The 72089-nt window shown below is 37.4% G+C and overlaps 1 long non-coding RNA gene across 2 annotated transcripts; it reads right to left on the reverse strand.

The window, feature by feature from the left end:
* Positions 1-20158: 20158 nt before the first annotated feature.
* On the reverse strand, positions 20159-32769 carry LOC121022652 (uncharacterized). 2 transcript variants are annotated; one of them, XR_005787133.1, is made up of 6 exons: positions 32475-32769; positions 25836-25933; positions 24941-25040; positions 22776-22923; positions 22488-22613; positions 20159-20359 (listed from the first exon to the last, which is right to left on the reverse strand). It is a non-coding gene; the product is annotated as an uncharacterized LOC121022652 (long non-coding RNA). The 2 variants fall into 2 exon arrangements; XR_005787239.1 differs by lacking the exon at positions 32475-32769 and adding an exon at positions 28651-28791.
* Between the last annotated feature and the right edge of the window lie 39320 nt (positions 32770-72089).

Genomic DNA, 72089 nt, shown 5'->3' on the forward strand with positions numbered 1-72089 from the left:
CATATCGGACAAAGGGCTAGTATCCAAAATCTATAAAGAGCTCACCAAACTCCACACCCGAAAAACAAATAACCCAGTGAAGAAATGGGCAGAAAACATGAATAGACACTTCTCTAAAGAAGACATCCAGATGGCCAACAGGCACATGAAAAGATGCTCAACGTCGCTCCTCATCAGGGAAATACAAATCAAAACCACACCCAGATATCACCTCACGCCAGTCAGAGTGGCCAAAATGAACAAATCAGGAGACTATAGATGCTGGAGAGGATGTGGAGAAACGGGAACTCTCTTGCACTGTTGGTGGGAACGCAAATTGGTGCAGCCACTCTGGAAAACAGTGTGGAGGTTCCTCAAAAAATTAAAAATAGACCTACCCAATGACCCAGCAATACCACTGCTAGGAATTTACCCAAGGGATACAGGAGTACTGATGCATAGGGGCACTTGTACCCCAATGCTTATAGCAACACTCTCAACAATAGCCAAATTATGGAAAGAGCCTAAATGTCCATCAACTGATGAATGGATAAAAAAAAATTGTGGTTTATATACACAATGGAGTACTATGTGGCAATAAGAAAGAATGAAATATGGCCCTTTGTAGCAACATGGATGGAACTGGAGAGTGTGATGCTAAGTGAAATAAGCCATACAGAGAAAGACAGATACCATATGGTTTCACTCTTATGTGGATCCTGAGAAACTTAACAGAAACCCATGGGGTAGGGGAAGGAAAAAAAAAGAGGTTAGAGTGGAAGCATAAGAGACTCTTAAAAACTGAGAACAAACTGAGGGTTGATGGGGGGTGGGAGGGAGGGGAGGGTGAGTGATGGGTATTGAGGAAGGCACCTTTTGGGCTGAGCATTGGGTGTTGTATGGAAACCAATTTGACAATAAACTTCATATATTGAAGAAAAAAAAAGAGAAAGCATCAAAGTAGATACACATCCACTTTTGTAACATAGCCTTAGAAGCTATCAGCACTTTAATTATCTAATACCTTCAATTAATGCATAAAGACTTTTAGAAACCTCATTGCTATGACCAAGTTAAATAAATCAATGATATAATGGGAGAATGCGATTTTTATTCCATTGGAAATGAATTTTTTTTCATTTTTTAAAATTTAAATTCAAGTTCCTTAACTGACAGTGTAGTGTTGGTTTCAGGAGTAGAATTTAATGATTCATCACTTACATGTAACACCCAGTGCTCATCCCAGCACGTGCTTTACTTAATGCTCATCACCCATTTAACCCATCCCCCCAACTCCCTACATCAACCCTCAATTTGTTCTCTATTATTAAGTCTCTTATGGCCTACCTCCCTCACTGTTTTTATCTTATTTTTTATTTTTCCTTCCTTTCCCCTATGTTCATATGTTCACCTCATTTTTTCTTAAATTCCACATATGAGTGAAATCATATGGTATTTGTCTTTCTCTGACTGACATTTCTTCGCATAGTATACTCTGGTTCCATTCACATTGTTGCAATTCATTCTTTTTGATGGATAATATTCCATTATATATATATATATATAATTATAGATATAATTATGTATTTAATGATACATATATACATCTTTAAAATTTTTTTCTTTAATGTTTATTTATATTTGAGAGAGAGAGAAAATTAGAGTGTAAGTGAGGGAGGGGCAGACAGAGATGGAGACAGAACCTGAAGAAGGCTCCAGGCTCTGAGCTGTCAGCACAGAGCCTGATGCGGGGCTCGAACTCACGAGGTGAGATCATGACCTGAGCCGAAGTCGGATGCCCAACTGAGCCACCCAGGCACCCCTTCTTTACCCCATTCACCAGTTGATGGACACTTGGCTCTTTCATAATTTGGCTATTGTTGAAAATGCTGCTATAAGCATTGGGATGCATGTACCCCTTCAGATCAGCATTTTTGTATCCTTTGGATAAATACATAGTAGTACAATTTCTGGGTCATAGTGTACTTCTATTTTTAGTTTTTTGAGGAAACTCCATACTGTTCTCCAGAGTAGCTGTACCAGTTTTGCACTCCCACCAACAATGCAAAAGTGTTCCCCTTTCTTCGCATCCTTGCCAACATCTGTTGTTTCCTGAGTTGTTAATGTTAGCCATTCTGACAGGTGTAAGGTGGTATCTCATCATGGTTTTGATTTCTATTTCCCTGATGATGAGTGATGTTGAGCATCTTTTCAAGAGTCTGTTAGCCATTTGGATGTTTTCTTTGGAAAAGTGTCTATTCATGTCTTTTGCCTATTTCTTAACTGGATTATTTGCTTTTTTTGAGTGTTGAGTTTGATAAGTTTTTTATAGATTTTGGATATTAACCCTTTATCTAATATGTAATTTGCAAATATCTTCTCCTATTCTGTTGGTTGCTTTTTAATTTTGTTGATTGTTCCCTTCTCTGTGCAGAAGCTTTTTATCTTCATGAGGTCCCAATAGTTCACATTGGAAATGCATTTTAGTCTAAGAGTCCAAAATATACAAATACTTCTTCTTGTCCTCCTTTTTCAATGCAAAAATTGACTACTCTTAAGGTAAAAAACAAAAAGTACCACATATGAGTAAAAAATCATGTAATTAAAATAAAAAGTAAATTTTCAGTAAATTTTCCAAGGGAAACTTTAATGAAAAGGTTGCTAATTATAATTTGAATAGGAATTTAAACTGTAGAATGGTATGTTCAGAAATAAAAAATAGCTGACACAACAGAAAACACCAAAATCTCAGCGGCTTAATAAAACAAGGCTTAATTTTTCCTCCTGCAAAGTCCATTACAGGCCAGGCAACCCTCTTCAATATAAATCCTGTCACATATAGTATGTGGTCTCTAAGGTCCCACAGCATTGAGAAATAGAGGAAAAGGTAGCTCACCAATTCTTAAATACATTGGCTTAGAAGAGATTTGTGTCATTGTGCTTCCTTTTCATTATCCAGAATTCGTTAAATAAACCTAGCATAATTGAAAGGAGAAATGTAGGGATTTCATAGATATTTGGTGAGTACTAGTTATCTAATCTCTGACATGGTAATTTTCCCAGGTGCATGCAGATGTTTTCAGATTCCTATCTGGAGTAGTTTTTATTTTACATTCATTCCACTTACAGCAGCACTTTATATAGTACAGACAAATACTTATGGTTCTCCACCCCCAATCGCTATATCTGAAGTAACAGCTTGGCCAAGGTACCATCATTTTTCAACAGCATCCATAATGGTGACCATAGGAACCTGGAATTGACACGTTTACCACAGTATCTGACAGAAAATATTTGCCAAGAAGTTAGCGAGCACCTGATTGACTCAGTCAGTACAGTATGTGACTCTTGATCTCAGGGTTGTGAGTTCAAGTCCTACGTTAAGTGTAGAGATTACTTAAAAGTAAAATCTTTTTTAAAAAAAAGAAGTTTAGATAATGATGAAATGCTCCCCAAAATATTTGTTCTATGAACAGGCATCTCTTTTCTTTCTAAAGAGAACGGAATTTGTTCTGTGATATCAATTCTATGCATTCCACTTCCAACAATAGTCAAGTAAGCTTTTGCTAGACTCATCCTCCTCAGACAACAACTACACATGCTGGAATAATTATAAAAACAACTATGGAAGTTCTTTGGAAGGCAAAGAAGAAGAAGAGGAGAAAGACGGAGAGGGGAATGAAGGAGAAAGCAGCAGCAAATTTTGGAGGGAAATCATCACTTGGGGAGAAGGGAAAAGCACTGAGTAAATTTTCCCTACTTTGCAGGGCCTTCACAATCTGTGCCAGGTAGGATGGTTAAAAATGTAGTAGGAAATCCACTATATTTCTTGGTTGAAGGACCAGAAGACCAGATTTGGGGCAACCAGAACCACTGAAAAATGAGAGGCAAAATCACCAAAAGAAGACAGGCAGAGAAAGGAGTCTCAAATTCTGTATATAACCTATGCCTAAGTCCCTGCTGACATCTTCACTATGTGTGTGTCCATCTCCAATCACTGTGTTTGAGACTAGAAGAAGGGAACTGAGGTGTGTGCTCCTTCCCAGGAGCGGGTCTTCCATCTGATACAAACCAAATTAATTGCTTAAACAAACAAACAAAAAATTGCATTCTTTTGGAGGGGTATTAATAGAATCCAAAACCTTCACAGCATAACATTTACAAGTTCAAGTTAATGAACATACCAAAAAGTAGGAGAACACAACTGATTCTCAAGGACAAACGACAATCAACTGACACAGATTCCAGATGATCCAAATGTTAGAATGAGGAGACAGGGAGTTAAAGAAAGATATTAAAACCATGTCCAAGGATGTAAAAGAAATTATGTTTGAAAGAACTAAAAACTAAAAAATAGAAAACCTGAAGACATGAATCAAATTTCTAGAATTGCAAAATACAATACCAAAAGTAAAAGTGTTCAAATAATGAATTTAATAGCAGAATGGAGATGACAGAGGAAAGATTCTGTAAACCTGAAAATCTATCAATTATGCAAATTATGCAACCTGATAGAGAAAAATATTTTAAAAATAAACAGACTCTCAGTAATTGGTGGGACAATATCAAAATGTCTAACATAGGTGCAATTGGAGTCTCCAAAGGAAAGGGGTGAAAGAACAAGGCAAAAGATACTTTGGAAGAAACGACAGCCAAAAATTCCCCCAATTTGGTGAAAGATATGAATTTACATATTTGAAAAGTTCAGTAAATGCCAAAGAATAACATGCCTAATTAAGTGACAAACTTTTGAAAAGCAATGATAAAGAGAACATCTTGAAAAACAGCAGAGAAAAAGCACATGTTAAATGTAGAGACAGTTATTCAAATGGCTGTAGCATTCTCATGAAAACAATAGAGACCAAAAGAGAATGGATCAGCATCTTTCAAGTGAGGAAAGAAGTTTTCAACCTAAAATTATACACCCTTGTGAAGATAGCCTTCAAAAATGAAGAAAGAAAATTTTTCAGATAAAAGAATACTTTTTTTTTTTTTGCTCCCACACATAAGGGCTCTATGTAATAAAACTGAGTTATTGAAAAATGGATACATGTTATGCCAAGCAAACTAAGATTAAGGAGGTCAGAATGTGTATATTAAAATAAAATAAAGTGAGGGGCGCCTGGGAGGCGCAGTCGGTTAAGCGTCCTACTTCAGCCAGGTCACGATCTCGCGGTCCGTGAGTTTGAGCCCCACGTCAGGCTCTGGGCTGATGGCTCAGAGCCTGGAGCCTGTTTCCAATTCTGTGTCTCCCTCTCTCTCTGCCCCTCCCCCATTCATGCTCTGTCTCTCTCTGTCCCAAAAATAAATAAACGTTGAAAAAAAATTTTTAAATAAAATAAAGTGAAAAAATATCAAGGCAAGGATTATTATCAGAGATAAAGAGAAATAATTCATAACAGTACAAGAGTTAATTTACAAGAAAGACAATTGTAAATGGGTTTATAGTAATAACAGAAATTAAAAGTTCATGTAGCTCATGAAAAAAAGTTCATGAAACTAATAAATAAAAAGAAAGTTCATGAAGCTAAAAGTGATGAAATTAAAGAGAAAAATAGATAAATCTGTATTAGTGATTATAGATTTTAGTAGTCCTCTCAAAAACTGGTGGAATAACTATGCAAAAAAGTCAGTAAAGATATGCAAGATTTGAACACTCTCAACAAGATTGACCTCATTGATATTCATAGAACTCTAAACTCAGCAGAATGCTCATTGTTTGCAAGTGCTTATGGTATTTTCACTATGATAGACCACAATGTTGGGCTAAGGAAGTCTCCATAAACTAAAAAAGGATGAAAATCATCCAGAATATGTTCACTGGCCACAGTGGAATAAAATTAGAAATCAATAACAATAAAATCTCTAGAAAACTTCAAATACTTATAAATTAACCTTTTATATAATTCATAGAGAAGAACTCAGATATTAACATTTTTTAAGCTAAGTGAAAATTAAAATACAACATATCAAAAAATTGGTGTTATTAAAGTAGTTCTCAGAGAGAAAGCTACAGCTTTAAATTATTAGAAAAAAAGACTATGGTGTATTAGTGACCGATTTAAATAGAAGAAAATAATAAAATGTAGAAACTAACAAAATGGAAAATAAACAATAAAGGAAATTAAGAAAGCCCAAAACTGATTCTCCAAAAAAAATCAATTTAATCAACTTTAGATGGATTAAGAAAAAAAGAAACACAAGTTACCAGTATCAGAAAAGAAAGTGGAGTTATCACTACAAATTCTATACACATTAAAAGGGGTTTAAAAGATGCCTGGGTGGCTCAGTCAGTTAAGTGTCCAACTCACTTTTGGCTCAGGGCATGATCTTACAGTTTGTGAGTTTGACCCCACGTCAGGCTCTGTACTGACAGTATGGAGCCTGCTTGAGATTCTCTCTCTCTCTCCATCTCTTTTTGCCCCTCCCCTGCTCACACTGTCTATCTCAAATAAATAAATAAATAAATAAATAAAAATAAAAGGGTTTAAGGAAATATCATGAACTGGGGCACCTGGGTGGCTCAGTCAGGTGAGCATCCAGCTCTTGATTTCAGCTCAGGTCATGAATCGTACATAATCTCACTACCCGAACTTGATAAAGAAAATAATTATTGGTGTATTGACTCTCATGAAAATAGGTACAGAAATTCTTCACCGAATATGAGGAAATTAAATCCAGTATTTATATAACATCAAAATTGTCGTTAATATCTGTGACCTTTGCAGTTTTATTTATTCCACAGATATTTGCTGAAAACAGGAATCGAAAGAAGCTTGCTCTACACAGGAGCACCTGGAGTTCACTCAATTACCGGTTTGAAATCTAACGAGTATCATTTCCTCCTTGTCCTGACTCGTTTAGATATAAAAAACAAGATCAGCAGTTTTTAGGTGTATGTTATGATCTGACAGCTTTCATTTTCTTCTTCTGCCCCAACCCACAAGCACATTGATTGTAACTGGGGCTTCATTTTGAGGATAGGCTTCCTTCTTTAGGAAGAGGATAGCTAATCTTGCGGCATGGATCACCACCAGGCTTTTTTAGAGGCAAATTCGAAGTTTCGTTATACTCAAGGATTTGAAAATTGAGCCCCTTTCTCATAAAAAACTATTTTTCCCCATTCATGCTCTGTCTCTATCTGTCCCAAAAATAAATAAACGTTGAAAAAAAAATTTTTTTAAAAAAAACTATTTTGCACCATCTGATTGTATTTTCTGGATAGACTGATCAGACACATCCTCACTCCTACTTTGTCTACTGACTGGCAAATACCTTGCCATACAAGAAGAATCAGTAACTTTTGTGTTCTATGATATATGTAAATGGAGCTAAAAACAAGGTGATACATAACTCCAAAATACTTCCTTTTCATTAATATTTTTTTTTCATTTTAGAGCCAGGCTAAGGTAAACAAAGACAGATGATCATAATCATAATGGACAGCAAAGTTAATTTTTCCATCTTGAAACTTACTGGTAAAGTATTCCAAGGGTGATGATGTGATTGTAACAGTCCATCCCATGGTGCTCTATAATTTTTTTAAATAAAAACCATAGCTGAACGACATAATTTATGTTAAACTTTCTTTTTTGCTTCTCACTGCTTTCTATTTTGCCTTGTTGTATCATAAATGTGCACGTTTTCCTTGTTTGTTCCTAGGAAGTCAGTTTTCATCAAAGTAGGAAACTGCAGGGAAAAATCCCAACTTTGAATAACTTGCTTTCCAGTTATTCAAAAATCATCCATGGTTAATGGATGATTAATTGACAAAATTAATAAAATATGGTCTAAAAAAATTGTGACTTGATACAGGGACCTTAACTAAATTAAATGATGGTCCAGTAACCAAAAAGAGATATAAGTGATCCAGTAAAAGGGTTTAGAAGTCTGAGACTTGAACTTTCCAGATGTTGCTACCAATCTTAAATATGTTTCACCTTTGTGTTCTGACATTGTTCTCAGTACAGTAGGTATAATAGTTGGTACAGGACATAAAAACATTTCCTGTTTATTTTGCCTCCATGCCCAATTAAACCAGGGAAAATTACATTTCCTTCAGTCTACGTCTACGATTCAACTCCAGGACTCCTGCTTTCAATCTGTCATCTCCATTTTTATCTCACCAGGCTTCTCCCTTCCATCAACAGATCCCATCTCTGGTCACATACATATTTTCTTCCTGGTCCACTGAAAATTTCTCTACCTTTACCTTTCTTAGATTCCTGAATGTTGGAAGTAGATTCATGGGCAATTAGTAAGCATAAGGTGGACCCACGAGTGACATTTTAGCTAAGAGACGTCAGTTTTATACTGTGGTATCTGGTCCTATGTATCAACACTTTCAGGAATGCGATTCAGGACATGGAAGCTTACCTTTATTAAATGGAAGAGGGAAATGAAAGGAGCTTTCCCTATAATGAAAGGGTGACATCTGAGGGTGTGTTTAGCAGGGGTATCTACTGCAAAACATTGTTAATGGCTAGGCATTCCTGTTCATAAAGATAAGATTTGCAGTGCTCTTTCTGAAATCAGTTCTCTTTGTGTTGTGTGTGGTCATTAGTCACACTTGAGAGGGCAAGTGCTCTCTTTATATAGGTGTGGCAATAGAGACCTTCCACTCTCTGATCTGAGCTGTCAGTTTTATTAAAATACTGATTTCACTTGGGGCGCCTGGGTGGCGCAGTTGGTTAAGCATCCGACTTCAGCCAGGTCACGATCTCGCGGTCTGTGAGTTCGAGCCCCGCGTCAGGCTCTGGGCTGATGGCTCAGAGCCTGGAGCCTGTTTCCGATTCTGTGTCTTCCTCTCTCTCTGCCCCTCCCCCGTTCATGCTCTGTCTCTCTCTGTCCCAAAAATAAATAAACATTGAAAAAAAAATTAAAATAAAAAAATAAAAAAATAAAATACTGATTTCACTCAACACATTTAAGATTGAATTTTTAAGGAGAAAGAGAAATATAAAATGGAACAGAGTGAAGACCATGTTTAAACAAAATGATGGTTGTACAAACACAAAGCACAATAAATTCCTTCAAGTATGAGCTCTGGAAATAACCTTTAAGAGAGTCACAGGTTATGTTCCCTTTAAATGCAGTTTAAAATTGAGGAAGAATTTTCTATCACAACTGAACTTCTAAAAATCTATTCAGTCTAAGCACTCTCCATGCCTAGAGAGTAAGTACAAAAACATATGTTGCATTTGAAATATAAGTTTACTGAACATGTATGTCATGAGCAACAAATTTGAACTGAGAAGTCATTGGGCGCATACCGTAGCGTTAAGCATTCGACGAGGATAATCCATCAGCAAAACTACCTTCCCTTCTCCCAGGGAACTTAGATCCATTCCACTATGAACAAGGCTGAACTGATGTGCATGCTTAAAAAGTTTTAGTACTTGTGTCTCATTCAGAAAAGGCAACAGAATCCATAATACTCCTCCCATTTATTCTAGCATTTACATCTGGATGGATGGAAGACGATAGGATCACTGCCATATTTTACGACTTTGGGACTACTTATTATAACACAAACTTTTTATCATGACTCACCTCTGTTCCTTCCCCTCCAAGTAAGCCTGTTGGAGTGTTCCCAAGCTCCTTGATGTCAGAAGCAGTTTGTCCTAACTGTCCTTGCCTCACCTCTCTAGGCAAGAATTGCACTTGACCTTCTCACCCCTACAGTGCAACCATACAAAATATTTTATATCCCTGTGTTCCTTGCAGTTTCCTGCCACTTGGAGTCTATCCATGCTGCTGCTTCTCCTCTCACTTATTCTCTCCAACTGGTACAGAGTCATAATGCAACGCTGAGCACAGCTGAGGTATTTCCTCTCACTTCCTCCGAGAGCACTCCTTTGTGCTGGTCAATGTACTCAATATATATGCTCATTATTGCATTAGTAATACATATTTTTATGTTTGTATATGCATTTGTTTTAAATCCTGTTTTCTTTGTTAGAATGTTAGCACATCATATGCCAGGTATATACTAGCTGTTAATAAATTGTTCATGAATTCAAAGTAAGCATCTTAGAGCTGGGGGAAGATGGAGGTGGAGAAGAATCATTAATAGTTGTCAACAAAAAAAGCATGTTAAAAGCTTAACGTGTGTGTTTAAAAGTGTGCATTGAATACCTTGGATGCATATGCAAAGAGCTTAGAATTTTAATTAGGGAAGCAACATAATCAGTTTTATATTTTTCAAAGGCAATCACATTTCCCTTCCTAATTATCTCCCAGACACTATACCAGTTGCTAGGGATAAAGGGGTGACTAAGACATGATGTGCTCTACTAAAGCATGGTGACGATAGCACAGGAGTAGTTACAGACCTCTAAGCAATTAAAATATAATAAGATATGGAATGAATAAGTCACAAGAATAAAAAGTACAGCATAGTGGGGGTGCCTGGGTGGCTCAGTCGGTTGAGCGTCTGACTTTGGCTCAGGTCATGATCTCGCAGCTCGTGGGTTCAAGCCCCGCGTCTGGGCTCTGTACTGATAGGCTGGAGCCTGCTTCAGATTCTGTGTCTCCCCCTCTCTCTGCCCCTAACCCACTAGCATTCTGTCTCTGTCTCTCTCAAAAATAAATAAATAAACATTAAAAAAATTTTTTAAAACGTACAGCATAGGGGGTATAGTCATGGTACTGTGTTAACAATAATGTATGGTGACAGATGATAGCTATACTTGTGCTGAGCATAGCATAATGTATAAACTTTTGAATCATTATGTCATATACTTAAAACTAATGTAACACTGTGTGTCAACTATACTTTGATTAAAAAAGAGAAATATAAAATATAAATGCCTTAGACAAAGTGTGCTTCACCTAGCTTATTCTGTATAACAAGCTACCCCAAAATTTAGTGGTTCAGATAATAACCATTTATTAGCTCGTGATTCTGTAGATTGCCTGGGTGGTTCTAGCTTACCTCCCCAGGAGTGTCCCATGTGTTAGTTAAGAGGGTAGCTGACCATTACTTGATATTTTAATAGAATCTCACTCAGAGGTCTAGTGGTTGGTGGAGGCACGTAGAGTGACAAGGGTCTAGGCCAAATGTTACTCATCAAATAGGTTGGCCACACTTCCTTATGTAGACGAAGCAGAGATCCAAGATCAGGAAAAGGACAGGCCCCAGTGAATAAGCACTCTTAAGCCTCTACTTAGATCAAGTTTTCTGATGTCACATCCACTAAAAGAAGTCACATGACAAGCCCCAAGGCAGTGTGGGAAGAACTACCAAGAAGAACTAAGAGTGGAATAGGAATTTTAGCCGTCATTTTGCAAACAATCTCTTCTCTATGACTCTTAGCTCTGCCCTCTTGGCTTTTGGCTTCTCCTTCTGATATATCCTCCTTTTCTGTAAAAAGTAAATGGCCCAAGTTGGCAGTTGAGTAACTTTCTAAGTCTGCCTCCAATAGAAATTTGAGAGTCCAGAGACCTCTTCTTCATTTGAAGTGACTCAGTTTATTTTAGTCTAAGTTAGCAGTCCTTTTGCTGATACAACTTCCTTCAAACATTTGTGTGCTTTTTGTGCATCTTTTAACAAAAGTCATTCCCACAATTATTTTCAAGACAGGCCTTTCTCTACTTCAGGCTTCTTATGAGGCAATGTTATTTAGAGTCTCTTTAGAGTCCTATTTAGAGTTATTTGAAGTCCTTTATCTACCTGACAAGTTCCACTAGACATCACCTTAGATTTTTCTTAGAGTCCTAACAAGGTTCTTACAGATGTATTCTTGATTTGATCTTGATGAAGAGACCATGTTTTACTGGGAGTGTCCTGACTTTTTAAAACACTCTCAGGTTTTCATTTGCATTGGGACTGTTACTGGCTGGAGAGACTGCAAATGAAAACCAATTAATCCAGCACACCCTACCTCCTCTACATTCTACATAAGTTCTTCTTGCAAGCTGATCCGTTCTTTCTTTAGAGCTCATCTTTCTTTCCTTGTCACTTTCAAAGACAACTAAAAGAAGCCAATGGAATTTTAAACTCTCTCTGAAAATGATCCTGCCAAGGTTCCCATGTTTTATTTTCTAAATTACCCTAGGCAAGAGTTTTATGAGTTATTTCATAAGATTACGTAACACATGTCACAATCTTTCCATCTTCCACTAGCAGTTGGCTTGCCAATCTTCCAGACTTCGCAAAGTATCTTATGGCTTCTGCCCCCTGAATGCTTTCCAGTGCCACTGTCACGTGTTTGTTGTTGTCGGTGGTGGTGGTTATGGAAACACCCCAAGTCTAGGTATCACTTTCTTTATCAGTTAGCTTTTGTTGCAAAAAAAAAAAAAATTACCCCAAACATAGTCACTCAAAACAAAAGCCATTTCTTTAGCTCACTATTTTGTAGACGACGCTAGTGGTTCTTTGATCTGGGGTGGCAATCTATGACACACTGAAAATAAACTGATCTCTCCTGAGTCCTCTCAAGCATTGCATTCAGTTGGAAAGGCAGCTGGTGGGTGTATTACCAAGGATGGCCTTTCACACTGACACTTAGCATAGTTTTCCACACATAGCAGAGTTCCAAGAGTAGGAAGAGGGTGAACCCCGATGTACAAGCACTTTCAACATAATGTTTCTTTCAAGTTACCTAATGTTCTATGGGTCACTAAGTCACATGGGCAAGTTCAGGGTCAGTGTGGAAAGGCACTAGCAAAAGGTATAGACATAGGATAAGAAATTACGGTAACTATTTTTGTAAAAATCTACCATAAACTGTAAGAAGACTGCAAATAGAAAAGAAAGGAGAAATTGACTAGCTACTAGAGTAAGACCAAATCCAAGCCACATAAGGTTTTACAGCACAAATTCTCAGCAAAATAGAGAGCTAGTACAATAACCTGGAGTCAGCATAGTTTTAAAACATTCATTTTAACTAGCCACAAACCACAACTCATATGCACAACGTGAGATGGAGACACATCGTTCAGAGCAGCTCCCTATCCAGCCTATCTTCAGTCTCACACATTCCAAATCCTGTCATTAATGCATCCTGGATACAGCAGTGTTCATTCCCATGGGTGACTTTCTGAGGTATTTTATTGGTCAGCCATTCTTAAATTCCTAAACACTTCTGATTTCCTGGTTCACTTCCACTCTTAGAAGTCTGTAGGTGCAGGATTTCTCCTTTATCTTCAGTGAGGTTCTTCTGAAGAGACTGGCTCCCTGGTACTATTGAGTCTTTGATTATCTTTCAAGATTTAGCCTTGATGTCAAAAGTGCCTCAGTCTGGTTTAAGGAGAATCCCTCCATGCCTCCATGGAAATTTCAACTGGGGCATTTATAAATATCATCTTACACCCTACTACCTTTACCTATATTCAGCCAACAGGAATTGATTTTGAAGATCCTCACACAAGTATGTCTTCACATATTACCCACTGTATGTGAGGTAGAGAATTGTACTCAGTAACAAGTTTGGTGATAAGATTTGGAAGGAATGGGATAGGAAAGCACCAGAAAGCAGTTTTGCTGAGAGGAGAAATTGACTTGTAAATTAAATAATTGCTAAAATTCAAAAACATTTTTTTAAATGTTTATTTTCCAGAGAGGGAAAGAGTGTAAGAGGGGGAGGGGCAGGGAAAGAGGGAGACACAGAATCCAAAGCAGGCTCCAGGCTCTGAGCTGTCAGCACAGAGCCCGATGTGGGACTCAAACTCTCGAACTGTGAGATCATGATCTGAGCCGAAGTCGGATGCTCAACTGACTGAGCCACCCACATGCCCCAATAATTGTTAAATACTTAAATGCAAGAGCCTAGCATGCCTAAGAAATGTATTTGTTTTCAAAATTCTAAGGGAAACAGCAGCTTTTCAGTATGCCAGCATTATCATGTCTTAATTTTATTTAATAAAGCATGAAAATAAATCAAAATGGGATTATTTTATTAATATAAGCTGAAGAGAAAAAATTAAGGCAAGACCCAGAAGGAATGTGGAATAAACTACTAAAACAAGGGTGAAAAAATAAAGAAAATAAAAAGGAGAGATATTCACTATCATCCAGCATCTTTTATAGACCTTGGCATATAATAGGGTACAATAATGACTTCTTAATTATTACATTTATGATTTAGGGATCATTTCACTCCCATGGTGTATGTTGTCAACCAACGTAGATTCTGAAGCCCTCCACCTTGTATAGCTCTCAGTTCACATGGCAAAAAATAAATTAGGAAACCAGTACTATGCCATGATTACCCTCTGCTCCATCCAGAGAAATAAAACCCACTCTAGCAATTGCCCTTTTGTAGTGACTTCAGCCTAGCAGTGACTTCAGTCTCAGGTAGGAAATTAAGTGGCTTCTCCATTTACTAAACTCCATAAACTAAAGAGTTCAGGACATTAGAAAAAATAGGGTAAAAACAGCATTTGGTATCTTTTTTATGCGTATTTGTGGGGAGGGGTGTTGCAGAATATTTGAATGTAATAATTATTTTTAGTTTGGGTCAACTACCATGTCTCTGACAATGTTTTGGATTCTGGCTGTGCAAAGGTGAGTAATCCATCTTCAAATAGTTTATGTTCCAAGAGGGGGAGACACGCACCTAAACCAATAACCGTATCGAAACTATATAGTTTCTACAATAAAGAATGAACTGAGTGGTGTAAGAGCATTGAGGAGGAAATGATCCACTCTGCCTACATTGAGGAGTTGGGGGAAGTTTCATGTATGCGATAAGATCTGAGATGGTTCTTAAAATTAGAATGTTTTCTTTCGTTATGGTCAGCAAGGAAACAATTACATGCAAAAATAAATGATATTGGCAAAATAAACTTAAAAGCCCGAGGTGAAAGAGGAGATTGTAGAGAATATGGCTAGAGTCAATACAAATCTTAAGGCTCAGTTGGCCTAATTTTTTTATTACCTTTATTACTTTGCTCTTTTCTATTACGTTTTTTTTTTAATGTTTATTTATTTTTGAGACAGAGAGAGACAGAGCGAGACAGAGCATGAACGGGGGAGGGTCAGAGAGAGAGGGAGACATAGTATCCGAAGCAGGCTCCAGGCTCTGAGCTGTCAGCACAGAGCCGGATGCGGGGCTTGAACTCACAGACCGTGAAATCATGGCCTGAGCTAAAGTCGGACGCTTAGACTGAGCCACCCAGGTGCCCCTCTATTAAGTTTTTTATTCAATTCCATTGTTAACATACAGTGTCATATTATTTGGGGTGTACAATATAGTGATTCAGCAATTCTATACATTACTCAGTGCTCATCGTGTTAAGTGTACTCCTTTATCCCCATTCCCTATTATTTCACTCATCTCCCCTCCCGACCTCCCTTGTGGTAACTATCAGTTTGTTTTCCATAGTTAAGATCTACTTATTTATTTGTCTCTTTCTCTCTTTTGTTTTCCTTTGCTTGTTTGTTTTCTTTCTTAAATTCCACATGAACGAAATCACATTGTATTTGTCCGCTTCTGACTGACTTTTTCACTTAACATTATACTCTCTAGCTCCATCCATGTCAATGCAAATGGCAAGATTTCATTCTTTTTATGGCTGAATAATATTCCACTGTGTGTGTGTGTGTGTGTGTGTGTGTGTGTGTGTATACATCACATCTTCTTTATCCAGTTATCTATCGATGGACACAGGCTGCTTCCATAATTTGGCTATTATAAATAATGCTGCAATAAACATAGGAAAGTGTGTATAACTTGAAATTAGTGTTTTTGTATTTTTTGGGTAAGTTCCCAGGAGTATAATTACTGGATCATAGGGTAACTCTATTTTTAACTTTTTGAGGAAACTCTACACTCTTTTCCACAGTGGCTGTACCAGTTAGCATTCCCACCAATAGTGCACAGGGAAACAAAAGTTAACATTATCAGGAAACCCAGGATGATAATTTGTGTGGCTCTGTCCTGCTGTCTCCCTGAAAAATTTAATTATTGATAAATTATCATTATTTCTAACTGCAAGACATTTTTATAACAACATACATGGTATTTTCTTCTAATTGAGAAGATTCTGTTTGTTCAAATTTAACTACTAGAAATGCATTTGAACATTTTTTTATTGAGGTACAGCAGAGCTAAGGAAAAATACGTATCTGCACTAAAATTAACTACTTCCAAAAAATAAGCAAGCACAGAAAATAAATATAAAATTATGCTCTTTGAAATTTGCATTTTGCATATTAAAACATCCAGAGGTCACAGTCCTCATTGAAGATGGCATATTACTTAGCTTGCTATCAAATGGATTAAAATGTAAATCTGAGTTTAAAGTCTAAGAATGGTGTTGCAATAAACATAGCTAATGATGAGCTGTTTTTTGTTTTGTTTTGTTTTGTTTTCAGTTTAGAACTGAAAGCATTAGAAGTACACTGTAAGGTCTTAAATTCAGAATCTCCAATATGAAGTTTGATTCTTTTTTTCATTACTTGAGAGAGAAAGAGGGAGAGCATGCATGCATGGGTGCAAGCAGAGGAGGGACAAAGAGGGACAGAGAGAGAGAGAATCTTAAGCAGGCTCCACACTCATTATGGAGCCCGAAGCAGGGCTCAATCCCCCAACCCTGGGATGATGACCTGAGCCAAAATCAAAGATCGGATGCTCAAATGACTGAGCCACCCAGGCGCCCCTGACATATAATTCTTAATATATAATCACAAGTGTGAATTAAAGCTTAAAAATAAATGAATGAATAATAAGTGCTTCTGGAGTCGCTTTTATAACACCTTGGATGTAGAGGCTTCAAAAAGGATCAATATGACAGTGATAAATTCTAGGTAACATGGCAGAGATGAGCGGACAATAATAACTGCTGGTGTGTTTTTGCACAGAAATATGTATAATTTTTAATCAACTTTTTCACCCAGAAAACACATTTGATTACTTACTTTAGTTTCCTTAAGATTTATTTTTCTATTGCTTTAAAAACAAAAATTCTTCAAAATAATTAACATTTCTAGAATCTGACATAAGTTAAATTGCTTTTAAATTTAAAGGTACCAAAGGAGAGAAAAATAAAAATTCATTTAATGCACAAATGTAAGGTTTGTAGGTGTTGTCTGTACCTGGCACAATAAATATATCCCCCAGAGCCCGACAACAGAATCATTAATTCAACAAATATTTGTTTTGTAAGTGCAGAGAACATAAAGATGAATGACATGGTCTCAAGCCTTCTAAAAGTTCATGTTGTAGTTGGGAAATTAAACTTGAAAATTATAATAAGAAGTGATCAATATTATAATAGAGGCAATCACAGTACATAAATGGAACATAAGAGGAAAGAGCATCTGAGCACATTAGAATCATCTGGGGAGTTTGGAACAAATGCCAAGATCAGACCCACCCTAGACAATTAAATCACATTGTTTTTTGGAATAGGCAATTTTAAAATACCTTAAAAAGGATATTTGATGATCCGTACATACAGCCAGAGCTGAGAACCTCTTAAAGAGATCACCTGATATTGAGCAGAGCAGGAGCAACATTAGACATTTCGGTAAGTGGTAACAGCACATGCAAAACTCTAGAAGCCTAAAAGCAAAAAAAAAAAAAGAAGGGGGGGGGTAGGAGGGTGGATATTTAGGAACCCTAAGCAGTTAAGGTCTACTACAGAGTAGACTTTGGAAAGTGACAAGAAATAAAGTGCACATCTGAATAACTGTTTTGTGGAGCATGGACTGGAGGAAGGCAAAATTGCAGGACACCCATCAAGAGTCTATGGTAGAAGGCCACATGGGAAAAGAAAAGTTCGGAAATAGGCCAATGGAAATAAAAACGGACATCAAAGGAGAACAGCAGGAGATAGCAAGAGATTTTTACAAGGGGCAGTGTGGCTTTGTGGAATGAGCAGTCTTTGGAGGCTTTGTGAACTACTTCTCCACTTGTAAACCGAAGAGCTATTGAAAAGATTAAGTGTGATACGGAGCTAACATAACTATTATAGTGCCCACTAAGGAAAAAGAATCCAGGAAGTAGTCACTCTTCTCACGTGCAGGTAGATTAGGCAGATCTTATATGGGAGGGGTGGGTAATGGGAGGAAACGCCATGGGAAACCTAGGAGGACACCATGATTCTGAGTGAAGGGGCAGATTCATGGCATTGTGGGGATGTCAAGCACCAAGATAAGAATGCAATCAGGTGCACAGGTTTGGGAAGGGGGAGATGATGGGTGAGTATCATCTGGTGAAAAGTTCTGGAAGGAGGGATAGAAGTTTACAAGTTGTTTGAAATAAACTTGAATCTTTGATACCAATGGAGCATCCACAATGAGATATCTGGGAAGCTGAATATCTGAAACTAAGAGCATGGAATGTTTATTATATGAAGACCTAACATGGGTACCAGAGCTTTGAATTTGTTTTTATCATCATCATTATCAGTACTGGTGATATTTACTGATAAGTTGGGAACTAATTGAGCCATCCACATACATTATCTAGTCATCCAACAACCCCATAGTGTCGAATTTTGGAGATGAAGCAATAAAGCTTGGGGATGTTAGGAAATTTCTCAAGTACTCATATTATTTACAATAATAATTCCATAGGGGCGCCTGGGTGGCGCAGTCGGTTAAGCGTCCGACTTCATCCAGGTCACGATCTCGCGGTCCATGGGTTCGAGCCCCGCGTCAGGCTCTGGGCTGATGGCTCAGAGCCTGGAGCCTGTTTCCGATTCTGTGTCTCCCTCTCTCTCTGCCCCTCCCCCGTTCATGCTCTGTCTCTCTCTGTCCCACAAATAAATAAAAACGTTGAAAAAAAATTTAAAAAATAAAAATAAAAAAATAATTCCATATATCAGCATCTCATATAAGAGTTAAATTAAGAATAAAATGCATATTGCCCTTTAATTAAAGTCAATATATGGAGAATTTAGATCTCACCCACTGACCCTGGACAGTCCAGGAGGTCTGGCATCTGATTATCTTTGTTCTAGAAGGATTTCTAAGGTTAGACTCTGAATGCGTGAACCAATTTGTAAACCCAGCAGGTCTCAGACATAAGCTGTATAAAACCATTTAAGAATTAGACGGTTCTTTCCAAATTGCCTATCTCTCCTGCTGCTTACCAAATTATGTAATTCCTTATCCTTTGTGAAAATGTTTTATGTTGAGGGGAGTTTCTTATCTTTGGAAATTTTGATATAAGAATTATATTTCTTTACTAAAAATGCCAAAAAGTTTTTATGGAACAAAAAGCTATAAAAGGATCTAGTTAACTCACGTTAGGTAATATTTGCATTGTTACCTCATAGTATTATAAATAAGAGCAGAAGACTCTCAAGTAAATCTGTATCAAGGAGGGAGAAGGATCAATAAAAAACAAACAAAAATAAAAATAAGAAAGGAAAAATAAAGAAGAGAGTTGAAGCCATGGAGGAAACCCAAAGGAAAATGGGAGGAAGAGGGACATTTGTGAGGATGTTAAAGAGTAGGAAAACAGGGGTGGTAGGGAGAAGTGGGAAAGGAAAGGAGACAGGATAGATGATGATAAATAGAAAGATAGATAGATGATGGATGGATGGATGGATGGATACATACATACATACATACATATATACATATATACATACATATATAGATGGATGATAGTTTTATTTATACACACATATAGTATATGTTATAAGCCTGTTTTTAAAGCCCAAACATGTTTCATTCATTCATGATCAAAATTCCATGTGAACCAAAGGTCATAAGTTTCAGTTAACAGTCAATGAGAAAAATTTACTGAGATATTATGATAATAATGTTATTTGTACTAGTGCTTAGAGAAGATAAAGTGTTAGATTAAACATTATACTTATGTAGAGAGTCAAGAAATTAACATTGGAGAGTGTTTACATACCAATTACCATGGCACTTAAATTAAAGCTATACTTATTTGTATACTTATTTGCTATTTTTTCACAAAGCTGAGTTTCTAAGTCTGTTTACTGGAAAAATACAAAGAATTTCCCATAAAATTGAATACTATGATCAAAAGGTTTCCATAAAATGATGACTTGTGGTGCCGAAATTTATAAATTTTGTTTAGAAAGCATATGTGTTAGCATTTCTTTTTTGTAGAAAACTGTTTTAGTTCCATTTTTTTAAACCGTGTTTATCATAGGAAATTTATTTTTCTCACCAATCTTGTGCCACTGATTCTCACCCTTCAGATCTAGCTCTAATATATCCAATAAGTAAAAACATAAAGAGACCTCCTTATCACTGGAAGATCGAAGGATTTACTAAGGAGAGGAAAATTTTCTTTATGGCACTGGTCTATCACTTTTTTTCTTTTCAAAGAGCTCACATGTTACGAACCAGAGCTTGGTTTATGGTCAAACAGCTGGGTTTCGATTCCAGATCTGCCACATAGTGTGAAACTTTGACCAAGTTAATTATTTCTCAGAGTTTCAATTTCTGAAAGAAAGACAAAACAAGCCATATTCGAGCAGTGACTGGGCACATGAGATAAACCATGAATGAAATGACTGAGTGAAGGAACAGACCTACCGTTATGCTCTCAATTCAAAGGTGCTCAATAATGTTATTTATGTTCTTCTGTGACAAGTCCACGTTTATCACTTGTTTCAAATTCGACTCAAATGACCCTTTCCAGGAATCTCTTAGATTCGGAGCTTTGTTGTCTCCTTTTGATACTTACATTTCTCTTGTAACGTAGTGCTTTGCTGTTGTTAACTTTCCTCTTGTTTTCAAGCTATTTTAAGTGTCTCTGCTTTGCCTTTTAAGCCAGATTCCTTCTTTAAAGACAAATGTAAAGACTACCAAAATGCTGCCTGTCTGGACACACAGCAGGCAAGCAGAAACAAAACGTATGCTACCTAACCTTAGGGATCACACACAACTTTTCCATCATCTCCCGTCTTGCAGAGACCAGATGTGACATAACTGTCTTCACTGACACTGAATAAACAGTTCCGAATAATGATGCAAATGTTCCTCTGCTGTGATATAGACTAAGAGAAAACTTTAATGTTTATTTCACCCACAACATAAGGGCATTATAATTTGAGAAAATTTGAAAACATTGCTTGTATCAAATCAAAAAAAATAAGAGAAACCCCCCAAATCAGACCTGCTGGTACACTGAAATGGACCAAGCCAATAGTCCATGATAACAATTATCAATTATTTTATATTTAATATGTGCTCAACATGACACTGAGTGCTTTCAAACATTACATCACTGAATGTTCCTCATCACAACCCGAAGAACTGGATGACTATAATTCTCATTTTACAGATGAAGAAAATAAGATTAAGTACATTTTCAAATTCAACCCACAAGTGGCAAAGTTGGGAAACAGTGGTGTTTCTAACTCCAAACCTACTTTGTTTTTCCCATTTTTCTTTGCTTCCTTTCAAAGTTTACAAGAATTTATTTACTTAGAGGAAAATGGAATGTTTATAGGCCCCTGGCTACACAGAGAGTACCCTAAAATGAATAGGGGAGGGATAGCAAACTTTCAGATTCATCTCTAAAAACAAAGGCCTCCAAGTTAAAGCTAACAGAAGCTCGAGGTAAAAATTAAATCAATGTTTGCTACACCCTGAACATCTAATGGCTATGGCTGCTCTGTTTCTACTCAGTTGTCCTCAAATCTGGGAGAACTGGTGACTTTGACTTTCATGAGTTTGGTTTAATAACAGAATTGAAAAACATTCGCATATGCAAACACTGTCACCCTGATGCTCTAAATGGAGCTGCTGCCTACCAATTTGTTGGGTTCATCAAGGAGCCCTGTGTCAGGCTTTATAGTGTATGATGTATATAGTATCACATTGAGAAGAGTACGGCAGAACAGATTTGTCTGGTGTATCATAAATCTGTCGTCCCTAAACATTCCAATGGACACAGTATGCTTCACCCAAATTTCTTTCAGGTCAAACCAATTTCCATGTGGAGGCTATGCTTCCTACAATCATTCAGACCACAAACCTAGTTTACAACAATTGCATTTCAGTGTCATGGAGACACAGCTGGCTTAAGACCCAAGGATGGATATTTCATTGTTTGAGATTCATTCTGTTCATTCTTTACTGAAAGGGGAGTTGTGGGGAGCTGATTCTTCTTATGCCCCACCTTGTAATGTTGGGACAGCCAAGAGAATATTGTTTCAAGCCAATAACTAGATCAATAAAAATCTTATCCCTTACTTTCAAATATCAAGCCCAAAAGCCCTACTCCAGAATAAGGTCGAGAATATCAGGCCATGACAATTCAGCTTCCTTTGATGTCAAAGGTCCACTTCCTTGATCTGGCGGGTTAGGTGCCTGTCTCCTTCCTTCTCATTGCTCCACAAGTCATGCCTCAGTTCAGGACAATAACCTTTACCACAAGAACAAAATTCTTCAGGAAAGTCTGTATGTGTAGGATCCCAATTCCTTAAGAAGTTGTTCTTTAATGGAACATGAGTTAAACATAAATCTCAAGCTGTGACTTCACAAAGAGTTCGGAAGTTTCCCATTTTATTTTCTGATTGAAAAAATAGGGCCTCTGGATTTCTCCAAAGGTTGAAATGCCCACCTTGAGAATTGTCTGCAATTGTCTTGTCTCTGGGTAGCATTGCGTGTAACTTCATTTTTCATGGTGTTTTCATCTTCATTCCTCTGCTTCACTGGATCCAAACACTTCATGACTTTAGTCACTTTGCTAAAATTTGTAGAGTCAGGTTTCGGGTGACAGTTATGGAAAGAGGGACGATCAAAGAATATGTAACAATTTGCTACCGTAAATGACGCCTGTATCACTTCACTAGGTTTGCCACAATAAAGTAATGCAGACCAGTTGGCTTGAACAAGAGAAACTCATTACCTCACCATTTTGGAGACTAAACATCCAAGATCAGGGTGTTAGCAGGGCTAGTTTCTTTTGAAACTTCTCTCCATGGCTTGTAGACATGTGTCTTCTCCCTGTCTTCACCTGGTCATTCTTATGTGTCTGTCTGTGCCCTAATCTCCCCCTAAAAAGGACACCAGTCATTGAATTAAGTCACACCCCAGTGCCCTCATTTAACCTTACTTACCTCTTTAGAGACCCTGTCTGCAAAGACACTCACCATCTGAGGTAGTGAGAGTTAGGATTTTGACAGAGGAATTTGGGGGAAGGGAGTGGGGGGAGACAAAGTTCAGTCTATAACTGTCCTATTTCATTTTTTCTCTCCCCCATAGGTGCCTGGATTATACTCTTCTGCCTTCTGAAAACTTCACTTCTGACATAACTCCTCTCATCCATAGAAAACCCACTGGTGAGTATGATCCAGGTCCCAGTCCTCAGCCTCCTTCATTTACCATCTTTTCATACGTATCTTTACTGTTTTCAATGTCCCCTTACATTCAATTTGAGCCAGAAGTGCTAAAAAAAATATCACCATTTGAGTCTCTCTCCTTTCTCGCCTTCCAATATCATGAACAATGGAATGAAGAAGCAATAAGCAAGAAAGGCAAGAAAACAAGAGATCCATTTTTACCCTTGAACAACCTACAGTTAAGATTGGGATTGGAACCCAAATGCAACCTAAGTATCATGTTCATGTTCACTATGTAACGTTTTGTAGATGAAATAGAAATGAAATCGCAATGTTTTAAAAAATGAAATGAAAGGAGAACCTTTACTGTCAACTTTTTAAAACCACCATTCTATTTCCATGTAAAAATAAGGCTAAATCAAAATAAATTGCTAGCATTCATTTTCCCCAATTAGTGACTTCATTTGTAAAGAAAACATTTTATTTCAGCAATTAGTAAAGTAAATGATTAGGATTTAATTGAATTTTGAGGCTGCTTCCAACTCCTAAAGTTTAGATCACTTAAATATCTATAATTTAGCATTTGGCATTTAAATAATCTGGGCAATATGAAAAGCACCCTTTATCAGCTGGTTTTTTTCAGGCAAGCAAAAGGTAGCCATGGGAACATACTGCATGTTGTAGTACAGAAAAAAATACTTATGGGTCTGTCATAGAAATATTAATATTGATAATTTTCCCCCTGGATAATCATTTTAATGATGATACACTTTATGATTGATATTGCTTCTTTCTTCCAAAGGACCTCAAGGGTTTTTCACAGTATCTCTATTCAGGTTCTTCAGTAGGTCTTTAAATGATTCATGTTTTTCCACTGATGGTTGCATCACCCCTGGGTAAATTATTTGGAGTGAAATTAAAGAAAGTTTAAGCTCTAGGTAAGTAATAAGGCGAGACAATTATAATGTTCATCTCATGCCTCATATGTTTGAGCCTTTGTCATGCTACGGTTGAGATGTTTTTAATATTTATATTAAAGTCAGTGTGTAGCAGGATGCAAGGGACATTAAATGGATCCTGCCTCTTATTTATCTAAAATGTCTCTGGGTTTTTTTGTAATTATGCTTCTGAATTATGTTACTCTGACAGTAAACATGCATTAGAGAAGACAAAAGAAATTTAATAGGTGAGGCTGAGAAGCATAAAGGAAAAGGATTTGCAAAATGAGAGAAGAAGTCTAATGAATTATGGTGGAAGAATTGGCCAATCTAGGAGTGTCTCTATTTCTGACCCTGTGCCCAGACAAAAATTCCATCCAATTTGTGATCGTTCCCATCTTTGAAGTTAAAATTAGGCAGGTGAAACTTGGAAGCACCTGTGTCAGAGGGTTGGGGTGTCTCCTGACCTTTCCATCATCACGGGGTAAGAACTGTTCCTGCTCCCCATGCCACCCCTTCTCTGAATACCTGAGCCAACACTCTTACCTTTAATTGCCTAAAACATAACAGACCTAAAGTCTGTGTGTTTATAAAAATGGCAGAGGGTTCTATAGACTGGATGTTTGTATGCCCCCCAAATTCATATGTTAAATCCTAACACAATCTGATGGTATCTGTTGGGGCCTATGGGAAGTGATTAGGTCATGAGGGTAAAGCCCTCATAAATGGAATTAGCACCTTTATAAAAGGAACTCCATAGTCTCCCTCATCCCTTCTGCTGTGTGAGGACTCACCGAGAAGATAGCTGTCTATGAAGCAGGAAGCAGATTGTTACTAGACACCCAGACACCCAATCTGCCAGCACCTTGATCTTAAACGTCCCAGTCTCTAGAACTGTAAGAAATACATTTTTGTTTTTCATAAGCCATTCAGTCTATTGGATTTTTGTTGTAGCAGCCCAAACAGACTAAGACAGGGTGAGAGAAAGGACTGAATGCTTTCTGCGTACTCACTAAGTCCTTCATAAGAATTGTCTCAGAATTCTAGGAGATAATCATTTTTGCTGTTCTCATTTTAAGGATAAAGAAATGGAGCCTCAAGCACCATAAATAACTTTCCCAGGGCTGTTTAATCAATAAGTTATGAAAAAATAGTTTTAACCCCATCTGTAGGACTCCAAAGCACGTGTTCACCCCATTCACACTTTTCCTCTAGCTCAAGAGAGTAATGTATACACCAAGAAGTACGTAGGGTCATGAAAAAGCTAGAATTGGGGGAACAAGAAAACAAATGCATTAAGGACATAGACTATAATTTCAAGGTAGTAGCCCTCACAAAGAAAGTTTCAGAACCCAGAAACTGAGACCAAAAGAAGTGACTAGCCACAAAGTCCCTGTGACAGTGCTGGTAGCCTTTATTCACAGTGTCTTACTATATGTGTGTGTGTGTGTGTGTGTGTGTGTGTGTGTGTCCATGTTATGCACATATATCCTACACTGTTATTTACTTTCATGAAAAATCAGAAATTTAACCACATTAATTTAAGATCAGGACACCAAATAGGCATTTTGACTTATTTCAGAGAACTCGATCTTCAAAGAACCTGATTTATATTCTGTTTCAGTAAACAAAATCCAATATATCTTTAGAGGGCCATGCGGAGACTAAGTCACTTCCAAGGAAAACAACCTTATCTTCATGACCTCCAGGTTCCAAGTGTGGGTCTCCATAGAGATAATGCCCTCATGAGCAGCAAGCAGAGAAAACTCATCCTTTGAAGAAACAACCTTTTGGAATTAGATGAAAGGAAAATAATTTCATTGATAGAAAAACATGGAGATAAAAAAAGGTAGAAATTTTCTTTTGAAATAATCACAGTGAATAGTAACAACTTGATAAATATAAGGACTCATATTTCACAAGTGGTACCTATTATATTTTTTCTTATGTGAGTATTTAATCCTTAATTAGTAAATCAAGTTATGATCCCAAAGAAACCCAAAGAAAATATCTAAAAATTCTTAATGTTATTAATTTTATATGCTTGCTTAATGTAGGATCATATGGTATGAGACACAAAGCAAGACAAGCAGCAGTTTTGATAATGTGATTTTCTATTTGTGACTGGGCTTTTGGGGTGGAACTAAATGCAGGAAATGTATTTTTAAAGGAACACTCATAATTTGGAGTATATTCTTTTTATTTTTTGGCTAGGAAAAAAATCATGTTTATTACAAAAAATAGGAAAGTATTAAGAAACAGAAAAAAAATTATCTGCAATCCCAAGAGGTAATTTTATCACTGTGAAGATTTCAGTATATTTCCTTTCAATACTTGCATTTCCAAAAACACACATTTAGCTAGTCAAAATTTTATCATCTAACCATTTTAGCTTACTTTTCGATTAATAGTATTTCCTGAATTTCTTGGACAGCAGGCAGCAATATACGTCTGCACCAGCCAGGCAGAGGCTTTAGTGGCTGATGGAGAATGATCTTGGTTTTGTTTTTTAATTTCTTTTTAATGTTGATTTATTTTTGAGAAAAATGGAGTGCAAGCGGGGTGAGGGGCAGAAAGAGAGGGAGACACAGAATCCAAAGCAGTCTCCAGGCTCTAAGCTGTCAGCACAGAGCCCGATGTGGGGCTCCAACTGACGAATTCATGACCCGAGCTGAAAACGGACACTTAACCTACAGAGAGCTATGCAGGTGCCCCAGGAGAATGATCTTAACTGCAGTCTGCAGTAGTGATATCAGCAGCACTAGGGCTGCTTCTAGATCCTTCGTTCAGATCCAGGGCTTCGGGCCCTACCCTGAAGCTATTAATGCATCCAGTCATCGGTGTTTCATAAATGTCCTCCCCACCCCCTGAATGATTCTAGTGCATAGCCAGCATTGAGAATCAGTGCTCTAGATTTTGAAGCCTCCAAAGTTTTTTTGTTTTAAACACTCTAGAAGAATTTTGCAACTGTTGCCTGACCCGTTTGAAAGTTGACCTACAAATTTTTATTGGAAATGTAAATATTTATAAAAGATGTAATCTCTGGTACCCTGTAAATATTGATATTTTAAAACATTTTTATTGTATTATTCTAAATGTATCTGGAGGAATCTAAAGAACACAGCAGTGTGATATTTACACTTTTAAATAATCCATTAACGTTGTTTTAACAGTCAGAAATTTCATATCATTCCTTTTAATCCTTGACCTTGTGTTTCCATTCCTTTAACTCCAGACAGTTTTATCTCAAGATAACACATTATTATGATTCTAAGTGTTTTGTTGACCACCATAACAACAAAATGTGTATGTGAGTTGAAATTTAATTTTTCTCCCTGATGTGTGACCTAAGGGCTAATAGATTTCTTGTGAATTGAGAAATCCCAAACGGAGCAGGTGCTCAGCTTGAAGGAGGCAGAGCTTCAAATTCAGCAGCTGACATGAAAATTTCAGCGGTGCTTGTACAACCTCATGTCTCTGCAGGTTGGCCAAAATCCAGTTGTCATCTATTGGGAACCTTCTGACTGGACAAATACAACTAAACACTGCAGCTGACCACCGTGATTCACAAGCACCATTTATCTGACTAATTACGCCTATTAACACTTAAGGAAGACACACACGAAAGGGACTCAGAGAGGTTATTTTTGACTGTCAGAGACAAACCCATGATACGGAGAAAAAACGCTCGAAGGTTAAGATGCATAGTACCTGGAGATAACTTCAGCACTCAAAATATGGCTACCTCTTGAACCAAAGGATTTCAAGTTGAGTTAAGCAAAAATGCCCCACAGTGGCAGAGACAAATAGTAAACCATTCAAAAATAACATTGGTGCCTGATGTTAAGGGTACTGCTGAGAATACCTTTAATAGATGCCCTACCTGGTAATGACCTGATCCTTGAAAAACTAGTAAAGTGGGAACCAAAAATGAAGTAAAGCCTTGAAGCCCCTATAAACACCCCCAAATGGATTTTATACAAATAGCAGGAGCAATGAACTATGACTATGTCCCAGTTATTGTTTCCTTACTCTGAGCGAATTGAGGGCTTTCCTTGCCAGAAAGCTATGATCCTAATGGTAATAATAATAATAATAATAATAATTGCTGGTTGATTTTATTTTCCTGATCTGGGGTGTGGTGGAGTCAAGGGATTCATTTAGCTCTCCAGGGACAGGGACACACATTTCACTGGTATTGCCATTACATAACTGTAAATTTTTGCCTTTTATTCTGAAACTCCACTGTCCCTTTCTTCTAAAACCAACAACTAGAACCAATGAAACTCTAAAACTCTTAAGAAAAAAAAAAAACTCTCAGAAATCCTTAAAATTTAGTCCATTTAGATTTGACAGCCCCAAAGCCAACTCCCTCTAGGGACCTAAAATATTTCTAAGGGTCAGTCAGAAGCCATCCCATGTGTGGGGAAATTTCACTTCCAGCCTCCCATTCTGCCAGTTGCAAACCAATACGACTAAATACTGCAAAGGACTCATACAGTACCTCCAGCTTTATCACCAACAGGTTCAAGCTCCATTATCAGAAGAGCAGCTTCAGCAGCCCCTGCATGATCTGAATCCTGAAAAGTTGGTCTCCAGGGACAGACATCAGAGAACTCTGCCCTTAACCATGATGGAAAGAACATTATCATACACTGTTAACAATTCACATGGCAGCAGAACTCTAAGATGATCCTTAGATGCAGGCTTCTTTTTTTTAAATTTAATTTTTTAACGTATGTTTATCTTAGAGAGAGGGAGAGTGAGAAAAGGTGGGGGAGGGGCAGAGAGAGAGAGAGAGAGAGAGAGACAGAGAGAGAGAATCCGAAGCAGGCTCCAAGCTCAGCTGTCAGCACAGAGCCCAACTGGGGGCTCAAACTCACAAACTGGGAGATCATGACTGGAGCCAAAGTCAGACAGTTAATGGCTGAGCCACCCAGGTGCCCTGATTCATGTTTCTTAATTAAGAATATGGTACAGCAGGGGCGCCCGGGTGGCTTAGTCAGTTAAGTGTCTGACTCTGGCTCAGGTGATGATATCCCAGTTCATGAGTTGGAGCCCTGCATTGGGTTCTGTGCAGACAGATCAGAGCCTGGAGCCTGCTTCAAATTCTGTGTCTCCTTCTCTCTCTGCCCCTCCCCTCCTCGCACTGTCTCTCCCTCTCAAAATAAATAAACATTCTTTTTAATTAAAAAAAAAATACATACACCATTATCTCTAGATCACTGGATGCCCATGCCATCAGTAGGCCTTAAACTGAGGATTCTTAAAAATTGCCCTGATACCATATGTTTTCACTCATATGTGGATCCTGAGAAACTTAAAAGAAGACCAGGGGGGAGGGGAGGGGGGAAAAAGTTACACAGAGAGAGGGAGGCAAACCCTAAGAGACTCTTAAATACTGAGAACAAACTGAGGGTTGATGGGGGGTGGGGGAGAGGGAAAAGTGGGTGATGGGCATTGAGGAGGGCATCTGTTGGGATGAGCACTGGGTATGGAAACCAATTTGACAATAAATTATATTTGATATAAAAAAATGCCCAGGGGCACCTGGGTGGCGCAGTTGGTTAAGCGTCCGACTTCAGCCAGGTCACGATCTCGCGGTCCGTGAGTTCGAGCCCCGCGTCAGGCTCTGGGCTGATGGCTCAGAGCCTGGAGCCTGTTTCCGATTCTGTGTCTCCCTCTCTCTCTGCCCCTCGCCCGTTCATGCTCTGTCTCTCTCTGTCCCAAAAATAAATAAACGTTGAAAGAAAAAAATTAAAAAAATAAAAAATAAAAAAATGCCCAGAAACAGACAGCTACAGAGGGTAAACAGTATCTTCCCAAACTCTCTGATTACTGCAGAGATAGACTACTTCTGTCCAAGGCAACAGTGTAAGATTTTCTGAGTCCTTGGCATAACTTTTCTTTGCTCACTTCTAATATTGCTTATTATTATACTTTGACACTTTCTATTAGCTGAATGTTTTTCAAGATACTCTCCATTATTTTCATTCTGTTGTTTTTTTTTCCCCGTAAGATCTTCTGTCTTCTGCCACTTAAGGAAAAACAAACTCTTGCTTATTTTTCTCTTAGCTACTGTGATAGGTATTTTTCTGTGTCAACTTGATTGGATCAGGGGATGCCCAGGTTTCTGGTAAAACATTATTTCTGAGTATCTATGATGGTGTTTCTGGATGAGACTAGCATTTCAATTGGTGGGCTCACTAAAGGAGATTGCCCTGCGTAATGTGGGTCGGCATTATCCAATCTGTTAAGGGCCCGAATAGAACAAAAAGGTGGAGGAAGGAGGCATTTGTGCCTCTTTTCTGTCTCATTGTTTGAATTGGGACATCTCATCTTTTCTTGCCCTCAGACTGGGAAGTACATCATTGACTCCCCTGGTTCTCAGACCTTCAGACTTAGATTGAATTACACCACTGGTTTCCCTAGGTCTCTAGTTTGCAAATCATGGGACTTGTCAGCCCCCAGAACTGCATGCTGAATTTCTCATAATAAATCCACTTTTGGGGCGCCTGGTGGCGCAGTGGGTTAAGCGTCCGACTTCAGCCAGGTCACGATCTCGCGGTCCGTTGAGTTCGAGCCCCGCGTCAGGCTCTGGGCTGATGGCTCAGAGCCTGGAGCCTGTTTCCGATTCTGTGTCTCCCTCTCTCTCTGCCCCTCCCCCGTTCATGCTCTGTCTCTCTCTGTCCCAAAAATAAATAAACATTGAAAAAAAAATTTTTTTTTAATAAATAAATAAATAAATAAATCCCCTTTTATATCCTATTGGTTCTATTTCTTTGGAGAAACATGACTAATACAACTACTCTCCTGAATTAAATTCATTGCTGGATCTGTACCTCCACCTGATCCTGTCTACAAAAAAATTAATAGTTTTTGCTTTCAACATTTCAGAAGGTAGATTTCATTTTACAGGCTTCTCTGGTCCTTAAATTTCTATCACATCATGCATGCCACACTTCAGCCTTATAAAACAGGAACCTTGACTCCACATCAACAAAATCAAGTACACCGGGTATGGGAACTAATGTTGGCACTATCATAGCTAAAATCTTCAGTATTCTTTTCAGGACCCTCCAGCCAAAGCAAACAAAAAAACAAACAAAATCTGCTCACATTAAAGGAACAATGATTGGCCCACTACTGTTGATATAAACACTATGTATATTCCTAATAGTATCTGTTTCTTTTTAGGGTACTTCTTATAGGATCTGATGCTCTGGAAGCCCTACAAACTAGGTTAAATTTATTACCCAGTGTGGTCACAAATGATCGCATAGCTGTTGAATTCCTCCTAGCTAGCCAAGGGAAAACTGATGCTCCAGCAAAGATTTCTAATCTGAAGATTACCCCCATGCAAATACTACCGGTAAGGGAACACTTATAGTTTGGGACCATTACTCACAGCCAAAATTCTAAAACAGGTCATGATAATTTAATAGGTCACTACCACCTTCCTCCTCACCCTCTTATTATTTGCCCGTAAAACAGCTTTCAATATTGGACTAAAAGGGGTGAGGCTGGGGATTTCAGCAGAGAAGTAAAGGAAGGCTAGGAAGCATCTGACTTAACCTAACACTCAGCTGTCTTCTGAACATGCAATTAATTTCCCTCAAAATTTGTTTGTTTGTTTGTTTTCCTAGGTTTTCAAAAATCTTTTCTCTGATTTCAAAGAATCCAAAGGAAATGGTTTTGAAAAGCCCTGATTTACTTGTAACCACTCCTTCACTGGCAGTGCAGTGTCTTACTTTAGGTCAGGCAGAGCGCTCAAATAAAATCCCAGGGGGTTGTATGGAAAGGGGGTAAATCAGCAATAGTCTTGTCTCTCAGCCACCTCTGATTTTGCTTTTCTCCACCTCCAGCCACACTTCAGTTTTCAGATCCAGGCTGCATGTGTGCAATGTTCTAATGGCCCCGAACAGCTGCAAGAACACCTCAGTAATTGATATTTCTTCCTGGAATTATCATAAGTTTTTATTTTTGTTTGAAAATTATTGGATTGCCCTCAACGTGTCCAAACATCCAAAGCTTTAAAAGCTCTCAATCTATTTTCTGATCCATAGAAAACCAGTTTTTATTTTTATTACCCTTAAATAGAGAATATCATATAAATCTACTTCATTTATAATATTTAATATTTGGGGGTGCTTTTTAGTAAACAGAAATAAACATTTTATTTATGTATTTATAAATCACTTTTTTGTTGTTGGTTCCTTAATGGTATTAGTTGTCCAAAAGGTGTTGATCTAATAATTCAACCTCTGATGAGAGAAAAAGCTAAATTAAAGGTATGAAACGTATTTGTTCATTTGTGTTTATACTCACAGAGAAGCTTTATAAGGCAATGAGAAGAGCTTGGACTCTAGATTCCAAATATGTGGTTTCAAATCCCAGGAAAGCCATTTGCTATGGCTTTGGGCCAGTTAATGAAATGCTCTCCTCCTTATTTAAAAAGAAAAATTGAATATGATCCAAAACAATTAAAGGTGAGGCATGTTTTTCTAATTGATAAAACTGATAAGAAGGCGTTGTAATCCAGAACACTTCACAGACAGATTCAGGCACAAAATATCCTTTCCAAGAGGGCGGTCTGCACGTGGTGAATTTGCAATGACTCCGGATGGTGAGAACTGGGGGTGACGACCTGGGAGAATAGGTTAAAATCAGAACTTCCCCCTCCCCACCCTACACCTCACCTAGAAATTCTAAGAGCAAGGAGAGGAGAAGATTTTAATTTGAAGACAGATTGAAACTTCAATATCCATCAGACTTGTAATAATGGAAAAGGAGATCTGAGCAACCCAAATCTCTGGTATTTATGCAAGATTAACTTTCAGAGATGAAAAAAACCAACAGAGCTAGTTTTCAGGACAGTGGTGAAAACGATACTAAAGCTTCTTCCTCATTGTCCAACACGGAGTCTAGCGAGCTGAGTAAATAGCCCTGTCTGTAAAGCACCTGGCACATGGCCTGAGTTCAAGGTAGGCTAGGTCCTTCCATGTCTGGTTTCCTCTGTCTAGTTCTGGGCCCTTCATTGAAAGGTTCTCATTTATAAAATGCAGGAAGGGGCGCCTGGGTGGCGCAGTCGGTTAAGTGTCCGACTTCAGCCAGGTCATGATCTCGCGGTCCGTGAGTTCGAGCCCCGCGTCAGGCTCTGGGCTGATGGCTCAGAGCCTGGAGCCTGTTTCTGATTCTGTGTCTCCCTCTCTCTGCCCCTCCCCCGTTCATGCTCTGTCTCTCTCTGTCCCAAAAATAGATAAACGTTGAAAAAAAAAATTAAAAAAAAAAAATAAAATGCAGGGCGTCCCTGGGAGAGCTCCATGAGACCAGGCATTCATGTGTTGCTTCATTCACACACATGCAGTTCCTTGGGCTCTTTACTTCCTTATGTCCCGTCTTAATGCACAGTTTCAAAAGCAAGGAAATAGAGCCCAGGAAGAATATGCAGAAAAGAGAGCTGAATTTTAAGCTGGCCACATTCTTTTTTTTTAATTAATTTATTTTTTTTGAGAGAGAGAGGGAGAGAGAGAAGAGGGGCAGATAAAGAGGGAGAGCAGGAATCCCAAGCAGGCTCTGCACTGTTAGTGCAGAGCCTGATGTGGGGCTCGAACTCATGAACCATGAGATCATGACCTGAACTGAAATCAAGAGTCAGATGTTTAACCAGCTGAGCCACCCAAGCACCCCTAAGTTGGCCATATTCTAACCCTCACACAGTTCGGTTACATATGTTTTTAACACTGCATAGATACTACAAGTTTTCAATGGACCTTGGAAAAATATTGTTTTGGCAGTTGCGTCATTTTTAGGCTTTAATTCCTCTGGATTTTCTATTACATGTGCTTCCATAAACTCACAAATGTATAAATGTTAGCATGATTAACATTTTTGAACTATTTCCACAAGTCTTGCTAATTTTATCTAAGTGAAGAGAAATAGGTTGTTTGAAAAGCAAATGTTGAAAAAAAATGTTATTTGCTCACAATTTTAAGTGACATACAATCTTATTAATCAATAAAGTAAGTGAAATTTATTTGCAAAGCCTTCATTAGGGGGAATGCCTTGTTGAATAGATGAGATTCCCAAATAATGTGTTAGTATTTTATATAAATAGGCGAAAAGAGTTTAAATGTGTTTGGAAAATTCATTCTCTCATGAAATTTAAGTATTCTACCTGATGCTTTAGTATTTTGTTTAGCAGGTTTTTGTCCTTAATTAACACAATATAAAAGTTTAGGCTCACCTCTCTTCCAATTATCCTGAATTCTAAATCTGTAGAATTGAATGGAAAGTCAGAAAATGAATACTGTTTTGGTTCAGTTATAATTTCCATCAACATCAGGAGATACTGGGTGAACTGAAAGGCCATGCAGGATGGGGAAGCACCCAGGAGAATGCAGAAACCCACAGCACAACTGAGTGGAAGTGTGGGCCTGGATAGTGCGGCCAAAGCTCTGAAACCACTGCTCTGGTGGACTAGGGTGATGGACAGAGGGCTTTGGATCACACAAGCAATCACTGGGGGCACATAGCATGCATGGACGCAGCAGCATGCCTCCCCCGGAGAGAGAAGAGCAAAACACAGGGGCTAACGTGGAGCCTGCTGGCTACAGGTCTGGCGGCAGGAAGCTGGGTACCCACACACAGAGCTGGGATTCAAGGCAAGACCACCACTCAGTCTTTGAGGGAAACAGAGAATGGCACAGCAGGGGTCTGAAGGTTCTGGGAAGTTCAGTTCGGAAATGTTATCAGAACTAGCACACAGAGTGAGCACCTGATTGGCTCCCAGTGTGTTTAGTGCCAGATCATAGCATTAAGTAAATCCTTCTGGCCTGAAATCAGAAATGATTCTAGCAGTTGGGGGTATGCTAAAACTGTAAATGGATTCAAAAAAGCAGGAACTTGGTGGAGATTTTTAGTGTGTACTTTCATATTTATATTAGGTCCTTGAAAAAAAAAAAAACTATTCATCACCTCTGACTTGATTTTTCCAGTTCAAGATGAGATTATTTTTGTGCACATTTCTTAGGGGGAATGTTACTGAACTTAAGAACCTATTCTTGTCTTCACCGGAGCCCCTCAGACCTTATCTTTATACACACACGAACACACAGAGACACGCTCTACGCAAGCGCACTCTCCTTTCTCTGTACAGAAAAATATATGTTTGTTTGAATTGAGTCTGTATGCGTACGTACATCGTGAAAGCCAACTCTCACGCAATATGGGCAAATGCAACAAGTTCCTAAAATTAAATAAACAGAAAGAGAAGCGTTTACTTCTGTCCAAAGCTCAAAGCAATCCCTTCTTAGCCTTTTACAGGAAAGAGGCCAGAATTCAACAGCAAGTCTTCTACACAGTTTATTAAAGTAGAAGATAAAACACTTCCTCCAATCAGGAAGAAAAATTGAGAGCGAAAAAATATAAACTCTCACAAGAGCTGCCTGGGATCCTTAATGGAGCGTAAGTGTTCCCAACATCTGGGGCAGAAATAAAAGTCATTTCTACAGCATGAAAAATGGAAACAGGCTCATTTCATTGAAATTCCCCTTCCTTTTCTACATGCCTTGTGGGAGACCCGAACATCCACTTTTGTTTCTCCCCTGGTTCATCTTTCCATTTCCATCATGCTTTACAAAAAGAACTATAGTTATTATAAATTTCTTATGTGCTCAATTACCCTTTGACTTCTCTTCCATTTATTCTTTTTTTAGTTGTATCCAGTCAGATCTGCCAGCTTTCTTTCCCTCATTTCTATTGCTTTTAACTTGTTGTTGTAAAGTAGAATACCACTCATTATTTTTTCCCCTCTATCTCCTCTCTCTCTCCCACTCGCCCTTTCCCTCTCCCCCCCCCCCCCCCCCTCTTTCACACCCTCTCTTTCCCACTCCTTGTCTCTCCTTCTCTACCCCTCTCTTTCTGTGTCTCCCTCTTCTCCTTTACTCTCTCTCTCTCTCTCTCTCTCTCTTTTGCTGTGTGTGTGTGTGTGTGTGTGTGTGTGTGCGTGTCTTTCTCCTTCCCTCTCATCAATTAGAAAAGATGTTATATTAGCTAGCCACACTGTTTTGGACCATGGTTTCTTCATAGAAGCAATGCAATGCATTTACTTTCCTTTGGGCAGGCCTCGACTTCTACCAGACATTTTAGATTTCTTCTTCACCAGCTCCTTATGGAATTTAATTTTTATTGTCTACATATATAGTTTTTAGAATCTTCACTTGAGATTGAGACTCTTTTGGTTGGTTTCTCAGAATAAGATCCAATAATCTAATATGCTTAAGAACCAGTACACCTCCAACCCCCTGATTTCCCTTCTTTTCTAGCCTTGGATACTGCTCCTTCTCACACTCCACGTCCCGGGAAACTCCTGAAAACACTCTTGGTACTGAGAGAATTCAATCACTCTCAGTTTGAACCATGTGAGTTATTTTCAGATCTGCCCACCAGACTCAAGGTTGTCAACAGAATTTTTTAGTTCCACGTTCCCGGTTTTCTAAACGTTATTTTCATCTGTGTTCCACTAAAATTTCAAACTTAATATGTTCTGAACCAGTAGCTTTCAAACTTTTTAAAAACAGACTCCTTTTTACAACATGTCTTAAATGGAAACCCAATATTTTATCACTTTAAAGCTAACAGAACAGCAAACACTTATCCTTACATGTGACAATTGGGTCATTTTGTTACATACATACATATATACATAAAAAGCTATGGGTAACAGTTGGGTTGCATTTCTGTTCCATGGTCTAAATTCAGAAAAAGACATTGAAAAGCAGCAAATTCTCAGCAATTCGTTTGTAAGAATTTTGAATTTGAGTACACAGACATACAAGTTCTGTACAATGAGTGAGTCAGCACAGAGGCTCCTATTTATGCCATCGGTGTCCACAAATGAGATAAAATTTATCTATTGCACATTTAAGTGAGTGTGTTGTTTTATATTAAAATGTGTCAATAGCTAATTTTTAAATTATGTTCTGTGGCTTTCAGGAATCCTGACATGCTTCTAAGGAACTATGATAATCCATATAGCACCGTTTAAAACTTGTTCTTCTATTTTATACCATGTTCACCATTTCTCATCAAGAACTGTTCTCTCATCCTAATATTTATATTATTTTGGTAAAATGATGACTGCTTCTTATTTTTTCTTCACATATAATCACAAATCATCCTAGTGCTAATGTCAGGGGTATTCGACTTTCATTTGGTTCTTTCTTTTCTACTGAATTGCTATTGCCCTTGTCTGCACCTGTATTAACTCACATCTGGATTGTCAAAATAGTCTCTTACATGGCCTTCCTATCCGCTATCATCTTTTTGTCCAATTTATCCGGCACTCTGACACCTGACGAAAATACTACAATTCTCACATCAGTCCCTTACTCAAAAAATATCAATAGCCCTCTGCTGTCCAGAAAATAAATGCCAAATACTTCTGCTCAGTTACTCATTATTCAGTTACTCATTATTTAAATCTTTTACTCTTCACAACCCCAACAGTAGACACACAAATAAACACACACATGCACACACACAAACCCTAACTGAAACATTTCTCCACCTCACTCCACATCTATCACACCCATATCAAAATCTATTCTGAGAACGTCGTTTATGACTTCCCTAACTACTCATAATAACTTTATTTTCTCTCATCTCTGATTTCTCTTGCCCTTGAGGTCGATACTATGTGAGGGGCAGATAATTATATACTGTTGACTCGTTCTCATTATTTTATATATGCACATCTCCTTCAAACTAGATGGCATGTCTTTTGAAAAAAAAAGGACCTCTATTTTCTTTTTTTTTTTTTTTAAACGTTTATTTATTTTTGGGACAGAGAGAGACAGAGCATGAACGGGGGAGGGGCAGAGAGAGAGGGAGACACAGAATCGGAAACAGGCTCCAGGCTCCGAGCCATCAGCCCAGAGCCCGACGCGGGGCTCGAACTCACAGACCGTGAGATCGTGACCTGGCTGAAGTCGGACGCTTAACCGACTGCGCCACCCAGGCGCCCCAGGACCTCTATTTTCTTCATCTCTCCTCACTCTCCATCTTTCACACACTCGGAATGACTAAAATAGGCTGGTTTGAGGAGTAATCTCTCAAAATCACTTGACTATTATCATTTTTCAGTCTTCTTATTGAATACTTAATTCTTTTATTTTTACCTCTTAATGAACTTTTTTGTTTTTCATTACCTGTGTGATTTTCTCAGGAATTGTGTATACATTGTGGATAACTCACTTGGCCATATTAAATTTAACTCAAGCCTTGGTATGGGAAAGGACTTTCAACACTAGTAATTATCAAATTCCCTAGTAGGGTAGATAGTATACAGCATCCTGAATCAGAACAGAATATTTTAAAATTAAGCAATACTCTGGTTTCTCTTCAGATCGTATAAATCTTTCGCCTTTTACTAAAATTAGGCAAGACCTTTTACACACACACACACACACACACACACACACACAGAGTGATGTGTGTGTGCCCCTAAGCAGATCTTTTGTCCTATTCACATACAGAGAACCAATACCTGAAAGGGTTACTAATGTGCTCTTGGCGTATCTCTTGAATGGGGTGAAATGAAGAAAAAATATGAGAGAATTTAAATTAAAAGAACAAAATATTTGATTACATTAACATTCAAAAATTTTATTCAGCAAAAATATCAAAATTATAATTTAAATCAAATAACAATCAGATTTAGATTACTTCTTACTCCCTCCCTTGAATCAGCCCTAAAGAAACCACAGAAAACAAGAATCAAGCTGAAAAAATTATTCAAAACCTTTGAGAGCTCCGGGAAGACTGATAGCATCTTGGAAGGAAAGAAGGAAGCTTTAGCATCTGGCTACGAACATCCAGCTTTGAGGGAATACACTGGAGGAAATACATTAAGTTTTTTTCTTCTCTTTACATTGCTTTGGACAATTATTGCCTGCCCCATAGTCACAGGAATTCCCTCAAGTCTAGGCAACCTGGTTTTGAGGAAAGGGATGAATGTGGAAGAGAATTCAACGGTAGCACAAAAATCCCGCTGGGGCCAGGAGCTGGCAGAAACAGGTGTAGGCACACTGGCTACCCTCAGGCATTCATTATTTGCCTCCTTTCCTTCCAAACAGTAAGGTTCACGTCACTCCAAAGAAATGACCCCTTCTAAAGCTGCCTCCATCTAAGGGGGTTTTAAAGGTGAATCTTTTAGATATAATGGCCCACCTAGTGGCTCTGTAGTGCCTGGACGTGCTGGTTTCCCCTCCTGCCCTTTCCTAAAACTCAGAGAAAACAGGTTCTTCCAGGGCTTCGGTATTTCCCCCTTACACATTTCAAGTCAGAGCAGGAATCCATTTTAAGAGAACATGAACATACAAGCCAACATGGCTAGACTCTTAAAGCAATCCTTTCAACAAATAAAGCAAAACCAACAATGAATAGAAAAATAATTTTAAGCAATCATGATAAATGCTCTCAAAAATATTAAAATGAATGTTTAGTAATATTTAGTGGGATGAAGTCATAAACAGAAAGCAGAAATGTTAGTTCTGGAAAATAAAACAGTTTCAATGGTTTAAGATAAATAAATAGTAGTGTAGAAATAGCTGAGAAATCAATTAGCATGCCTGTAGATTCTACTGAAGAAAACTTCCTGAGGATAGCATGAAAGGCAAAAGGAAATAAAATATAAAAGAAAAATGAAGAGATATGGAGGAAAGAAACAAAACTACCAACATACAGAAAATAGAAATATTATAAAAATATAAAATAAAAATAGGAATTTTAATGATATATAAGGACATCAGAAAGTTCTAAAGGCTTTCCACAAAGAAATAAGAATGAGACTTATGTGAGACTTCTTAACACTAACTTTGATGACAAGAAGATAATGGAGTAATATTTTTTAAGTACTTAAATCAACTTTGAACCTATAATTTTTATAATTTTTCTTAATGTTTATTATGAGAGAGAGAGAGAGAGACTGAACAGAGGAGGAGCAGAGAGATAGGGAGACAGAATCAGAAGCAGGATCCAGGCTCTGAGCTGTCAGCACGAGCCCGACATGGGGTTCGAACTCACAAGCATGAGATCATGACCTGAGCTGAAGTCAGACGCTTAACCGACTGAGCCACCCACGCGCCCCTGAACCTATAATTTTTAAATCAACCAGATTGCCTTTTAAATGTGAGGCAAACACATAGCAAGACTACATTCCCCAGCTTTCTTTGAGGTAGGGTGTAAGTATGTGGTTATATTTTGGCCAAGGGAAAATGGGAAGAAGTATGCCACTTCCAGGCCTAACTTATAAAATATGTGATCCTTCTATCCCCTATATGTTGGTAATATTGATGGCCAAAGCAATTTGGGAGCTATGTATTGGCACATTAGAATGTGAATTCAAAGTGCCAAATTTCTGTATCACATTCCGTTCATTTAAAATACCTTAAAAAAATACCTAATTGGTTTCTCTTTTCCTGACTGGACCCTGACGAATATACCTGGCAAACAGGGGCCCCTTCAGCATTCCAGGGCCAAGTACAAAGGATACCAGTAGATTGCTACATAGCTTCTCAAGAGTTGATGTTAATAACGCTGGTCAAGAAAAGATCACTCATTGGGCAGAATGGAGAGAACACAATTCACTGCTTAGGAAATGAATCAGCAGAATGATGTTCATGAATTTTCTATCTTAAGTCTCTGACCAAGTTGTATCACTGTACAAGTCCATGGATTTGTACGAGGGCTCTATTACACAGCTGTTGTTCCCAAACAACTGTAAAAAGTTACCATCTCAATCCAGACCACTGTCTAGATCACTGTCCCTTGCTGACAAGGTTGCTTTCAGGCTGGCATTATAACAAGGGGAAGTGTCTTCCCCTGAAAGGCAGAACTACAGAGGGTCTAGCAACACCCAGGCTTGGCATATTCTTTTTCTGTGCAAGCAAAACAGGTGGGGAATCCACACTGTCCCTTACCTTCTGCTGGCCTTGGTTTTGTGAGTTTCCTTTTTTCCTTAAAGAAAGATGGTTCTTCAATCTGTTCTATTTGATGTTTCGCTATCTATCCTGAATCTTGACACATGACACATGAAGACCTAAATAGGGCCAAACTTACATGACTGGCATATTCAAAATCATTAATAATTAGATATCTGAAATTATAATAAGAGATTACTTTAAACCTATAGAATTGTCAAAAATTAGAAAGCTTGATAATGTTAAGTGTTGGTGGGATGTGCGGATACAACTATCGTGCATGTACAGTAGGAGCAATGTGGAAATGCTTAGTCAAATTAAGCACACACATTCTCCATATCCCACCCTCTCCTGGGCATTTACTCTGAGAAATGTTCACATAGACCCTTCAGAGGACACATTAAGTATAGTTATCACATTGCCATTTGAGATGACAGGGAGTAGGAGACTCTAGAGTGTCCATAAAAAGACAGTAGATAGGTAAAATGCAGTGGAAATACATCATGGATTATTGTGCACTAGTTAAACAGATCAGAGTAGGTGTGCACATAGCAATATGGACGTACCTTGAAAACACTGAGCTCAGGGAGAACTTTTAACTATATGACATGATACTGTTTATTTTAACTAAAATATGTATGCACACAATATATATTTTGCAAAAAACATACAAAGAAATATATACTTAATAAACACATTTGAATTGTTGTCAAAGTGAGCAGGGTAGATAGTTAAGGAAAAAAGGTAAAATAGACTACATAAAGAAGTAAAACAGAGTGGTCTGGTGTGGCCATAAACTGACACGGCACCTGGAACCGAGGAAGTATGATTAACTCAATCCCACACAATTATGTTCCAAAACAAAAGCAAACACACAACCATAAATGCACACATATTGTGGACAATTATATGCTAATTCATTTAAAAATCTAGTTTAAATAAATAGCTTTCCAGAAAAATACTTTTAATGTTAAAACTCAGGAATAAGTATAAAATTGGAATAGTCAATATAATTGAAAGAAATTAAAAATACTCACCAAATGCTATCTTCTCCCTAAACTCTAGGTTAAGGCAGTTTTAGAGATAAGTTTACCAACTTTCAAGAAACAGTTAATTTCTCTCTAATACAAGTGTTTCCAGTAAACAGTAGAAGAGAAAAACTTCTCAGCTCATTTTATAAGGCTTCTATAACCTGAATTCCTAAAGTAGATAAAAGCACTAATTGAAAATAAGGAAGATGTTGGAGTTTTAGATCTATAATTTTGTTATTTGCTTCTACGTATTGGAGGCAATGTTGACTCTGTCACCCTGGGTCCCTGAATGACCATACCCCCTGGAGTTGAATGTGCTTTGTGTGAGGAAGAAAATATTTTTTGTGTGTGTTAAATTAGCGCTGTTTGTGGATTATCTATAACTTCAGCTTATGTTACCTTAATACAGAAAATTTTATATTGTGGTAAAGGAATAACAGAAAAGGAAGCTATAGCAATCATAAACATATGTGCACCTAATGATATACTTCCTAAATATATAAAACAACAACTGCAGAACTGAAGGAAAAGAATAGATAAAACAATGGTACCTGGAGATTTTAGTCCATTCCACTCTAAAACTGAGGCAAAAAAATAGCAGACTTATAATCAGTAAACTTGAACTACTTGTCATTGTTGGCCTTGTTAGATATATACACCTAACAAAAAAATTCTCATTCAATTTAATCATTTTAAATCATTGATTCATTTTAATCACACAGGAAATATTTTATGAAGTGAGTGAAACATTAAACTACTGAGAAAGCTTTAGTTATTCCCCAAATCAAAGTGCCATGTTAGAGGTTGCAATTCACGGTGTGCACATTGTTAATGTTTTCAAGTTAAGAGATTTATTATTAAGTTTTTTAACTCTAAAAATTATATCAACAAAATTTTTTTCTAATAAATTAGTATATTATGATAATTTTTAGATAGAAGGAAGTAAACTGCTTTGTTCTAATATTATATATGCACACATTCCAATATTATAATATACACATTTGATAAACAAAAGACATTGTTGATCTAACATCTCAATCTGTGCTTCTAAACAAAGAAATTGCATTTTAAATTAATATACTAATTACCATATCTTAAAAAAATTTTAGAAGCCTCCATTGTTCTTAGCACAGTGTCGAAATTTGATATTTAATATTGTAGCTCATACACTCTTCTACTTTAGTTGTGTTATAATTACATTGCTGAATTTTAAAATTAACTATATAAGTACTTTAATAATACAAAGCATTATTTAGTGGCTAAGGTATATTTTTTTTTCATTTTTAAAGTGTTATATGTAAATACATTAGGAATTACTCTGTAACGGTTTGATTAGTATAGCATAGCAATATTTGCTTGTTATTATGATTACTTCACTATTTAAAATAAAACTGCTTTCAAATTAAATAACTTTAGATGCATATTATTTTAAAACGCTATAAAATTTAAGATAAACCACTACATTGTTAAATATCACTTCACTGCAGATGTCAAGATTAAAGAAAAGCAGAGGTGTTAGAATAGAACTATAAGAATATTATTCTGTGTCATTAAAAGAAATTCTGGAGAAATTTCATGAAATGCCAGGGGAAAATATAATAGAATTCAGAGCTATTACCTTCAGCAAACTATAGCACAGTTATGTCACTGATAGAGTAAAATGTAAATTTACCCTCTACCTCCATACCAACTATATCTAATGAGTTTTGAGAAAAACTGAAAGGAAAAAAAAAAATGGATGACCTATTTACACCAAAGTACTTTCTCCTGTCCCAGATACATAACCATATAACTGGGATTTTCAATTAAAAGACAGTCTTGTTGAAAGTTCTCCATCACAAGTTAGAAGTAATAACATCTTGGGGCACCTCGATGGCTCTGTTGGTTTAATGTCCAACTTCGGCTCGGGTCACCCCTGTGAATCCAGAGTCACTAGAGAAAAATAAATGCTTATCTTTGTGTAACACTGAGATTATGTGGGTGTTTATTTCAAGAAATGCTTAGCCAATACCAGGCAAAAACTATATCAAAATTTGATGATGGTATAGAAAAACAGTTGTGCAGAATACAAAAATCAACAACAAACAATATACATATTTGCAGGCAATAAATTATAAAAATGAATAATTTAAATAGAAGATATGATATATTAAATTTATTTTGAAAATGTGAAAGATTCTAAATATTTCTCAATTTTGTAGATACAATCCCCGAGCAAAGTAATGTGAAAGAGATCATAATTAGAGTTAGACTTATAACTTCCAAAATACAAGTGGCTCCATCTGAGAATAATGTGAAGAATTTTGCCTAATAACACAGCAGAAGCAGGATTGCACACATTTATGTAAACAGTTACAAAAACCTTATCTAGATAAAAATATAAGAAAAAATTGAGGAACCAGGAATATGCCAATGCTGTTAACATACTGTAAAAAATTGATAGAATTAAAAGTTATCATAAAAACCGTTATGGCATTTTGTATTTCTTGGTGAGTGCGCCCTTTAAATGTTTTTTATAAATCCAGGAGAAAGAATATCTTTTTTGTTTCTAGCTTTATTGAGATCTAGTTGACAAAATTGTATATTGTTCAACTTGATGTTTTGATATACGTATTTGTCAACCAGGCTCATCAACTATAACAAATGTGCTACTCTGGAGGGGGATGTTAATGGGGAAAGCTGTGCATGTGGGAGGACAGAGAGTATATAGGAAATCTCTGTACCTTCCTATCAATTTTGCTGTGAACCTAAAACTTCTCTAATAATATATATATAATATATATTACATATTATATATATAAAGTCTTAAGATTAAAAAAAGTAAAATCCAAAAAGATTATCCTAGGAGGGCTGACTTAATGAAGTAAGCTCTTTAAAAAAAGGATTTAGAAATCAGAGATGGTAGAAGTCAGGGAAAGAGAAGAGACAGCAGATATACTCCTACAGATCCTTTTTGTTGTTGTTGTTGTTGTTGTTTATTTTTGAGAGAGAGCACGCACATCAGTGGGGGGGGGGGGAGTAAGGGCTCTCATGAACCGAGAGATCATAACCTGAGCTGAAATGAAGAGTCCAATGCTTAACTGACTGAGCCACCCAGGCGCCCTTACTCTTACAGATTCTAAAGAAATAGGGGCGCCTGGGTGGCACAGTCGGTTAAGCGTCCGACTTCAGCCAGGTCACGATCTCGCGGTCCGTGAGTTCGAGCCCCGTGTCGGGCTCTGGGCTGATGGCTCAGAGCCTGGAGCCTGTTTCCGATTCTGTGTCTCCCTCTCTCTCTGCCCCTCCCCCGTTCATGCTCTGTCTCTCTCTGTCCCGAAAATAAATAAACGTTGAAAAAAAAATTAAAAAAAAAAAAAAAAGAAACAAACCATCATGACAAGAGCCATGTGGCAGGGAATGGGGCTGACTTTAGAAGCTGAGGGCCTCAGTCTCTTGACTGTAGGAAACTGACAACAACCAACAACCAGTGAGGTCGGAAGTGTCCTGAGCTCTGCATGAGAACACAGCCACAGCTAATACCTTGATTTTTCCCTCAAGGGACCCTGAGTGGAGGACACAACTAACCTGTGTCTAGATGACCAAATATGAAATTTGTGAGATAAGAAATTTGTGTTGTTTTAAGACACCTTAAATAACAACAACAACAGCTTTGACTATTTTTCCCCATTGAGGTAAAATTGACAAAAATTGTATGTACGTAGGGTGCACAACTTGGTATTTTTATGTAAGTATACACTGTTAAATAATCACCACCACCAAGCTAAGTAGCATATCCATCACCTCACATGGTTAGCATTTTCCTTTTTTCTTTCTTTCTTTCTTTCTTTCTTTCTTTCTTTCTTTCTTTCTTCTTTCTTTCTTTCTTTCTGTGGTGAGAACACAAAAACTTAGAACTTAAGATCTACACTCTTAGTAAATTTCAAGTATACATTGCAGTATTCTTAACTATAGTCAGATTGCTGTACATTAGATCTCCAGACTTTATTCATCTTGCATAACTAAAACTTTGTGCCCTTTCATCAATATCTTCATGCTTTGTCCTCTCCCAATCCTGGTAACCAGCATCCCACTCTCCACTTTTATGAGTCTATTTTAGATTCCTCATATAAGATCATACAGTATTTACCTTTCTGTTCCTGGCTTGTTTCACTTAGCATCATGTTCTCCAAGTCCATCCGTGTTTTTCCAAAAGGTAGAATTTCATTTTTTAAAGGCTGAATAATATTCCATTATGTATATATATACATAGCACATTTTCTTTATTCATTTCATCTGTTAACAGATATGTAGGCAGTTTCCATATCTTGGCTATTGTGAATAATGCAATGAACATGGGAGTGAAGATATCTCTTCAAGGTACTGATTGCATTTTTTTGGATGCATAGCCAGAAGGAAGATTGCCAGATCATTAGGTAGTTCTATTCTTAATTTTTTGAGAAAACTCCATACTTTTTTCCATAATGACTGATTTACATTCCCATCAACAGTATACAATTGTTCCCTTTTCTCCATATCTTCATCAGTACATGTTATCTGTTGTCTTATTGATAATAGCCATTCTAACAGGTGTGAAGTGATATCTCATTGTGGTTTTGCTTTCATTTTCCTAATGATTAGTGATGTTGAGCACATTTTTGTGTACCTGTTGGCCATTTATATCTCTTCTTTAAAGAAATATCTATTTAGATCCTATTCCATTTTTAAGGGGGTTATTTGTATGGGGTTTTTTGCTATTGAGTTGTAGGAGTTCCTTACATATTTTGGATATTAACCTCTTGTCCCAGATATGTGGTTTGTAAATGTTTTCTCCCATTTTATATGTTTCCTTTTCACTCTGTTGGTTGTTTCCTTTGCAGTGCAAAAGCTTTTTATTTTTATATAGTCCCATTTGTCTATTTTTGCTTTTGTTGATTTTTTTTGGTGTCATATCTATAAAATCACCCAGACCAATGGTAAGAAGTTTTCTAGGTTTTCTTAGAGTAGTTTTCCAATTGTAGACCTTATGTTTAAGTTTTTAATCCATTTTGAATTGACTTTTATATATGGTATAGGACAAGGGTCTAATGTCCTTCTTATATAAATGGAAAAACAGTTTTCCCCAGACTCAGTTATTGAAGAGACTATCCTTTCTCTGCTGTGTGTTTTTGTCACCTTGGTAAAGATCAGTGGACCGTACATGTGTGGATTTATTTCTGGGTTCTATATTCTTTTCCATTGGTATATATGCCTATTTTCATGCTGGTATATTACTGTTCTGATTGCTGTAGCTTTGTAATGTATTTTCAAATCAAAAGTTTGATCCTTTCAGCTTTCTTCTTCTTACTCAAGACTGTTTTGGCTCTTCAGGGTCTTTTGTACCTCCAAATGAATTTAATGATTGTTTTTTCTATTTCTATAAAGAATGCCATTGGGTTTTGATAGGGATTGCATTGAATCTTCAGATCACTTTGAGTAGTACAGACATTGTAGCAACATTAATTATTTAATTCTGTGAATACAGGATGTCTTTCCATTTTGACTTGTGTTTTTTTTTAATCTTCCTTATTAGTGTTTTATAATTTCCAGTATAACATAGTTACTTAATTTCCACTTACCTGAATTTTTCTATTTCTTATTGTTATTGATTTTGGGTGTATTCCATTCTGGTTGGATTAATTTTGATCTTCTTAAATGTCTTAATACATGTTCTGTGACCTAACATGTGATCTACCTTTGAGGATGTTCCATGTGCAATTGAGAAGAATGTGTATTCTTCTGCTGTGAGGGGAAAGTTCTGTACGTGTCTGTTAGGTGCATTTGGTCTATGATGTCAAGTCAGTTGTTTCTTTACTGACTTTGTGTCTGTATGTTCTATACATTTTTGAAAGTGGGTCATTGAAGTCTCCTACTGTTATTGTATTGCTGTCAATTTCTCCCTTCAGATATGTCAATATCTGCTTTATATATTTAGGTGCTTTGATGTTGAGTGTACACATATTTATATTTGTTGTACCCTTCTATTGAATTGACCTTTTATCATTATATAGTTACCTTCGTTGTCTCTAGAGACAGCTTTTGTCTTAAATTCTTTTGTGTCTTATCTAAGTATAGTCATCCCTACAGGGGCCCTCAGTGATGAAGGTTGTTGGGATCCTCCTGTTCTCCTTATCCATCAGTGGATGTGGGAGAATCCCAGTTCAGGGGTCCCTTTTAACATTGAGGCTATGCCAGCCTGAGATATAAGAGGACTCCTATAAAATGCTTCCGAAGCAGGCTCCAGGCTCTGAGCTGTCAGCACAGAGCCCGACGCGGGGCTCGAAGTCAAGAACCGTGAGATGGTAACCTGAGGTGAAGTTGGACATTCAACCGACTGAGCCACCCACGTGCCCCATCATTGATATTCTTTATTGCTATCCAGTGAAACGTTGGTATTTATTGAAAGGCATTTACTTGGCAATGTGAACCCACCATAGAATGTACAATAGAAAAACCAAGATGATACCATCAAGTTCTTAAAAGTTAATTTAGTTGAATGCTTGGTCCTACTTTTAGAGAAGCTGATAGTAAGATATCACTTCTAGACTGCAAATAAGATATACTTTAGAAAATGTCCACTGTGACTTTCTTAACTTAGTACCAATTTGACATGATATTTTAAGTAAAATTAATATTTTAAGCAAATTTATGATGAAAAAAATCCAATATATATACTATCCTTCAAAACATTGAGAGGAATAAGAAACCATTTTAAGTGATATTGTGAAAGTATATTATTGAGGCTAAAACAAATTGATGCCAAATGTTTAGTTAGCTTTCAAACAGAAAATGCTGGGAAAAAAAATGTTGACATTCACTTCAACTACATATCCCAAGATCAGTTTATCATTAATCTAAAACTAAATTTTAAAATCATTTTTTTCTATGTTGTATAATATTATATACTTTTTTAATGTTTATTTTTATTTTTGAGATAGAGAGAGATATAGAGTGCAAACAGAGGAAGGGCAGAGAGAGAGGAAGACACAGAATCTGAAGCAGGCTCCAGCTCTGAGCTGTCAGCACAGGCCCCGATGCTGGGCTCAAACCCATGAGCCATGAGACTGTGACCTGAGCTGAAGTCAGACACGCAACCAACTGAGCCACCCAGATGCTTCTAAAATTATACCATTTTTAATGTTATGTTTATGATCTGAAAAGGTATCATGGTCTTTTCATGTTATACATGATATAAGTATATAATAGAATTATAATGAATGTAAGCCAGTGCAATAATATAAAAATTAACAGTTAAAATTAGTGAACATGGTAAAGAATATGTTATTGATGTACATCAATGTATAATGAACTTAAAAGAATATTGTTTTAAATTTTGGTAAGGTCCCCAATGAAGTATTTTACATATTTACTGCAATAGTTCACTAGAACTATGAAATATTTATGTAGGTTTCATTTGTACCTAACTTTTCAAAATTGGTCCACAGTAGAGAACACAGCTCTCAAAAATATTATTGAAAAGGTACATAAGGTCTGCAATATCACAAGAAAGACTATTAAGGTTCATTTATATCAAAAATCCAATAATGGAGCAATTAAGCATTGAAACTATCATAAAGAATTTTCTATCTACAAAAGCAGATGTATAACTCTTTTATGGTGATGATTATTATATCTAGACAACTTTGACTTTCTGATTACTGTGATTAAATTTTACATTAAAAAATGTATTTGTATTTCCAGAATTCTTTTCCATTTGTAACTGCTGTATAATAATTACACAATTGCTGCAATCATACACAATTTATGTAATTATTATGTAAGTAATATACTGACTTAAGATATATTTTATTTGAGGAACAGGTGCTTTTTAAAAAATCACTCAAAAATGTCATGTGGGCTGATGAGCAGCTTTACTCATCAAATTTTGTCTTCATCAGGAATTATTTGCTTCTTAAGGAACAAAACTTACTCAACTAGTTTAAGTTAAAATGGAAAATTTTTAAAGGACAAGGGGATTTTTTTTTAGAATGAAAGAACTGAAATCAAGCCCATCTTCGTGAAAGCCTGGAACTAGGACCTGAAAGGCAATCAAATATCAAGATGCCCAGGGACTCTCTCTTTCTAAGGTCACATAGTCAATTATCTCTGTTCCACTGAATACCTTTCAACCCTCTTTCTCTTTGCAGACAAGCATTCTCTACTGTTCTTGTATGTACACAATTATGGCCAACTTAGTCACGAGTGGACACTTGTTATATCTTCTTTGTCCCAGTTCCAAGGTTCTGGCTTGCCCAGCCTAAGTCAGCCAGCTCTGCCTGGGCAATGTGGGGAGGACTCACTCAGCCAGGACCATGAGGTCTCATTCCATGGGCAACACAGACAAATACAATGTTCCCCCTTTATACATGTGGCATACATTGCAAGACCCCCAGTGGATGTCTGAAACTACAGATAGTACTAAACCCTATATTTACTATGTTTTTTCCTATGCATACTTACATATGATAATGTTTATAAATTAGGCACAGTAAGAGATTAACAATAATAACTAATAATAACATAGAAAAATTACAACAGTATGCCGTAATCAAAGTTAAGTGAATGTGATCTCTCTCTCAAAATATCTTCCTGTCCCTATACTCACCTTCTTCTTGTGATGCTACGCAATGATAAAATGCCCGTGTGATGAGATAAAGTGAAGTGAATGGGGTAGGCATTGTGATGTCGCGTTAAGCTACGACTGACCTCCTGAGGCATGTCAAAAGGACGATCATCTGCTTCCAGACTGCAGTTGACCTTGGGTAACTGGAACCACAGAAAGGAAAACCTCACACAAGGAGGGAGTACTGTAGCTCACAAATGAGTCCTAACTGCTCCATCTCTTATCACAGGCCTGTTTCCATGCCCTGTAAAACAGGCAGTCACCTCATCCTATACAAAATGAAAACCTTTTGAGCATTAACATTGGGTTTCTCATCTGGTCACCGGGATCTTTTTAAGCTCATGTAAACGCTGACATATTTTTCAGTTTTTAGAGGGATTAGTATGGGTGAGGACATAAATGGGGCTCAATTCATGCTGGGAATCTAAAATTCCTAAAGATCCAGAACACTGTAAATGAAAGGAGGCCTTTTGTATGTAAAACTAATTTGACCTGATGCACCTACTTAAAAGGGCCCCAGGGACCCCAAGAGGTACATAGACTACATGTTCAGAAACACTGATTTACATTATTTAATTTTCCAAAGGATTTATATTAAGAATAAAGAAATTTCGGGGCACCTGGGTGGCTCAGTGGGTTAAGCGTCCAACTTCGGCTCAGGTCATGATCTCACGGTCCCTGAGTTCGAGCCCTGCGTCGGGCTCTGTGCTGACAGTGCAGAGCCTGGAGCCTATTTCAGATTCTGTGTCTCCCTCTCTCTCTCTGACCCTCCCCCACTCATGCTCTGTTTGTCTCTGTCTCAAAAATAAATAAACGTTAAAAAATTAATAAAAAAGAATAAAGAAATTTCTTATGGAACCAAACAGCTGAAACAGGAAATGGAGGGAAGTCTATTGCATAAGCATGATTAGAGGGATGAGATTCAGGAGTTGAAACATGGCATCATTAAATTAAAGTTGTATTGGTCCTCATGGAACAATGCCTGAATCTATGCAAGACAGCCTGTGGATAGAATCTGAAATAGCTGTTTATATATGGATTCTGTTTGATGTGGGAGCCTTGCTGTCCCAAGACAAAGCATCATGCTTCTGTGCATGGAGGAGCCCAATATACACAGGTTTATCAGGAACATGAAGAGGTTTCGCAGGAACACGAAGAACTAGAAACCTTGATACAGACAACATTCTCAACACCCAGGGAAGATGCTACCAGATGTAGTAGTTGTGAGGTGCTCTCATGGACCATAAAGACAAATAAGTATCTGAGAAGAGTCAAAGCACAACATGGTATACAATACATTCAGGGTAAATGTACATTCATGTATGTGCCCAGAGATGCTCAGCAGTAATTCTGTGAGAGATTTTAGGTAATGTTAAAGTTGATGCATTACCAGGTGAGTCCAAGAGCCAGGGAAATATTGGTGACACTTGATTTGTACTCTTGGCTGGCAAGTATTTTGTAAATAATCATCATCTACTTGAATACTTTACTTCTTTTACTTTCAAGACTCCAAGAGAAGTGTTTGATTGACACAGTATTTTTATATCAGTAATTTCAAATTTAATGTAGACTCAGCAAATTTGGGTTCTCTTAAAAATATGAAACAATTGTGATGCTACACTGTTCCATTTTCTAGGGGGTAACTAACAAGATTATGGTTTCTTCCACTAAACAGAAAACGAAGCAGAAAATGGGCCATACTTACTTCTTGAATTATTTTCCCTAGAATCAGTTCTTTTTTGAAAAAATTTTTTAATGTTTGTTTATTTTTGAGAGAGAGAGAAAGACAGAGTGTGAGTGGGCAGGGAGTAGAAAGAGAGGGAGTCACAGAATCCAAAGCAAGCTTTAGGCTCTGAGATGTCAGCACAGAGCCCGATGTGGGCCTTAAACTCATGAACCACCAGATCATGACCTGAGCCAAAGTCAGACGCTTAACTGACTGAGCTACCCAGGCACCGCTAGAATCAGTTCTTATAATGAACCTTGAATTGCCCTTTTCCTGGAAGAAGTCGCATGGTTTTCCAAAGTATTTTCTTTCTTTTTTAAAAAATGTTTATTTATTTATTTTGAGAGAGAGAGAGAGAGAGAGAGAGAGAGAGAGAGAATGCAGGAGAGGGACAGAGAGGGAAGGCAAGAGAGAATCCTAAGCAGGATCCTCCCTGTCAGTGTAGAGCCTGACACAAGGCTTTATCTCACAAACCATTAGATCATGACCTGAGCTGCATTCAAGAGTCAGAAGCTTAACCGATTCAGCCACCCAGGTGCCCCCACAATATTTTCAAGCTTAGCTTATAAGACTTCAGCAAGAGAGCCCCTACAAAGCTATAGAATGTATTAAATATGAGTGAAATGCTTAATTAATGACTAACTTACATTCGTTGGAGAGCTCTTTTCCTACTAGGGAGAAAAACGTTTATTTCTTGTCCTTAGTTTTAGTCATCTTCATTGCTGAAACAACCCAAATTGTTTCTACTTGAAAACAATTTTCAAAGGCACAAGAGAAAATGTGTTGCCAAGGAGACTGCTGACATGCAGGGGAAGGAAGGCTTTGTGGTTATCTGTGACCATGCAGCTATGATTTCTCCTGCCTCCAGCTCTTGACTTGCAAGAACTTGCAAAAGCTTCTCCCAGAGACTGTGGTCACCCAAAGACATTAGTAAATCCTTCATGGTCCTCAGATCAGATTTCATGCCAGTTTATCTCAGTCCAATAAATCTGATATATACCTTGAGTAACTTTCTTAGTGGCAACATGAAGTCTCCCAGAATGAGAAAGAAGGGGGCCCAGTTTTACTATTTTACTTCATATGTGGAATATCATTTATTTGTAGTGATAATTTAGTTGGGAAAGAATGTGGAAGCAATACGTTGAGTTCTATTGGAGTTACCTGAGAACTTCAAGAGGCATAAACCTCAGTGACACTGTATCCTGAAAATCATGGTGATCTTCCATTTTCATCAAATATTTTTTTAACGAAGCTCAAGGTTTTAAGTACACTAGTATTGCTCCTTTTTAAAAATAATTACATTTTAGATATCACTTAGTTTACTCATCTTTTATTTCCATGATTACAAAACCTAAAATTCCCAAAGAAATTTAAAACACCCAATATTCAACACACTGGTAATGTGTTGAACTGCAAAGAGGAAACATTTGCCCAGGTAGCCTCACCAGGTGACAAATTTGAGAAAGAGGTAAAGAGTTCTGTCAGGTGTAGAGAGGTTCGGGTGGAATATTTATCTGAGGTAGCCAAAAGTTGAACATTCACAGGCAAATCTAAAATCACAACCTTGAAGAGGCACCTGGGTGGCTCAGTTAGGTGTCCAATTCTTGATTTCAGTGCAGATCATGATCTCAGGGTAGTGGGACTGAGCCCTGCACTGGGTTCTGCTCTGGGCATGGAGCCTGCTTAAGATTCTCTCTCCTGCTACCACCCATTCTTGCTCTCTCTCTCAAAAAAAAAGTCACAACCTTGAAGAGAAACCAAAGAGCACGGCCAAGTAAACTGTTTATGGTTTTTGGACCCATAACAAAGGCAAAACTAAAAGGAGAGAGATTAGCTGAGAGCAAGAATGCCTGAAGCATACCGTACTTGACTGAAATGATGTGCGGTCAACAACTATTGATGAATGTGTCTACGTGTTACTGGATGTGTCATATGAGGCAGGAGGGTGTCTGGTTACTGCTCTGCACAATCAGACAAGAATGAAGAGTGAGCTGCTCTAACATTTAGATTAAGTTGCGGAAGAGTTTTTTTTTTAAATCCTTTTTATTACAATTTTCTGGCTATGAAAGAAATGTCACTATACACTATGCAATTGTGTTCTGATGTGGTCAAAGGAACATCAAATACCGAAGTCAATTAACATTTCAGGATTCTATAATGAACCTAATTCAGAGTAGAAAACAAGTTTTGCAGTATTTTGGTATATTTTGCAGTGCCAAGTACAGTTCTTTTTATGTGATGTTTGGAGTATCACCAGGATCTGCCTCAATAAACTCATTGTGTATTAATAATAAATTTAAGAAACACTTTGTAATGGCAAAACAATTTGCTCTGAGCTTAGTTTTACATTACATCAATATGAAGCATTACTATATATATATATATATATATAGACACAATAGCATGTTTCTTTTTTTCAAAAAATGTCTCTACCAAAATCTAAAACTTATTAGATCAAACAGGTCATTAACTTCCAAACCACTCCTGGTACATTCTCCCTCTTTGAAGCTTCTTGTCCTAGAGGAACTCTGTGCATTATTTGCTCTGAGAGAGATGCTGAAATGCCTTCTACACTGGTTCCACACATGCTCACAAATACATTCTGGCTAAAACATATATATAATTACCAACTTTATGTGTCAATAACTGCCTCAAAATTATGAGACTAAATCCTCTATTATTAATGGCCACTTCCTATGCTTTAAGAAAAAAAACCCGTAAAGTGTTGAACATAAAAAAATATAGAGGCGTGTCTAGAATTTGAAAAATTAATTAAATGAATAAACAAATGAATGAAGAGCATACCTTCAAAAAATACTTATGGACTGACTGATTGTTTAACAGTACTTCAGTCTTTGGGATTGTGTTTAACATATATGTAAACCTCACAATAAATCTTTTCTTTTTTTTTAAGGTTTTTTGTTGGGGGAGGAGCAGAGAGAGAGAGAGAGAGAGAGAGAGAGAGAATCTTAAGCAGACTCCACACTGTCAGCACAGAGCCCAATGCAGGGCTCAGTCTCACAAACAACAAGATGATAACTTGAGCCTGAATCAAGAGTCAGATGCTTAACAGACTGAGCCACCCAGGCGCCCCTAAATCTTTTCTAATACAAGGCCTGAGGTCACTGTTTAAATGTGTCTCAACTCAATCAAGGCAATACAAACTACCATAGAAAGCCAAATATTCCTCACTTGAATGCATCCTCAGGATACTGGTAAAGGCTGAAGTGTACTCACTATGAAAAACTGTATATACTTAATCTGAAGATTCTATGAGATCTAAATTCTAGAAAATTCAAAGTCCAAACACTCATTTACTCACTTCATTTTATTCACTCATAGCCAATGGCCCAAATGGACAAGGGCAGGTTGTCCTCCCAGAGACTTGGTTATACCCTCCACGGAGCTGCTATCTACCCGCTGTGTGATATCAGCAGTTACCCTTAAAGAAACAGGGCTCCAGGAGAGTACCCTTGTTTCTTGCCTTCATAATTACTACTACTACCTTCTTTATAGTGTGACCATCATGTTCTTTCTCTCCCCTGCTCTTCCCCCTGGTCATCAGTGTGCTTCCCATTCAAACTTCGGGGACCAAAACCTGACCAGTACTTCCTCTGCCACTCTCCGATAAATCTCACCATAGCCAGGATTTGCAGGTTTGTGCCACATATAGACAAAAAGAAGAAATTGCAATGGTTATACAGAGAAGCTTAAAAATTTTTTTCTTAAGGAAAACAAAATGTAGAATAGTTTCTGGTTGATTCAATAACAGCAATTTGGAAATGATCTTACCCACCAGCAGGGCTTTGATGGTGTCTCTTTCAAACTTGAAATGCAAGGTCTACAAGCCCTTTGTTTTTAGTTCTTATCACACTTTTAGCCCGTTAGATTATTTTCAACTTTGTGCTCTATATTAATGTTTTTCACCTGAAAAACTCGAATTTGTCATTTAAGACCCAAATAAAATGTCATCTATTTTTTCCTAAGTAAAGTTAATTGATCCATACCTGTGCTTCCTTAGCTCTTCACATGTACCTCCATAACATGTGTTAACATGCACCTCTATGACATTGTGAATATGTCTGTCCATGATGTAGGTTAGTATGTATCTCTACAGCATGAGTTAATGTGTACCTCCATAACGTGTTAATATGTACCTCAGTGTTTTAGTCCATTGTGCTACTATAACAAAAATAACATAGGCTAGGTGGTTTCTAAACACCATGAATTTATTTCTCACGGTCAAGGTACTGGGTAGTCCACGATGATGGTGCTGGCAGATTTGGTGTCTGGCAAGGGCTCACTTCCTGGGTCAGAGATGCTTATCTTTTTGCTGTGTCTTCACATGGCAAAAAAAGTAGGGTAGCTCAAAGAGTTTTCTTTCATAAGGGCATTAATCCCATTAATGAGGGCTCCACTCTCACAAACTAAGCACTTCCCAAAAGATTAGGTTTCAACATATGAATGGGGGGGGACATGAATAACATGCATTAAAATATATGTCTATAACATTTATGAATATGTACTCTTGCATTTGGATGGGTTTACATTATTTAGTTCTTATAGACTGGCAGATTTTTTACTTTAACTGTACTCTATGCCACTGAGAAAAAAATTCCTACCTTAAACCACCTCATGCTACCTTAACTAATACATCTCTTTCATTCATTTTGTTTGTTGGGCATCTAATATGTTTTAGGCACTGAAGATATAAATAAGACATGTAAAGAGCCTGCCTTCATAAAGCTTACATTGCAGAGAACAGAGATCTAATATGTAAGTAGACAAATTAACAAGTAGCAATAAGTCCTACATAAAAATCATACAAGCACTAACGTAGCAATTACTGCAAAACCTAATTTATATGGGCAGTCAGGCGAAGCCCGCAGAGGGAACATTTGGACAGAAATCTGAAAGTCCAAAAAGGGCTAGTTCCTTCTTTCCTTTGTCTGAACTGCTCTATAACAACTGCCCCTGGCACGGTGCCTGGTGCCATAGATGGGTGCTCACAGATTGATCAAAGAAAACTTAACATATTGATCTCATGCAAAGCAAAATGTCTTGTGTAATAAATGGATGAGTGAATAAATGAGTTGTGAAATCTGTATTTGGTGAAAGCGCCCTTAAACTTAACATAATTACATGTAAATTGGTCTAAATTAAACATGCTATACTTCATTTTAGTCAAATCTGTATTTAATTAGGTAATTAACATGTTCTGATCATTTCACAACACTTTTATAGAGTGCTGATTACAGTTGATAAATGAGCATTGTGCTATGAATATTTAATATTTTACTCATAACAAAGAGAATTCCACATTTTCTAAAATAATTTACAGTCAAAATGCCTTCAATCATTTTTCTGCTATGTTTTGACACTGTATCTTTAGAACATTTTTTAGAACATTTTTTTAGAACATTCACATTGCCTAAAATCTCCCACCTATAACCACTAGTCCCTTCTCAATTTTGAACCAATTATCTGTGAAGAGGTGTTCCTGCATAGGTAAATTCCATTTCCTTTTGGATTTTAAGAGATAAGGTAATTAAGAATAGCATGCTTACATTCTGATAGGTCAAGTATCATCTGAAAATTGAATTCCTAATTAATTCTGTTTAGAGAATTATCATTGTATAAATGATCATTAGCATTATACCTGCATTCAGAATTGATTATTAAAAAATACCAAATTTTAGACTTGTCTTGAACACTCTACCTAGCAAGAAGAAGCAGAGACATTAAAATGAAGCACATAGAACAAACATTCTTTTTGAGGTTGAAGTGAAGATTAAAATAAATCTAAGCTGTTTCCTTATCCATTTCTTGGAAGAGTTTAACTTCCCAAGGGAATTTGATTTTTTTCCCAACATGGACCATACAGAGAGATTAATCCTGGTTAATAATAATAATAAGTAATAGTAAAATGTCAGCCTCTAGGTAAGTTTCTTAGTGAATAGCACTGGTCAACTAATGGCATATTGGTAATACCAGTCTGTATTCTGCATAAACCACAGAGTGGCCAGGGGGAGCATAAAAAGGGCCAACTTTACAACTTGGCCTTAAATGGCTATAACATTTCTAAGACTATCCATCCAAATAGACAAAACATAGTCATAATGATTGCAAAAGCCAAGATGCCTGGAAATAAAGTGTTTTGGTCTTTGTATGGCCAATGTATGAACAAACTAAGAAAAAAATGGAATGAGCAAATTTTAATTTAGTCAACATACCATAAGGAATCACATATACTCTGCTTTTTTTGTTTTTTAACTTTATGCTTGAGCCTAGAATATGAAGATGTTTCCTAGAGAAAGATTCAGCACCTTTTAGTTAAGAGGTCAGGAAAAGGAAATTTGGAAGAACTTTGAAAGGAATTAGTAGAAATTTGGAAGGAAGAGAAGAATCTAGAAGGAAGAACCAAGGAAGGAAAATGTCAAGCAAAAATCCTGTAAACATCATTATTTTTTAAAAGTAATTTCCGTAATTGAACCATAAACTGTTGAAAGCAACTAAACCAGTAGTTATTAAAATCAATCTGAAACAACAGGCATTGGCGAGGATGGCAGAGAAAGGGGAACTCTCTTACAATGTTGGTGGGAATGCAAACTGGTGCAGCCACTCTGGAAAACAGTATGGAGGCTCCTTGGAAAGTTAAGAATAGAACTACCCTATAATCCAGCAATTGCACTACTAGGTATTTGCCCAAAGAATATTAAAATACTAATTCAAAGGGATACATGCACCCCAAGGTTTATAGCAGCATTATCTACAACAGTCAAATTATGGAAAGAGCCCAAATGTCCGTCGATTGATGAATGGATAAAGATGTGGTATATATACACAATGGAATATTACTCAGCCATAAAAAGAATGAAATCTTGCCATTTGCAATGATGTGGATGGACCTAGAGTGTATTTACTAAGCAAAATAAGTCAGTAGGAGAAAGACAAGTATCATATGATTTCACTCATATGTGGAATTTAAGAAACAAAACAATTGCACAAGCTAGGGGTGAGGGAAAGAGAGGAAAACCAAGAAATAGAGTCTTAACTATATGAAACAAACTGATAGTTATGGGAGGGGAGGTGGGCAGGGGGATGGGTTAAATAGTGATGGGTATTAAAGAGGGCACTTGTTGGGGCGCCTGGGTGGCGCAGTCGGTTAAGCGTCCGACTTCAGCCAGGTCACGATCTCGCGGTCCGTGAGTTCGAGCCCCGCGTCAGGCTCTGGGCTGATGGCTCAGAGCCTGGAGCCTGTTTCCGATTCTGTGTCTCCCTCTCTCTCTGCCCCTCCCCCATTCATGCTCTGTCTCTCTCTGTCCCAAAAATAAATAAATGTTGAAAAAAAAATTAAAAAAAAAAAAGAGGGCACTTGTGATGAGCACCGTGTGTTGTATGTATGTGATGAATCACAAAAATATACATCTGAAACTAATATTACACTATATATTAACTAATTGGAATTTAAATAAAAACTTGGAAAGAAAAAAAAAAAGAAAAAATCAATCTAAACCTTGAGTAAAGTTTCCTAAAAACCAAAACCCCAATTTTCCTCATTAATTGCTGTTCTTAATACTATTAATTACAGTGAGAGAACACATTATCCTGTATATATTTTGTTTTATGAAGATATTTATAACATTGCTTTCCTTTATTTCTCTGAATCTAGAGAAAGTTTTGGATACTCGAAAAGGTGGTGACTTTGAAAACTTTTCCTCTTAATAAGCATATTAAATCTATGAGGTTCATTACAACATTGTCTCCTAAGAATGCAATGTGGCATGTATAGCAAATGGAATGTAACGTTTGCAAGGTTTTAAAGTTTATTGCTGTCAGGAAACTGGCTTATAAGTAAGATGTACAGGTTTTGTAATAAAAATAATAAGACAAAGCTTTAAAAGCCTAAACTGTCCATTAAAATTTTAATGAAACACAAATGTAGTGCAATCATTGCTTACATAAAGATGACTCTTTCAGAGGATTGTGTAAACTTCATGAATATTTGTCTTTTCTCCATTATTCTTCTTCCTATCGAACCGGGATCAAGCTCACAACGTAATCTTTGCACTGCTTATCACCTTTGTCTTCTTGACAAATGTTTTGGGTTAGAAGATCTATGCTCATGGAAACATGTAAGGGCATTGGCATTGGTGAAATACAATATTTTGCCTTTCATTTTAATTCTGCTACCAGCTAGAAATTCCTCCCCAAATAATTGAAATGCAATCTCCCCCAGGGGTTAGAGATGTTCAATGTCATGACAGTGTTTAGGTTGCTGTTAAATGGACCCATTCCTCCTCTTCCACAGGCAGATGGCTTGACTATCTTTCCTGATCTTCCTTACAGTTGTGTGTTCTGTGTGACTGAACTGTAGCCCATGACAATATAATGACTGCTAAAGTGATTGGTGCCTCTTTCAGACCTGGCCTGTAAAACCTCCAAATGTGACCCTCCTTTCTTTTTTCCCTTTGCAAAGATTTTGGAAACCAAACAAAGGGGATCATGGAGCCACAACATAATAGAACCTACTTTGAACTTCATGAATAGAGAAGTAAACTTGTATTGGATTAGTGGATGAGATTTGGTGTTTTCCTGTTACCGCAGTGAGCATTACCTTAACTTATAAATACAGTAAAAATTTGGTTTGTGAGCATAATATGTTCCAGAAACATTCTTGCAATCCAAAGCACTTGTATAGCAAAGCGAGTTTCAAGAACCATTGACTCGGTTGTGATCATGTGCCATTCAGCATCACATACTACTGGTATTGCAAGACATTGCTCATTTGTCAAGTTAAAATTTAGTAGAAATGTTTGCTTGTCTTGAAGAATACTCACAGAACAAGTTACTTGCAATCCAGCATTTTTTTATTTATTTTTTTAAATTTTTTTTTAACGTTTATTTTTGAGACAGAGAGAGACAGAGCATGAACAGGGGAGGGGCAGAGAGAGAGGGAGACACAGAATCGGAAGCAAGCTCCAGTCTCTGAGCCATCAGCCCAGAGCCCGACGCGGGGCTCGAACTCACGGACCGTGAGATCGTGACCTGAGCTGAAGTCGGATGCCCAACCGACTAAGCCACCCAGGCGCCCCCAGAATTTTTTTTTTTTAATTTTGACTTGAAAAACATGGAAGATGGAGCAAAGATAAATACCAGAAAAAAAAATTGGAAAATTTTTCTTTGTATTCATCAATAAATGAATAATATATAATATTTACATTCAGGCCTCCAAAGCCAACTTCTGATCCCTGGGTTAGAGCACTAAGGAGACACAAAACAATAGAGTATCTCACCTTCTGCCTTAGTGGGTGCCCATGGGAGCAGGGGGGCTGCACCATGAGAAGAGAAAAGGAGAGCTTTGGTCATGGACAAACCCTGAGACCTGGAGAAACCTGGCAGGAAAGAGACACTGGCTCACTCAATGTTTAATACCACTACTGGAGCTCTCGTCTCACCAGCAGAAAACAAAAACAAAAAAAAGCAAAATAGAAGGAAAAAAAACAGTTAAAAATCCATAGCTTTTGACTGCTACTTTAGTTTACAAAAAAAAACAAAACAAAACAAAACAAAACAAAACAAAAAAAACCCCAAAGATTCCCCACTCTACTATTCATGTAAATGTCATGTGACATTTACAATCAAAACTGTTTTATGGTCAAACAGCTGAGGACAAAGCTGGATTAAATATGTTCTTTACCCAGAACTCCTCAATCCTTTGACATTCTGCTCATTCCAAATATCCAAGAGGAGCCTGGCATATGCAATTTCCTAAATTGATTTGATCGTAGGCCTCTTTGGGGAGCACTTCTCAATACACAGATAGTAGGAGAAAAGAAGTAACGGACATAAAACGACACGAAGAGGGGCACCTGGGTGGCTCAGTTGGTTAAGCAGCCGACTCTTGATTTCAGCTCAGGCCATGATCTTGGGTTTGGATGGAGCCCTGGGTTGGGCTCCATCCTGGGTGTGGAGCCTGCTTAAGATTCTCTCTCTCCCCCCTCACTCTGCCTCTCCCTTGCTCATGCATGCACACGCATGCACGTTTTTTCTCTCTCAAAAAAAAAAAAAAAACTAAAAAATTTTTTTAATTTAAAAAAAAAGCACATAAAGACAAGATGCAGGCACACACTATCCTGCTTTTGCCAGCAAATTGACACCTTTACCATTATTCCTGCTATAGACTGTAGAATTTCACCCAGCTATGTTTATCCTTGTGTTCTATGATACTGTATTGCAAGATAGCTAATAATGCCAATAAAAAGGCCCCTCTATTAATTGGGACATTAGCCTCAAACCACATTTCAGTGTTTCCAGGATGAGTTAGAAAAAGGAACCACAATAAGCAGCTTCGTAGCTATTTCTTTAGCATGAGTTTCTTCTTTTCCATCTGTCTATCTTAATACATGCCTTTGTATGAATTATTACTTAGTTAACATTTGTGCTGCTTACAGCATAATCTAAATTGGATACCATCACCTAGGAAATGACCTTGGACAACAGAGATGCACTCAACAGTAATTTCCTCAGTCTCGTACTGAAAGCAATGGCGAAAATGTTGCTGTCTCCTGCCAAAAACAAATTTGAGAAATGAATAGGCTGTAGAAGTGTAACATTTTGAGTTAATATTCTTGACTTTCCATGCTATCCAATGACAGGAAGTCTCTGTAGGCGCAAATGCAACATGAACATTTCTACTACAATTGGTAGGTGGTTGTGGAAGAAGCAATGGGGGAAAACCAACCAGCCAACCAAACAAAAATAAACAGAGGTTTATTCAGTGAACAGAACACCACTCCATGCCTTATTCTCTAAGCAAAACATTTGTAAATGATGATCATACTAGAATTCCTTCAAGAAGATGGCAGTGTGTTCATTTTAAATGTATACACAGTCCTTAAGGTCAAGTGTAAAAAGCAGATCTCTTCTTTGGCAAGTTCCTTATTTATTGAAAGAGGAAGTAAAATAAATAATGCACTACAGAGTCTGCCTGAGGAAATACATTTACCTTCCTTTGGTCTTGTTTCTGATTTTTTTAGTCCGGTGTTCTTCAAGTAGAATTAATCTTTTTCCCAAAAAGTTTTTTTTTTTTTTTTTTTTTGAGGTGGCACTCTCTATTTTAGAGAGTTGACTTAGCCTCTGTGACATGAAATGGTACTGTTTGGATGCAGTTGACTTTAAAATGCTCTACTGAGTTAGAAATAGAAAAGCATGAAAAAAAGGTAGCATTAGACACAGGTGTGTCTGCACTGTTGCATTTTGATAGATCCCGTCATCTTTATTTATATCCAGTTTTTGAATGCTTCAGAACATATATACTTCATATATGAAAAGTTTTGTATGATCAGAATCTCATAATATTACTATTAGAAGTGAAGTCTTTAAGGACCAAGGGACACTGTGTTCAATATCCCCAATACCAGCAGAGAGAATGGGACCCTACTACATACAGCATCAAAGATCCACCCCTTGCTTCCCAGAATGTTGTTTTCAAGACAGGTTCATGTCTTTGGTTACTCTGGTTCCTGACCACAAAATGAAGATGGAGACGGAGAAATAGATAAACTTTATTATTTACATTTTGCAGATAAGAAAACACGCAGAAAGTTGGGTTTTAAATTCAGGTCTCTCTGGCTCCAAATTCGTGTTGATGGCCATCAGAATGCCACCTATAAATGTCATTGATTAAATGATGCAGTCATATTGATCCATGAGCAATGTTCCTCAGCTCTGCCCTCTGCATTTTTGGATCTATGTACCCAAGGTGACTTTCTGACAGAGAGCAGAATTGCTGTCTTCTTTCTGACTTTTACTTGTGTCCCTCACTTTGATTATATTACTGTTTGTTGAAACCATCCTGCTTGAATCACCTGTTACTTCAAGTCACCTCTGCTTTGATGATTTCTCAAGTTCTCTGCATGACACTTTTATAAGACTTGTATATCTTCCCTCACTGCCTCCATTCCCTTTCTGTCACTCTTTCTCTTGTCCTTCTGTCTTTCTTTCCTTTTCAGCAACCAGACTTTCTTAGGTAAGAAAAATTGTATTGGATGGAGGCTCTGGGTCTCATGAAAGATTCAGATTTCTATGTACACTCTTTTTATGGTTCTTGTAAAAACCCTCAGTCGTCCCTGTTTATGTCACTGTTTTGGTGAGATTTTTTTTGACTTGTTGCAGCTGTGAACCTATATTGTTTTCTGTTTGATTTTGTGTCATCTTTCTTCTACATTGTAAATAAATGCAAAGAAAAAAGAGGATTTTTGGTCCAAAGAGATTACATGACACCCTCTGAAGTTCACTGAAGAACCAGTGCACTGGTAAAGAAGAATTTATGTGTTTAAACCAGTTGTTCCTAAGTAAGCCATACAAAGTCACCTCTTCCAACTTCCTGCTCTGTCCTCAACAAACATGAGTGCAATTAGGATCATCACTGCAAAGGTTGCGAGTGGCAAAATGTCATGGTCAAGGCCCTCACGAACCTTAAAACCCATCAAAATACTTCATAACAGAGTTCTGCTTAAATTCTCTTAGGATAAATAAAGATTCAATGTTTCCAAGCAGGAAACTCCCAAATTTAGGAGAAAACTCCAGGCCATCTGCAATGGGACCAAGAAATGGCTCCTTTATATCTTAAAGCTCAGCTTCTTCCTCAACTGATTTTCCCAAAATGTTAGAGAAGAGTTCAAATCAACTCAGTTTGTGCCAGGTTTCCACTACTGGATCAATAAACCATGCCCATGGGCTGGAATCATATTTTACTATTATGAAACTTCTAGAACAATCAGGTTGGAGTCAGAGTGGACATTTTTCAAAAACTCATGCTTCCCCAGAGCTCTGGAGATTTCTAGACAGTTTTAAGTTCACAAAGGAGAGAAAGAAAGATAACTGAGTTGGTTCTGTCACTCTAACTTTCTTCACCCAGAATAGATAACATTGATGTGGTTGGGATATTGGGTTACTGTTGCTGAAACAGGGTATGAAAAACATAGTTCCAAAATTGTCTGAGGAAACACACAACAAAAGTATAATGATGTTGAAAGACCAGCATCCTAAATGAGGTGGGCATTCCTAAGGCCAACTAAATTCAATTAGCTAACATAATTTGTACCACCTGAGTAGCATACTGTCCAGTGACCGTAATTTCTTACTTATGGGGTGATTATGAATACTAGGCACTGTGCCAAGCTCCAAGTGAGAGCAGTAAATGTTTTATAAATTCTCTGTGGCTGTGCTTATTGGTCCTTAACAGACATCAGATGCAGATTTGCTAAAAACTTTAACTGAAAAATGGACACAATGACAGTACCTGCCTCAAAGAGTTTTATGAAAATTAGTCAATTAATGTAAAATACTTAAAATGTTGACAGACACACATTTTGTGTTTACTATGTTATCTTCTATTATTATTGTTATTATTACTATTATTGCTATTATTAATGATAGCCATAAATCAGAAATAGCAACTTTATTTTTTAAGATTATTTATTTTTGAGAGACAGTGGGGGAGAGGCAGAGAGAGGGAAAGAATCCCAAGCAGGCTCCACACTTAGTGTGGGGCTTGATCTCCCAACGTGAGATCATGACCTGAGCTGAAATCAAGAGTCAGACGCTTAGCTGACTGAGCTACCTAGGCACCCCAGAAATAGTTACCTTAGTAAATATATTTAAAATTTGAATCGTGGACAACCTGGGGGTTGCATTCCAATTGCTGGTATCTAAAATAGAATATTTACACATTTTCTAGAAAATATCAGGCAGTTACATTTGTACATTTGTGTGAGAACTTTAGAAATTAAGATCAAGAAAGAAGGGAAGCTCACGAATGAGTCCAATATTCAGCACCACATTTCCCCTTGAGGTAGTTGCTATTTCCAACACTATTTCAGAAACTAAATAGAAACTGGTAGGAGAGAAGCTGAACAGAACCTTCAAAGTCTCATTGGCTAATGGGAAATTGAAAAAGGGGAGGTAAGGTTGCTGGGTATAAAACAAGATACCAGCTAGCTTTGAATTTTAGATTTAAAAAAATCATAAGATAACATAAGATAGTATAAGCATGTCTCATATAATATTAAAAATTCAAAGTTCAGGGGCACCTGGGTGGTTCAGTCAGTTAAGCATCTGAGTCTTGATTTCAGCTCAGGTCATGATCTCACAGTTCCTGAGTTCAAGCCCCACATCAGGCTCTCTAATGTCAGGGCACAGCCCACTTCAGATCCTCTGCCCCCCCCCCCCACCACCTCTCTCTGCCCCTCTTCTGCTCACGTGTGTGTGCTCTCTCTCTCTCTCTCAAAAATAAAATTTTTTTTAAAAATTCAAAGTTCAAAATTGATTGGGCAGTCTTTTTGTTTGTTTATTTATCATTTTGTTTGTTGTTATGAACTCTGGCAGCTCCAAAAGGAAGGACTATGCTAAGCAGTCAAGGTTTTTAGATAAGACTTCAGAAAATCTATACTCTAGGAGTAGTAATGAAGCAAAAACAAGTCAGACCTCACAAAGAGCTTTAGATCATCTCAAATGCTAAATGCATTAAAGTAATATACACTTGCCTCATAGAAGGAAAAATAAATTCTTGCTGGAGAAATATAAAATCTCTAGAACCTCAAATTATCTCTATAATTTTCCAGTATTTAATTACATATTACCAGAATTAGCAGAGGTTAGAAACTTGACCAAAGTTAACTCTGTGTGTGTGTGTGTGTGTGTGTGAGAGAGAGAGAGAGAGAGAGAGAGAGAGAGAGAAATTTATAAGGAATTGGTTCATATGATGATGGAACCTGAGAAGTTCCCAAATCCACCTTCTACAAACTGGAGACCCAGGAAAGCCCGTTGTTTAATTCTGTCCAGGTTTATAGGTAGGCCTGAGAACCAGGGAGGCTGGCAGTTTAAACCCCAGTTTGAGAACCAGAGAAGATGAAATAAGATGACCAACTTAAGCAGGCAGGAAGCAAGGCCAGGCAAATTCCTCCTTAGGTCCCTTTTTGTTCTATTCAGGCCTTCAGTGGATTGGCTGACACCCACCCACAATGGGAAGAGCAATCTGCTTTACTGAGTTCACTGATTCAAATGCTAATCTCATCCACACTCTGACACACACACCCATAAATAATATTTAATATACGCACCCCATGGCCAGTCAAATTGACACATAAAATTAACATCACATGTATGTACCCTACCTACCAGTTCCACTCCTAGTTATATTTCCAACAGAATGATATACATATGTACCCCAAAAGATGTGTAAAAGTTATTCTTGCAGTATTATTCATACTAGCCAAATGTTGGAAACAACCCAACAGTCTATCAACAGTAGACTGTAAAAAGCATGGTGTGTGTGTGTGTGTGTGTGTGTGTGTGTGTGTGTGTACTAGAACAATGGCTATATGCAATAACACAGATAAATCTCACAAATATAATTCGAAATCAGAGACCAGACATAGAAGAATACATACTGTCTAATTCCATTTACATCATGTTCAAAAAAGACCAACTCCTATCTGATGTAAGAACTCGAGATACTGACTACTTTTGAGAGGAGGGAGGGGTACTTATTGGAAGGAAGTATAAAGGAGGCTTCCAGAATTTTCCAGAATTCTCTTGATCTGTTTGATGACTACACAGACATTTTTATTGCACGCATCTGTATGCAACATGTTACATATATATATGCATATATGTGAGTGTGTGAGAAATTATATTTTTATAAAAGATAAAGTTTAAAAAATAAGGTAGAGACCTGGGACATGGACAGTTAATAAGCATAAAAGTTAATGAAGAAAATAATAAATCCATTAGCATAAAGGACAATAAAAATAATAATAAACAGCAGCTAAAATAAGGTGAAGCCCTTTCTATAAAAGTCCTAAACTATATGGATAGCCTTATTGGAGTATGAAGAATGAGACCAATTTGGGGTGCATCAACTGAGTGATGGGAATGGAGCTGGAAGGAACCTTTTCTGGGTACAAGCAGTCAGACTCCTAGCAAAGGTGCACATTTACAAATAAAAACAGGCTCTGCAAAAAAGCCCTAACCTAAAGGTTTGGCAAGCCCAGCTGCCTGCACACTAGCTTATCAGCCTCAACTCCAGGCCTAGATAACACATCTGAGTCTAGTTCTGCAAATGTGAAGCATATGCGGGTAGATATACATGCACATATATGGTTTATTTACAGCATCACCCTCTTCCTCCTATTGTTAAATGATAAGAATAGTTCAGAGAAGTTTCATGTTCTTTGAGAAAATTGATTATTCTATTGTTAAATCATATTTGTGCTGGAAGTCCTTCTTCAGAATTGTATTTTCCCAGCCTTTCAAAGTCCTTCTGCAATATTGTTTTTTCCCCGTCTCTCTCTCCATAACTAAAATCTAGGTTTTTTTTCCATCAATGAAGTTGACAAATTTTGTAAATGTTTAACTAGATGCTGGCCACGGGTATCATGTGTACTGAGGGAAGCAAAATGGCTTTTATTTCATTCAGCTTAACAAACATCAGTGATATTTCTACTACATATTAGATCAAACTGAGCTTTAGGTAAGGGTTTGGCCCTGAAGAATTTCTTTAAATAATTTACACTGCCACTCAGACATTCCCTGGGACTTCAGTGTTTTCTGCATTTGTGTAGTTCTACCTGTTTCCACTTTTAATAAGCTGATCTTTCACATCTGCACAGGGCTCATTTCAAATTCAATAATCACAATGGAAGGCAATGTAAATCTTTAAAACTTCTGCTTCGAGAAGTTATATTTTTTTAGTGCTCATTTTTAAAAAAGCTGCCACAACTTATTAGCAGTTCATGGATGCTAGCAGAAGAAATAGGATTTCTGGGTCAGAGGCAAAGGACTCTATTTACTCATGGCATAGCAGACAGCATGAGTATTAGCATATTTACATTTCCCCCCCTTGTTCCAAGTCCCCCAGAAGGGACACGAATGGGCCCAAATACACAGCTGTGCCCAGAGTGGTTTGCATTAAAGAAAAGGAGCCTTAACCTTATATAATTGGCAGTATGTATACTTGTCCTTTGCTCTACAGAGACTTTATTTTTCCCTCTATAGTTCAGTATGCCTTTGGAGAAAGACACTATTTTTTTCAAGGCTGTTTGCTATACAAACAGTAAAAGATAGCTAACAATGAGAGGGCATTTAGTATCTCTGTCATAAGACACAGAAATATGAGTGATCCATGGAAAATGATCTCCCAAACATGCAAAAGAATTTAGTAAAAAACCTACATTCACTGACTTGGGCCAAAACTCCCTTAAATTCTCCAAATAATAATTAGAATTGGAAGATAAATTCCGTGTGTGAATAGAAGTCATTATTTTGTTTTTGAGTTTGTCACTTTCATTGGGTAACTCCATAAATAATGTGTGCCAAGCAATTTGTGCATGAAATAGAACTTCTGGGATGATAAAAGTTGGTGATAACTTTGGTTCGTTTTGTACCACTTCTGATTGACCTTTCCCCTCCACATGAGGTGATGCAGCAAAACACACAAAGCACCAGGTACTCAACAGAGAGCGTGGTGTGAAATCAAATAAGGGTTTGACAGAGCAAATGATATTTCCCCCAGGGTATGAAGATAATATTGAAGATCTACACAAACAATACCACCAATTCTAATCCCTTGAAACCTCTTGGGTTAAACACACACGAATCCCTGTTGTCTGGTAGCTCTACTTTTAGCCCTTGTAATGGTGTTGTGTTACAAAAGCAGACCTTCTAGAATCAAATTCTCATACTCTCCTTGGCCAAGTAGGAAGGACAGTTTCCGCCTCTAGCTGGGCCATCCCTCTAATGCACAGAAAGTGATGTCAAGTGAGGAGTCTTTGAGGTCAGACCCTAAATGTTCAACCTTGTTTCTGTTCCTTAAATACTTTGTGATGTTGGGGTACCACACGATGTCCTCAAGTCTTGGTTTCCTTGTCTGAAAGATGGCATTCATACTACTTGGCTGAAAGATGCAAAGACAAAAGGAGAAGAAGACTTTATAGCATAGGCCCACATAGAATAGTTGCTGAATTTCCACTCATTTTGCTCTGTTCTCTGTTATGTCACAGGTGCTGAGCTCCTGCCAGCTCTCCTCTTGGGTTCTACAGGTATGGAGGTGGAGCCCAATGGACTGGTGCTGAGATACTCAATTTCCTGTCTCAGATTTTGCTCTTCTTTGCTTGTCCAATTTTTCTCCTGTCCACTTGGCTTGTGTTTCCAAGCAAAGGTGTTTCATCCAGCTTGGATGCAGCAACTATCTTCCACGACCCTGAAACCTCCAGCTCCAGAGCCGAGTCATATTTTCATTTTTATTCCCCTCTCCACAGGCCTTCTGAATAAATCCTTCTTGCTGAACTTCTTCATAAAGCAATGGCCCAGATTAAGTCATTGATGTGAATCTTCATTTTAATTATGTTATTCACAGAAACATTAAGCTCTTTTCAGAGTGCAGCATGGCTCATTCTTTTAAAGAATATGATACCTTGGGTTATGTGAAAAGCTATAAATGAGGCCTATTAGAGGCTGCTTGATCTACTTCCTCTGGCACCAGGAGATCTGGCTTGAAGTTGCTCTTTAAAAGCTCTCCTAAATATGGTGAGACCTGCATTACTCTGGCTGTTTTCTTCCATTTCCCCATGAGCATTTCATGTCATGTAAATTTTGCTCTCCATTCACAGAAAATGTATTTAATTCACTGATATTTAAGAGTGTGTGTGTCAGAAAAATACAGAGAGAGTGAGACGGAATAAGAGAGACTGAGACTCAAAAGGAAACTCCGAGGAAAGATTAAAAATAAAAATAAATGTTCTAAATGGGCTCTGAACATACAAAAGGGACATTTTCAGTAGCAGGTAACGTCAAAGATTAAAGATGACCTTGAAAGGATCCAGCTCAACCTCTTCATTCTACAGTTAAGGAAATTAAGGGCCAAAGATACACAAGGAGTAAGAGATTTAGCTTGGAAGAGAATAGAATGAAGGACAGCCAAGTCAGTATGCTTTCCGTTGTAATATAGACAAAAGCAAAAGTCAGACAAGCAAGGTGTGGAACACTTGCTGTTGTGAGTTAAAAAAATGATATTATTCTGAGAATGTTCTATCAGAGAATCAGGAATATCTGAGTGCTGAGCTATTATTACTCATCCTTATGTGTCCCAGGGAACTTGGGAAAGCAAGACTAGTCATATGGTGAAGCAAGTATTTATTTACAAGTGAGCCAGTATTACAGACTGTCAAAGTAGGGCCTTTTGTTGAAAGCTGAGTTGGAGTATGTGACTCAGACAGGAACCTAAGTAGGACTCTTACATTCTTCACTCTTCTAAAAGTAAATCTTCAGTATGCCTAGGACTAGGCTAATTCAGCATGAAGAGCTAGGAACCAATGGAACATGGATCCTCTTGGATGCTCAGCTATATAACCAGAAGAAAGAGAATGACAGAGAGCAACTTTGTTGGGTATCCCTCAAAGAGCAGGAGAGTCACACGCAAGTACTAATCACGGAGCCACAGCAATGCACCCATCCCAGCCAATAAAACAGAATCCAATCCATGTTCCCAGATCTGCCTAGTTT

This window comes from Herpailurus yagouaroundi, unplaced genomic scaffold (assembly GCF_014898765.1).
Source record: "Herpailurus yagouaroundi ecotype Mexico unplaced genomic scaffold, PumYag 28, whole genome shotgun sequence".
Classification (NCBI taxonomy): domain Eukaryota; kingdom Metazoa; phylum Chordata; class Mammalia; order Carnivora; family Felidae; genus Herpailurus; species Herpailurus yagouaroundi.